The sequence below is a fragment of the Bidens hawaiensis genome, unplaced genomic scaffold, assembly GCF_021521415.1.
Source record: "Bidens hawaiensis isolate Kalapana, Puna unplaced genomic scaffold, B.hawaiensis_p1.1 tig00037792_1, whole genome shotgun sequence".
Taxonomy (NCBI): Eukaryota; Viridiplantae; Streptophyta; class Magnoliopsida; order Asterales; family Asteraceae; genus Bidens; species Bidens hawaiensis.
In genome coordinates this window covers 35,856-104,701 of record NW_027496621.1, presented here as the reverse complement: position 1 = coordinate 104,701, position 68,846 = coordinate 35,856, and the positions used below count along the sequence as shown (strand labels likewise).

The 68,846-nt window shown below is 39.0% G+C and overlaps 4 protein-coding genes and 3 pseudogenes across 4 annotated transcripts; all 7 read left to right on the top strand.

Annotated features, from left to right (window-relative positions):
* The first annotated feature begins 15,465 nt into the window (after window positions 1–15,465).
* Window positions 15,466–20,282, top strand: LOC143589764 (uncharacterized). Its single transcript, XM_077070437.1, has 2 exons — window positions 15,466–16,468; window positions 20,047–20,282. Exons 1-2 carry the CDS (start codon window positions 15,466–15,468, stop codon window positions 20,280–20,282), a joined length of 1,239 nt encoding a protein of 412 aa, XP_076926552.1.
* Window positions 20,283–38,652: 18,370 nt separating this feature from the next.
* On the top strand, window positions 38,653–44,479 carry LOC143589763 (disease resistance protein Roq1-like; annotated as a pseudogene).
* A 1,008-nt stretch (window positions 44,480–45,487) lies between these two features.
* On the top strand, window positions 45,488–47,838 carry LOC143589769 (pentatricopeptide repeat-containing protein At4g30700-like). Its single transcript, XM_077070441.1, is given in 2 exon segments — window positions 45,488–45,905; window positions 45,908–47,838. Coding segments are annotated over 2 exon segments (2,349 nt in total).
* Window positions 47,839–49,539: 1,701 nt separating this feature from the next.
* LOC143589761 (pentatricopeptide repeat-containing protein At4g30825, chloroplastic pseudogene) lies at window positions 49,540–52,351 on the top strand (annotated as a pseudogene).
* A 2,516-nt stretch (window positions 52,352–54,867) lies between these two features.
* Window positions 54,868–55,776, top strand: LOC143589762 (F-box protein CPR1-like). Its single transcript, XM_077070436.1, has one exon. It carries the CDS (start codon window positions 54,868–54,870, stop codon window positions 55,774–55,776), a length of 909 nt encoding a protein of 302 aa, XP_076926551.1.
* Window positions 55,777–57,303: 1,527 nt separating this feature from the next.
* LOC143589768 (pentatricopeptide repeat-containing protein At4g30825, chloroplastic pseudogene) lies at window positions 57,304–60,115 on the top strand (annotated as a pseudogene).
* A 2,518-nt stretch (window positions 60,116–62,633) lies between these two features.
* On the top strand, window positions 62,634–63,542 carry LOC143589771 (F-box protein CPR1-like). Its single transcript, XM_077070443.1, has one exon. It carries the CDS (start codon window positions 62,634–62,636, stop codon window positions 63,540–63,542), a length of 909 nt encoding a protein of 302 aa, XP_076926558.1.
* Window positions 63,543–68,846: the final 5,304 nt, after the last annotated feature.

The following is a 68,846-nucleotide window of genomic DNA, read 5'->3' as shown; positions in this document are numbered from 1 at the left end:
AGGGTTTGCAGATCATAATGAGCAGTCGGCCTTATCAAATTTGAACCATGTATCGCCGTATCTTTATTTAATTTAACAGTCGTTAGATAGTTTTTAAATAAGATATGTTAACCATATTATTTATTTGAAGTATTTGTTAGAAGTATTTACTTCATAATAATAGTTTTTATTTATTTTAAACTAGGATTGAGCCCCAGCAGTGTGCGCCGGGGGGGGGGGGGGCGAAGTTGCGATGGAGGAAACTAATTATGAAATAGTTACTTGTGGCTTAAGTTAGCTTATGCAAAACATCCATACAACCCTGTTTTAAACTACATGGCAGGATCTTTCTAGTTAAAGAAATTATGTGCAGAGTTAATTACAAAATGACATAGTTGTCTTCGGCGTCTTATGTTAGATATGCCAATATCATTTGGTTGTGATTTATAGCCCGTATGTGTTATACCTCTGCTATAATATCATGTAGCATGAGTTTGAATTCAGTTTTAAGTTTTATGAACCTTGTTGCTGGTTTCCTTTGACAAGGAGGTTGAATATCTATGCAACTCCAACCATTACAGAGATTCTGGTGGTATTATCCTTTGATCGATGTATCTTCAACCTTATGACATCTAACCTTTAGCATTTTGGCCATTGTTTCATTGAAGAAAACCACGTTAGTTGTGGTTATGCCATCACTGATTGGGGCGTTGAGGCGATATCTGTTATGCTCAAAGCTTTAGTATGTTATAAAGCATAATCCCCAATTGAATGATAAAGCATATGTTTATGAGATAAATTTTGAAAAATACATACGTATATGCTAAAAATGTTTTGCGTTTATAAAAACATTTTTTAAAAAAAGAAATAAAATGTTAATGTAGTTAAATAAATTACAGAAACCACATTAAAGATACAAAGGTACTTCAACTTTAATTAAGTAATCAACAAAAAAAAACTATAATATTCAAAACAGGTGCATGTTTTTGTGAAGAATTTGTTACTGAAATTTTGGTGTGACGTCTTCTTGGAACAATGCCTTTGTATAGAAAGGTCAACAGGTTCCTAGTTTTGCCTCCAACTGATAAAACACTATAGAAAGTTAAAAGCGAAATAAGTTCCTGAGCACAGTTTCGATTATAAGGAAGTTTAGCGGCGCAGCTTGTTGCCCGCTTGCCTTCTGTTTCGATGTAATCCAATAAGCTATTTAACTCTTAATTATATTTGACATATAAAATAAAACTCACATTATGAAAGTGTTTGTTTCATGTTGGAACCTATTCCGGATGACCGGGGAAGGTTCCTAACGATCACCAGAATGGGATCAATGCAAAGTAAAAGTGAAAGTGTATTGTATTGAGTGTGTATGATTACAAATGTTTATTCCCTCTCTATTTATAGAAGAGAGTGTTTATACATATAATCCAATGGTTTATCTCTTCCGGTTGAGTCCCTTGGTCCGATCTTCTTTCTTTTGGGCCTTGCTAATCCGGAGATCTTTATCTCCTGGTTACTGCCTCCTATCCCGGTTCATGCGTGCCTCGGGCCACCCACCAGATCGGACGTGCTACATGGGGTTTCCCTCGCAAATGGTTTTCCCTCTCAAACCGTCTTCTAGAATCTCTTGTGCTATTGGGCTTGCCTTTATTGGGCCTTGTTCGGATTATTAGGCTAGGGCCTGCCCATAACACCATCTTATGGGTAGGCTCTTCAAGTCCCCCTAGTCTATTGTTCTCGTTATTTATGACGAGGACAATAGACTCGTCTTGTGTTTCCCGATCCTTTCTTTGTTGTTCCATTATTGAGCTTCTTTTTCTTGTTGGCTGCCTTCCCACTTTGTTTTTTCTTTTTTGGCCCACTTGAAGGGTCCGGCCCAACTTCCTCTCTTATTGATTTGAATTTGATGGTTTTACATTCCCCATGCTTATTATTAAACACCCCCTTGTCCTTTCACCATTATTGATCTTCTCTCCTACCGATAGTCCTCCGGTGATTTCTCCCTCTCTACTCAGGTTCGTTATCCTCTTCCTTTACTTCTTTATGAGTCACGACGGTCGCTCTACCATAACCTCGACCATGTCCTCCGTCAGAATGGCTTCCCTGTGTTCAACTTACCATATTCCTTTGTCGTTGTCTCCTACTCTTCCTGGGCCAGGCGAGACGACCTGTAGTCGTCCTGGGTTTATTGCTTTGTATGCGAAAAATCTTGAGTTTGCAAACATTCATTACCCGTTAACTGAATTTCAATTGGCCCTTGTTGAAACACCATCGATTATGCTTCTCTCAAGTTCACCCCTTAGGGTTTCTTCGAGTGACTCATTTTGAGGTTGCTTGTCGTGCTTTTGGTGGAGATGCCTCTGTTACCTTGTTCCGTCGGTTTTATCGTTTGAAGGCTGACGGCGATTAATATACTTTTGAACGGTGGGCGAGTGGTAAACATCCTCCTTGTACATCTTATATCCCTTCTGGGTTCTACCCTCGAGAGTGGAAAAATAATTTTTTCTTTGTTTCTTCCTCTTTTGCCCCCAGTCTCACTCGCCACCGTCACATTGGCTCGAATATCGATGATCCTGCCCCCGGCTTCCCTACCACTCATGATTCGCTTTATAAGTTATTGGTTAAAAATCCAACTGAGGCCGCTACTTACCCCGAACCTCTGTTGTACATGGCGGGACTCAGTCAAATCTGGCCGGATCCGTTGACACGTCTAACTATGTTTGACGGGGACCGAGGTTGGTGACTCCTTGCCTCCTTCTATTTGGCCTATGTTTTCTCTTGTTTCTTGTTTTTGACCCTCATATGTTATTGTTTTGTTTTGTTTTTTTTTTTTGCAGAAATGGATTTGATGGAGATTCTTCAGAAACGTCCTGTGAAGGGTGCCGAATTTGTTACTCTCCCGGTACCTGTTGATGCTTCTACCCCGACTGCTTGCGTTGTTGATGCTTCTTTTGACTATGATGCCCCTGGCTTTTCATCTGTGGCTGCCCAAGATTCCCTAAAACGCAAGAATGTTGCGTCAAACCTTTTTGACTCTTCCTTAAAGAGTCGTCTTCGTAACTCCAAGCGTACTTACCTTGGTTCTGCTGGTCAAGGCTCCTCTTTTGCTCATGAGGTTGTTGATGTTGTAACATCTAGGAAAAACCCATATTTATTTTGGGTTAAAGTTGTCAACTTTGAAAGTTGAAGGATTAAAATATTCTCAAGATAAGTCATGGGAAAAATAAAATAAGAAAAAGAAAACATCTCATGTTAAGAAAGTGAGAAAATTCCATCCTACATGGAAAATGGAAGAAATTGGAAGCATTCCACATGAGTATAAATAAGGAAAAGATACTTTCATCCCACATGGAAACAAGAAAAGAAATGGAAGCTCTTTATAAGGAAGAAAGCTTCCATAGAAATGTTTTAATTTGGCTAACCACTCTCCATAGTCCTAGCAGAGGGTGCGAAGCACCCGACGCGCACAGGCTCGGGCGATGGGCGTAATGTGGCATTTTGATGGCGCACTTTTCACTTCGCACGCTCGCATCGCCGCGAGCCGCATAAAGGCCTCTGTAATATTTTTGGAAAATGGAAGTACGATCAAGAAGTGGCAAGTTATCAAAGACGAGGGACTAAAAATGGAAATCTGAGTTTTGGAACCCATCGCGCTACGCGATGAGCCCAAACTCAAGGCCATCACGCTACGCAACAGCCTATGATGACGCAGCAAACACGTGTCACAACCAAGGGACACGTGGCAGACGCTAGGGCTGAGTCAGCAACCACGCGTCAATCAGGCTGACATCGCGCTACGCGATGCCCTATGCTAAGGGGCCATCGCGCTATGCGATGGTACCCCAATTTCGGCTATAAAAGGGAGGGGTCATGGCATTCACAACTCACACCTCAAACAAACATATTTTTCACACACTTAGACTCGGGAGTGGTGTCGATCTTGTGGAACGTGCCAAGCTCCGAAGCTCTGACGGTTTAATCAGTAGTACGTGATATAGAGTAGAAGTGCCGCTCGATCAGCCTTAGATAACCAACTCCAAATACCCGTATGAGGTAGGGGTTCTGATTAAGATGTTATTTTATTATTATAATGACTTAGACCATAGTCGGGGGTATAGCCCGAACCTTGATCACTGTTAAATATAATATAGTTTTTCATAAGCAAAGGTTGTAGTTAATTATTGTTTCTTCACGTAATCATTTACAGGCAAAGGGTATAGTTAAAATAGTATTTCTTAATGATTAAGAAACATACTATTCATTCATACAAGTTATAATTAAATTAATGTTTCTTCTTGAAGAAGAAACATGGTATAAATGTTTCTTCCTGAAGAAGAAACCTGATAATAAACAAAAGGACTAAAGGTCCACATGTTTTATACAAACAAATAAATTGTCAAGGTTACAGCTATACAAAACAGACTACGAGATCTGAAGCTAGATCTTTGATCTAGATATTTATACAAATGTTATTCTCGTACTATAGGTCCGAGATAACAATCAATCAATCAATCTGAAGGCTGAAAATTGAAACAGGAATCAGTAATAGAAACAAATTTACAGACAGGGGTCAGTAACCGAAAATGATCAATATACAGGAATCAGTGTTAGAAACTGATTACAATCACAAAAGGTGAATACGCCCCAAACTTTTACAACTCTTTTAGAGTCTGAACTGTTTACATAGGATTTACGAATCCTTAAAACTTTGTGTTGCAATAATAAGAAATGGGCATACTCAAATTAAGAGTATGCATGTGTCTGGATCCATATATACATGGTGACTCGGAGTTCCCCGAGGCCATGCAAATCATCAAACATTCCTCTGGTAGTCTACGGGACTGATCAGAGAAATGATATTGTGTATATGATTAATTGTACATGTACTTAGGGTAAGTGTAACCCAATTGAGTTGGGTGTCTAATGAGTATTGTCACAAAGGTATTATTGTTGTTTATGCAATGGTATTATTGAGTCAGCGTCATTCACCGGCTGTGTGCTGACGTATTCCTCCCCCCCCCACACATTTAATGGAAACTGTAAAGAATAGAACTGACAGACAAGACTGATAGAAGATTGGAGACATAGTCATTAGAGGTGATCTTATGGCTCAGATATTTTATTCAAAATATTTTAAAAAATTATATTTTTAAATGACAGGTATTTGAAATATCAAAACGGGTATTCAACTCCCGACTTTTTAATATAATAATATTATATTATATTTGAAAAGACTTCCGCTCACATTTTATCAAACAATATCCAACGGGTATTCTAACCCGACATTTTATAAATGAATATTATATTTTAAAGACTTCCGCTAAAATAAACCCGCAACTCTGATATATTTTCAAAACAGATACCAACTAACGGGCGTCACACCTATGCCCTAAGTTGGGGTGTGACAAGTAAGGATCCTATTGTTACTGAGGCTGACCCCAAAGGTAAAACCCCCATTGTTCCTGAAGTTTCTTCGAATTCCTCATTAGGTGATCCTCCTCCCGCTGACCCTTTCATCCCAAAATGGTCCCTTACTGTGAATTCCTCTGTTAATACACCCCATCTTGCTCATGAGTTCTTGACGTGTATCATTCCCCTGTTGATTATGCTCACGTACAGACCATGCTACCAAATGTCTTAGTTGGTGAGTTTGGTACTTACTTGTACCGTACCTTAGTGTTGGGCTCCTCCCTTCGTTAAGGGTTTGTGGATATCAATGTTGCATATCATAATAGTCAGGAGGAGGTTGCGAGCTTGAAGAAGTCCGTTGAGGGTTACATTCGACAGGTCAGGGAGATGCGAAAGAGAATTACCTTGGCTGAGGAGCTAATTTTGGAGGTTCCTGGGTTGAAAGCTGCTCTGTAGTCCTCAAAGAAGCAGGTCTCTGACTTGACTGCTAACCTTCAGCTTACCCAGGAAAAAGTTGCTGGTTTGTTTCTCCTTCTTCCCTTTCCACCCCCCCCCCCCCATTTTTTTAACTCTGCCTTGTGTGCTTAATGCAGTTTGAAGAGAGTCCCCCTCTTGTGAGGATTCATGAGTTAGAAAACTTGCTCGATCGTGAACGTTCCGAGTATAAATCCGCTATGGAGCAGCTAGAAGCTGCCAAGAGTCAAGAGGAGCAAAAGGTTATTGGCTTGTCTAAAGAGGTTGAGTGGCTGAGGGGAGAGTGTTCCCGCTTGCAGGGGGGTCATTTAGAAACATGAGGATGATCGGAAGTGGATTGTTTCTAAAGGTTTCAGCAGGTATATGACCGGGCTTCGGGTTGTAGGGAGACTTTGGAGATCCGAGATAATCTGAACCGGGCGGTATTTGCTTCCGATTTTCAACATGGGCTTCGGGCGGGTTATGAACATTCTTTTCATGGGATTTCTCTGCAGGAGGCTCCTCCGTTCTCCCCTACTGCGGAGGCGGAGGCTCAGGAGGCTTTTGTGGCCCTCACCTCTGATGTCCCACCCATTATTGCACAAGTTTCGACGGACCCTGAGATCTCTATTGCAGATATCCAAGCCCTTGCGTCAGTTGTTGATCCTCCTTCTCCTTTGCCATAGTGTTTGCTTTGTGGTTTATTTTGGACAATTAAACCTTTGTGTTGTTTTGTTGGGTGTTTTTCAGACAATGGTGTTATTATTTGCCTTTGTGTGGGCAAATTTGAACTTTGTTTGTGTTTATGCTTTGATATGGATGATAATGCTTGTTGCTTGCCTTAGCGCTTTAATGTTTATGTTTGATTGTTGGTTAACAACGTAGCCTACCGGCGAGGCCTTCCCCTTTTGGGGAGTATTGCATTAGTATTTACGAGACGGACTTGTGTGTTATACTCATTGAGACGGACTCATTTCCTTATACATACAGTTTTACAAAATACTTTCTTGCATTAGGATCATGTTTACATCATGGTTACTAAAATACTGTTTAGACTTTCTTGTCTTTCCTCACGGAGAGGTTCCTTATTTTGTTTGATCCCTAGTCCCTCTGCTAGTGCCTTTAGGCATAGTACTTTCGGAGTTGCATGGAGTTCCAAGTCCTGGGAATCTCCTTCCCTGTCAGATCTGCTAATCGGTAGACCCCTTTGTCTCCTACCCACATGACATGATTAGGGCTCTTCCCATTTAGGCCCCAATTTCCCTTAATATTCCTTCCTACTTGCCTCGTTTTCACTTAACACCAAATCCCCCTTCCTAAATTTGACTTCCCTGACTCTTGCATTGTAGTACTTTTCGATGTTTTTTTTGTACACCACCTCCCTTCTTGCTGCTTCCTCCCTTCTTTCTTCTGCTAGATTCGGATTCAACTGCAAATCTTCCTCGTCTCCCCTTTCCCCTTGTAAGGTTCGTCGGGTTGGTGCCTAAATCTCTGCAGGTATCATAGCCTCTGTCCCGTACGTTAGGCTAAAAGGTGTTTTCCCATTGCTTGTCTTGGGCGTTGTTCTGTGTGCCCATAAGACGTGAGGCAACTCTTCTACCCACAAACCCTTTTCTTTTCCCAGTCTTGCTTTGATTCCCTCTACCACACTTCGATTTGCCCTTTCTACTTGGCCGTTGGCTTGGGGATGGGCCACTGATGTAAACGTTTGCTTGATTTTCAATTGGAGGCACCATTCTCGGAATGGGTTGTTTGCAAATTGCTTCCCGTTATCGCTGACTATGGCGTATGGTAATCCAAATCTGCAAACGATGTTTTCCCATATGAACCTCTTAACTTGCTCCCCCCGTAATAGTTCGAAGCGGCTTGGCCTCCACCCATTTTGTGAAGTAATCAATTGCCACTACAAAATTTTACCTTCCCTGTTCCCTCTTGGAAAGGTCCCACTATATCTATCCCCCAATTTTGGAAAGGCCATGAGTAGCTTACCGGTATCAGTCTTGACTTTGGTTTCCTTCCCACCGGGGCGTGTATTTGGCAGTTGTCGCACTTTTATATCTCTTTGACAGCGCTGAGAAACATCGCTGGCCAGTAGTACCCAGCCCTCATTGCTCGTGCCACAACCATTTTAGCTCCCATATGCATCCCACAAATCCTTTCATGTATTTACCTCACCACGTATTCTGCCTCTCCCTCGTCAATGCACTTTAGGGAGGGCCCCAAATAGGACTTCCTGTATAAACCCACTTCAATCATTTCATACTGTAATGCTTTGACCCTCAGCTTTCTTTCTTCTTCTTTATTCCTGGCACCTTCCCCTCCTAAAGGTATTCGATGAGGGGAGTCGTCCAACTGCCCCCTTGGGTTCCCACATAGGTTACTATAGTTTCTGTTACTGACGGTTGTTGGAGGGTTTCCACTTTCACCTCTTTTGCCAAATGATCAAAGGCTACCGCAGCCAGCTTGCTCAAAGCATCTGCTTTTTTATTCGAACCCCTGGGAATGTGTATCACTTCTGCTTCTTCGAATTCCTTCATCAGCCCTTGAGTCACTTTCAAGTATTCCTTCATTTTTGGCTCCCTAGCGTCGTAGGTTCCTCCTACCTAGTTGGCTAGCAGAAGGGAATCGACATGAGCTTGCACTTTCCTTACCCTAATTCCTTTGGCGATTCTGAGGCCAGCCAAAAGTGCCTCATACTCTGCTTCGTTGTTTGTGCTTGGGAAATTCAACCGTATTGCTTAAGTCAGCTCTATCCCTTCGGGGCTTACTAAAATTAGCCCTACCCCACTTCCCTCTTCATCCCCGTCGGTGTATAGTTTCCACCAAGGTTCCTCGTCCCCTTCCTTTGTCTTCTCCTTAACCCCTGCCTCATGTTCTTCCCTCTTTTCATTATCCTCTCCCTCTTCTGTTTCAGCCAAGAAGTCGGTCAGGACCTGTCCCTTAATGGTCGTCCTTGATCGATACTCGAGTGTATGATCCCCCACTTGTACTGCCCACTTCGTTAATCGTCCCGAGACTTCAGGCTTCGACAATACTTGTTGTAGAGGTTGGTCGGTGAGTATTCGCACAATGTGTGCCTTGAAATACCTCTGGAGCTTCCTTGCTGTGTAAATCAAAGCCAATACCAGTTTTTCTATCGGCAAATATCTTTCTTCCGGTCCCTTCAATGTACGACTAATGAAATAAATGGGTACCTGTGTCTCTCCCCTTTCAACCATCAGCACAGAGCTTATCGTTTTTGACGTTTGGGAGAGGTATTGTATCAATGTCTCTCCCGGTTGAGGGGTTGCAATCATAGGGAGGTTACATAGGTGTTTCTTCAGGCCTTGGAAGGCATCCTCTGCTTCCCGATCCCAACGGAACTTGTTCTTCTTTGTACTTCTCCTCAAGACAGCCATAAAGGGCAGGGTTCTTTCTGCTATTTTGGAAAGAAACCTATTTAGAGCCACAAGTCTTCCATTGAGCCTCTGTAGTTCTTTGAGACTCTTGGGAGACTTCATTTGGATCAGCGCCTCCACCTTCTCCGGATTGGCCCGAATTCCCTCCATTGTTACCAACACCCTTAAGAACTTCCCTTCTTCTACTCCGAAAGAGCATTTTCCCGGATTTAGCTTCATATTGGCCTTTCTTAGGGTTTGGAACGTTTCCCTTATATCTCTCAGCATTCCCTCTTCATGTTTTCCTTTTATGACCAGATCTTCCACATAAATCTCCACGTTTCTGTCTCTCTGTTCTTCAAAAAGCTGGTCCATAAAACGCTGGTACGTGGCTCCTGCGTTTTTCAGACCAAATGGCATCTTGGTGTAACATAAGGTTCCCTCGTCAGTGTAGAAAGTTATATTCTCTTCATCTTTGGGGTCCATCTGTACTTGATGGTATCATTAACAGGCGTCCAAAAAGCACCTTAAAGGATACTCTGCCAAAGACTCTATTTTCTTTTCCCCCTCGGGGAGTGGGTATGAATCCTTTAGGCAAGCCTTGTTCAGATCTTTGAAGTCGATACACATTCGCCAACTATTGTCAGACTTGGTTATCATCACTGGGTTGGATATCCACCGAGGGCACGAGAGTTACACAAGAGAATTTTCTTTTCTATCAGGTGATTTCGTTTTCATAAGCTTATTTGTTTTATTATTATTTGTGTTAGAAGTGTAATTGTATTTGTGTATATTTAATAATAACCGCCATCACATTAGGCCCGGTTTTGAAAATTGTCAAGTGCATTTTAAACCCCGTCCCTAGTTTATGTCTTAAATTTTAAACATTGAGGACAGTGTTTGCCTCAAGTGTGGGGATGGGGGAGAAATTGAAATTTAAAGGTTATCATGTTCTTTGAATTAAGATTTTTTGCATAATAAATGGAAGATGATAGAAAAATCGGGGATTATTTTTCAAAATTATTATATATATGAGATAATAAAAAACGGGAACACACTTAATTTGGGATGTGTCGGTAGGCTCAGCCTTAAGAATGAAAAGATAATTTGGTTGTAGACTTAATTGAACTTTAAAATGCTTGATTTTTAGTGGGAAACGCCTTCAGGGTTTTGTTTCTTTAGTTAAGCCTGTGTAAGGACTGGAAATGAAAGATTAAGCCATACTTAAGCCTTACTGTTAGATTTGATCACCAAAAAGACATTTTAATATGAATAGTTTATTACACAATGGTTGGATAGGCTTAACGTTAGAGTATGCTAGATGGCTTGTGATATAAACATAAATGAAAATACTGCTAGTTTAAGTGGCTAAAATTTCACAGGCGTATGGTTTTATGGCCTTAAATCCTGTATTGATAGGATGCCCCGGGGAACGGAGACCATGGGTCGGTATGCGGTTTATCATCTGGTATGCGTAAATCCGAAGTGGATTTATTCATATTAAAAAAGCTTAAAAAGAGAAAACCCGTAGTTTATCTGCCAATTCATAAGTCAATAAACATGATCACAAAAAATGCTTTCAAAGTACACATTCACTACTGACTTGATTATCCACGCTGTTAGTCATGTGGGGTCCCCGTTCTCGCATCTCATTACCATTAAGAAACGGACCACACGAGACACGTCACATGTAAGCCCTACAGATGAATTCGTGCCTACTCACGTATGGTGATGGACTCCAAGGTGTTGCTTGATAACGGGGGTATGTCATGTAGTGGGGGCTATTTACTAGTTGGTTACCTAATTGCACCTTAATCATATCTAATGGCCATTTTGGTAGACTTTTATGCTTAAGTTTGGTTTTGGTTCGATAAAAATATCCAAGATTGTCTTAGCTATTACATATGGGCTTAAAAGTTGTACACATGTGCAAAATTTTGATCGTCTAATCTTAAGGTTTAAGTCAAGTTGGGGTGGTCTGGTTCGGTAAAACTATAATGAAGCATGGTAAGGCGGCTTCAAGGCTTTGAGGTGTGGGTTCCATTTTAATCATATGAACTAATAAAATTGTCTCACCTTATTTTTCCCGGTAAGTAGTGAGGCATGGGTTTAAGTGGGCAACAATATCGGCAATCGCGGTTTTTTTGTTCTTTATGCTTAATTAAGATAATCTATGAAGTATTTTGAGAATGATTTCTGATTCTGATTCCATTGCAAAGTCTTTTTCGGGACGAAAAAGGATAAGTGTGGGGATGTGATGGTTGGGTAAAAGTTAGTTTATTTTATATATTAATTAGTTAATTTTAGTTAAATAATCGAATGAACAATGGTACTTCAAGTGTTGTTATGTGTTTTCAGGACATTGGAAGCTATTGAGCTTAACGAGGATATTTACGGGCTTGGAATGAAGATCGAGAAGTGAAAGATTGGACGTGCACGTGTCACGAGGCATTCAAGAAAAGAAAAAGAAAAAATCTGATATTTTACATCTTCGCGATACGCGAAGATTCAAAGAAGGGCAACTTCGCATACCCGATTATTTTGTCCTTCGCGATACGCGAAGAAGCAAGCTAGGTTTTGCCTTATATAAACCCTTTAACCTCCCCATTCGGCTAATACCGATTTCCAGAGGCAAAAGAGGCTGTGTTAGACGACTTCTCACCATTCCAAGGCTTCCGGTTCATCTCGGGTTTGCAAGTTCATCAAAGATAAGTGTTTTGACATTATGAATATGTTCGGCTAAGTCCTTTGTTCATTCTAGGCTAGGGTTTTGTGTAATTCTTCTTGAGACCAGATTTGCTATGCTTAAAGTTATGAACTTGATTTGAGTTATTGTTTTTATCTTGTTTAAATTGATTGCTTGGTTGTTTAAATAATATATATTTGCGATTATTGATTAGTGCATCACTTGTTTGGTTTTGTTCATCAACACTTAGGGTGAGGCTCTTGTGTCATTGTACTTATAATCATCGGTTCATGTTACTTAATTATTTGTCATAAAACATAAATTGGTAATTGTGTAGATCGAGTTCAATTGTGTCAACAATTCGGTTTGGGTATCGTTTGTCATCACAATCAAACTACTAGGTCTAGTACTTACTGCGCAATCAAGACAAGTAAATCTGTGATTAAGTTGAAGGTCAAATTACCCGATCCTAGAATGAATACTTTTAATTAATATTGTTTACAAATCTTTTTAAGTAATTATTTAGTTTTAATTAATCTTTTTCTAAAACCGCTTGACATCGTTTGTCCGCCTTAGTATATTAATTAAGTTAGTCATATTAAATTAGCACTTTCCTTGAGTCCTTGTGGAGACGACTTTACTTACCCGTACCAGTTATAGGTATTTAAGTCCTTAATTAATTGTTTTTGAGTAGACCGCGACAGCCTACGTCAAAATGGCGCCGTTGCCGAGGACTCAACGCTCTTAGTGCTAGTTTAGTCTAGTTTAGTTTAGTTTAAATTAGCATAATATAGTTTAATTTAGTTTAATCTTAGTTTACCTTTTCATCGTTGATTTTACGCGGGGTGTGCTTGTTTGTGGTGTTCAGCTAATCTTTCAGGTTGATGCATACGAGGTTTGCTCGAGACAAGGATGTGTTGCAGTTTGATCCTGAGATTGAGAAAGCCGCTAGAAAAAACCGAGCAAAACAAAGAAGGGGTGAAACTTAAAGACCGAAAGAAGAAGACATGAATCATCATGAAGATAACCCCTACCCGGTTCCACCTGTGTTTCAACCCGATGATCTTAATCCACCGCACAATCGAGAACAAACCATTCCACAAAACATTCCACAAAATGTTCCGCAACACCATCCATAAAACCTACCAATCCATGACCTACCACCATTCAACCCACCCATTCACCAAAACCAAAACCCGAGAGCTCAAAGAAGATTTCAGATGAGAGATGATCGTTCCATTAGGTCTGAACCACCGCACAATAGAGTCGAGTTCGAGTATGATCGGTGGAGGGGATTTGATGATTTTGATGAGTTCGAGGATGAAGAGGAGATGGAAGACGCGCAAGGGGATTGGTATTACAGAAGAAAACAACAACAACCTCCCAGAAACCAAACACCCGAGCCTGCACAACCACCGAGAACCGTCGAGCCCAAAGAAGACAAGAGATTCCCGAGCCGCAATTTCCGAGTATGAATTTGACGATAGAGTCCCGAGGGCTTTCATTACACCGCCCGTGCGGGGGGTTCAAAGCCACTTCATTCCACAAGTGGCTACGAACCCGCTTCCCATTATGATCCCGGTTAGAGAAGGAAGAACGTTTTCAGTGAGGCAAAGTAACCTGACCGAGATGCCTACTTTTCATGGGAAAGCATCAGAAGAACCGTACTTGCATTTAAGCGAGTTTAATACGATTTTGTGCCACCATCCCAAGTTAAGGGTTTACTGCTGATGAAGTCAAGCTAGTTGTGTTTCAGTTTAGCCTTAAAGATCTAGCAAAGCAGGGTTCTTATCTTTACCGTCAGTGAGTATCTATATGTGGCAAGACCTGGCTCATCAATTCTTAGACGAGTATTACACACCGTAGAGAACATCCGAGGCCCAAACGTCCATCAGAAATTTTTAGCAAAATTCGGGTGAGACTTTTCATGAGGCATTTACTAGATTCAAGAGGTTGTTGAGAACTTGTCCGCACCACGGGATTGCACTTTGGGAGTTGATTAAGGCGTTTCATGATGGGTTGTCGAGTGACGATGTGCGTGATCTTCAGTCAACCACAAATGGGTCGTTTTTGACAAATGACGAGAATGAAGATTGGAGACATTTGGAAAGACATGCCATGAACTCAAAGAGGCAAGCTCAGTCGAATCACATGGTAAAAAGGGCGGTTGTGAAGTCCGTGGATAGTGGTGAGTCAGATGATCGGATGGCTAGGTTAGAGAGAAAGTTAGATCAGTTGATGGGTGTGGGAGTAAAGGAAAAAGGTAAGTCAGGAAAGACGTATTCGGTTTGTGAAGGTTGTGGTGGAATAGGCCATGTAGTGGCTACTTGTGGGGTCGTATTGGAAGATGAAGAAGAAGCGGAAGAAGAGGTGGTGAATTACGTGTAGGGTGAGAAGAGATATAATAATAACATGAATTCAAACACCTATCACCCGGGCCTCCGAAACCACCCCAACTTCAGTTATGGAAACCCGAACACGCAACAAAACCCGAACTTTCAAGGTAATTCCCAAAAAGCAAATTATCAGTCAAATCAGCGGCAATATGGGAACGAGAGGGGTAGCGGTCAAGGTGGGTATAATCAAAAGGAGTCGGGGGGTTATAACAAGAATTATCAGAAGAGTTATCAGCAGGCTTAGCAAAGTCAAGGGGCGACTCAAGGTCAAAGTTTTTCGCAAGATTCGGAAATTCTGACACTTTTGAAAGATTTGAGCCAAAGAATGGAGATTCAAGAAAAAGCGAATGCCGCAAGAGATACGCAAATGAGTCATTTGGCGGAAGAAATGGCCACCTTGAAGAAAGACCCGAAAAAGCTACCGAGTGACACATTGAAAAATCCAAACCATCAGAGTAGCAGCTCGTCAAATGGTAAGAATGCCCAAGTCAACCAGCTAAGTACCCTCAGGAACGGAAAGGTATACAATAACGGGGTAGCCCCACCACCTTTCACTGAAGGCATGGTGGAGGACTTGGGGGAAGATGGGAAGAGTGACGATGAGGTTTAAATTGAACCGAAAAGTAACCCGAAACAAACAAATAAAAATAAAATTGAACCAATAACTAAAATAGGAACACCAACCGCCAAAGAGACGGGTTCAACAAGTAAAACCGTTCCTTTCCCTCGGGCATTGGTGAACCCCGAGACCTCATCGACACTCAAAAAGAGGGGCCCACAGCAGGAGGAAATGTGGGAGATATTTAAACAAGTAAAAATTAATTTACCCCTCATAGATGCAATTAAACAAGTCCCTGCATATGCTAAATATTTAAAAGACTTGTGTACTCAAAAACGAACTCACAAGTTGCCCAAACAAGTTGACTTAACTGCAAATGTGAGTTCGGTTTTGACGGGTATCCTCCCACCCAAGCTACAAGATCCGGGAACACCAATTATATCCATTCAAGTGGGCGATTTTAAAATGACTAGAGCGTTGTTAGATCTTGGGGCTGGGGTGAGTATTCTCCCGGGAAGCTTGTTTGACCAGTACGACTTTAGTCCACTTAGAAAAGCCGACACCACCGTGGTGTTGGCTGATTTGACACTCAAGCTCCCTAGGGGAATCATGACCGATGTGATTGTGATGATAGAAGATTTTTATTACCCGGTTGACTTCCTGGTTCTAGACTATGTGACAGTTGACCCGAAACGGCAACCGAACGTGATTCTCGGTCGGCCCTTTTTAGCCACCGCAAATGCTTTGATAAACTGCAGAACTGGGGTAGTGGACATGGCATTTGGTATTAAGAATCTTCGGCTTAATGTGTTTTCAAACGTGTCTAACGCTCTGGTGAGTGACGAATGCTTCGCGGCTGAAGTCATTGACGGGTTGAACCCTCACGAAAGTGGGGATGATGCCACAGAGGAGTGTGCTATTTGTTGCAGGAAAACAGTTGAGCATGTCTTACAGTTACAGGAAGAAGAGAGAGAAGTGGAGTTGTATGCAACAAGTATTGGAAAACGGCCATGGTCTCAACAAGTGGAGCGGTTACCCGATACGATCGATTCAAAGTTGAAGCCATCATTGGAAAGTCCGTTGGCTGTTGAATTGAAGGAGTTCTTGAAACACCTAAAGTACGTGTCTTTGGGAGAGGGAGAGACATTACCGGCCATCATCGCCACAAATCTAGAATACAAACAAGAGACGGCGTTGGTGGAAGTCTTGAGAGAGCATAAGGCGGTGATTGGTTGGACGATAACATATTTGAGAGGGATCAGCCCATCCATTGTCATGCATAAGATCATCACCAATCCCGAGGCAAAACCCGCTCATGATGCACAAAGAAGGTTGAATCCAAACATGCGGGAGGTAGTGAAGAAAGATGTCTTGAAGTGGTTGGACGCGGGTATCATTTTTCCGATCTCAGATAGCACGTGGGTAAGTCCGACACAAACAGTTCCGAAGAAGGCGGGTATTCAGATAACCCGTAACGAGAAAGGTGAGGAAATCGCCACCCGACCGGTAACTGGGTGGCGGATTTGTGTTGACTACAGAAAGTTGAATGCGGCAACATCTAAGGAACATTTTCCCTTGCCGTTCATTGACCAAATCATCGAGAAACTTGCAGGTTAGAAATTTTATTGTTTTCTAGATGGCTATTCGGGGTACAATCAGATTGCTATTCACCCCGATGACCAACATAAGACCATTTTCACGTGTCCATACGGTACTTTCGCATTTAGGCGAATGCCTTTTGGTTTGTGTAATGCCCCGGCCACCTTTGAAAGGTGTATGATGAGTATCTTTTCAGATATGGTCGGGGATTCACTTGAAATGTTTATGGACGATTTTTCGATTTTCGGATCATCTTTTGAAAAATGTTTAAATGAATTAACTAAAGTCTTAAAAATATGTGTGGAAACGAATTTGGTCTTAAGTTGGGAAAAGAGCCATTTTATGGTTCAAGAAGGGTCGGTTTGGGACATGTCATCTTGAGTAAGGGGATTGAGGTTGACCTGGCAAAAATCCAAGTCATATCAAATTTACCACCGCCTATTAATATAAAAGAGATAACGGCATTTTTGGGTCATGCCGGTTTTTACCGACGGTTCATTAAGAATTTTAGTGTCATATCTAAACCGTTGTGTAATTTTCTATTAAAATGTGACATTTGAGCCAAAACAAGGTACACCTCAGCATGTATTTACCGAGTAAGCAAATAAACGCCTTTTGCATAACAAACGAACGATTAACCGAACGGGTCGGGTTATGATCCAGATATCTCGGGGGGCCATCTTTAAGTGATATACGATCTATACAAGCTAAAATATTAGAAATATGGTCTTAGTTTAATAGCAAACAAGTTGAACGAAAATATGCTCGTTTAACTACCCACTATAGATTTAAACGCGAAAGATAGTTACAAACCAAGCATTGTATCATCCGATAAGCCGAAAAAGACTTACCAAACACTTATTTGAAATGTTTTAAGTGATCCGCGAAAATATTTTTGATTTTTACAAACATATAGTATGTTTTTATAATTTTACACAAAACTAGCCGAAAAACACTTGTTTTCGCGCTGTTTAACGCACCCGATAAGTTTTTCGCGCCAAAAACCGAACCCAAACCAAATTTGGACCGGGCTTTCGTATTTGGGCTTGAGAAATCAGATTATTGGGCCAAAACAGCCAATCTTGGGCCCAATCTTTCTTCCGGCCGCAGCCGCCACCCCCCCCCCCCCTTTTTCATTCTTTCACATTTAAACTAGATCCAAGACATATCCAACATTATTTTCTTGAAAACTCTGGATACAAACTCTGCTCCAGCCAGAAAAAAACTTCAAACCCTAAGGTAAGGGGCTTAAATAAGTAGCTTTTATGCTTGTTTAAACTTGTTTAATACCATAAAAACATGTCTTGGTTACTAAAAATCATTCCTAACCGTGTAAAAATCCTAAAAATGGTCCATAAACATGTTTTGATCATACACATGGTAAGGAACCTGTTTTGATAGTTTTTTTGGCCATAAACACGGATTAAATGGTTGAAACAACATTTTTACGGTTCAAAAGTTCGTTTTTGTGCACTAGCCGAAACCCTAACTTAAGGGCTGTTATGTTGATAAAATATTGCCTGGTTTGTGATATAGTACTTGTACCTAGCTTGCTTAGAAGCACAAGAACCTGAAAACTTGATTAAAAATTCGGAAACGAACCAAACCTGCTAAGGTAATGCCGAAACACTCGTTTACGGGCTATTTAGGTTAAGGTTGTGATGTGCATATTTTTAGGACTTGAAATTTTGGACATCAGGGACCATGTCATGAGTCCCTGTTCAAATTTGGTAATTTTTCAACCGTCCGAGAATATTTGGCGAATTTATTACCGAATTGGGACGTTTATTTGGGAAAAATAGCTAAAATACTTCAAAAATTATGAAATTTTTCTGGGAACTCAGATTTGTGTATTTTGATCACATATGAATTTTGGGATCATTTGGAGAAGTTTAAAGGTGTTTTGTTTATTTGCGTTCGTGTGAATTTTTACAGCCGAATTTGGGCCGAAAAGAATATTGCACGAGCTTTTTACATTTTGGAATTGATACAGGTTGTTTTGGGACATGATTTGAGTATTCAGGAATTTTTGTGGAATTTTTTGAAATTGTTTGGGGTAAACGGACGATTTCCAAGCGAAATATAGCTGATAAAATGAATTTTTATAAATTAATAATTCAGTAAATAAATTCTAGAAATATTTTTATTAAAATCTAAATATTTTAATTGATAAGTGGTTAAATTTTCATAATTTAATGATTAACGGTTAATTAATTATGCTAATCTGAATATTAAACAAATTCAGTTTTTATAACAACCGGCAAGTTCGCGACTAGTGAACCTGCGGGAAAATCAAAACACCAAGAGTGATCAAAAATCATATGTTTGGACTAATTAAGTGAAAATGAACTTTTCTATGAGAAACCTGGACAATCCGGGTGGATTGTGCGCGTTTCTTCTCAAATCAAACTGAATAAACGGAAACGGGCCCCGTGGTTAATCAGGGACCCCAGTATGTGATCTTTCTTTATAACTTAATCATTTTATTAACCAATACATTTACCCAAGCTTATTTTCCCATAACTGTTTTCTGAACGCGTAAACGAGCAACTTGGCCCAGCTGGGAAAACGGGAGTCTGAGCCAAATTCGGTTTTAAGTATTAGACATTGAACAACATCACAACCTAAGCCTATTGCCACTTTCTGGGCGTTCCAGCTATACCCAGATTAGTTATACAGCCCAGTTTAGTATTGAGATTATAATAATATTAAAATATTAATATTATTATAATATTGATTATAGGAACTACTGATAGCGGACTGAACAAACCACGAGTTGATATAGTACTGAATATCTACTAAACTGTGAGTTTCATGACCCCACTTTTAAACTGTTTTACGAACTTTTGGAGTGAAAAGTATGTTTGATTACATATACATACCTGAAACATGTACTGATGTGAATTATCTAAGTGCTAACACACGAAAGTCCCCACGATCACAGTGATTAACTTCGAGCCGGTGGCTTGTGAATAGTACTATTGGTTTGACAAACCCAAACGGAATCGGCCTGGTTGCCATGTCACATAGCGTCGTTTGCACATGACCATATTTATACAAACAGGCTATGTAGTGTTAGACATAGCTACCGGGGCATGTTGTGGGCGGGAGGGGAGCCACAGTGGTTGATTGAGCGTGGGAAATGGATGCACGCAACACAAACAGTCAAGGCTTCACTGTAGCTTAGCATAATTACATCATTTACATACATACATACATACTTATTTCATGATTACAAGTGTTAACTTGTGAATACTCATTACTGTTTTCTTGAAAATCGTGAAACTCACCAACTCTAGTAGTTGACCCATTTTAAACTGCTTTTCAGGTGTACCTAAATCGGAGTAATTTGGTGATCTGTTACTTGCCTGAAGTGTGTGGTTGATGCTATGTGAATAGAAGCAAGGGTGTTATTAGTAAGAATGTATAGTTAACGAACTAGTTTTGTTTGTATCACCTAGAATGAAAAACAATGATAGAACAAATAAATGTAATATATTGTAAATTAGTTTGTAATGTTTCTTTATAAACAATGTGTTGATATCAGAGGTGTCTGTTACATTCCCGTTTTACGCTTCCGCATTGTGCTAGGCGGGTGTGACATAAAAGATGTACCATTTGATTTTAACGAGGAGTGTCTTAATGCATTTAATGTCCTAAAAAACAAATTGGTTGAAGCCCCGGTCTTGTTGTCGCCTGATTGGTCACTTCCATTTGAAATCATGTGTGATGCAAGTGACTACGCGGTCGGAGCTGTGTTGGGTCAACGGGTGGATAAGAAGCCCGTTGCCATATACTACGCAAGCAAAACCCTTTCCGATGCTTAAATTAATTATACCACTACGGAAAAGGAATTGCTTACAGTAGTATATGCACTTGATAAGTTCCGATCTTAAATTTGGGGGAGCAAGGTAATTGTTTTTTCAGATCACAGCGCAGTCAAGTATTTGATGGAGAAGAAAGACGCGAAGCCGCGCTTGATCAGGTGGATTTTATTGCTCCAAGAGTTTGATGTGGAGATCCACGACAAGAAAGGAAGCGAAAATGTGGTAGCGGATCATTTGTCGAGACTTGTGGGACAAGAAGAAGAGGAGAAAGACGAGAAGGCTATCAATGAGTCTTTCCCGGATGAACAATTGTTTTCTGTTTCAACTTTGCCATGGTATGCTGACATTATTAATTTTCTTGTTGCAGATACAATTCCGGAGTTTTGGCCAAAGAAGAAGAAGCAACACTTTCTTTCGCAGGCAAAGCACTATGCATGGGAAGATCCGGATTTGTTCAAAGTTGGAGCGGATCAAGTAATGAGGCGGTCCATACCGGAGGAGGAGATGAGGAGTGTTTTGTATCATGCCCACTCTTCACCTTATGGAGGTCATTTTAGTGGCCAGAAGACGGGGCATCGAGTGCTTGCATGCGGGTTCTATTGGCCTACCATATTTAAAGATGCCGCAGCGTTTATGAAAAATTGTGTTAGACGCCAGCAGATGGGGGGTATTTCAAAGAGGGATGAGATGCCCATGCAACCAATCCTTGTTTTCGACATCTTTGATGTTTGGGGGATTGATTTCATGGGCCCGTTTCCTAATTCATTTTGTCATCTATATATCTTGGTGGAGGTCGATTATGTGTCTAAATGGGTAGAAGCAATCGCCACCAAGACGAATGACCATACCGTTGTTTGTAAGTTTGTCCAGTCTAATATTTTTTCACGTTATGGTGTTCCCCGCGTCATCATTAGCGATGGGGGTTTACACTTCAAAATTTTCAATTTTGGCAAACTACTTAAACGGTATGGTGTAAACCACCGCAATTGCCACTCCATATCACCCTCAAACGAGTGGGCAAGTGGAGGTTTCTAATAGGCAAATCAAAGAGATTTTACAAAAGACGGTAAGGCCCGATCGAAAGGATTGGTCAAATAAACTAAATGATGCTTTATGGGCTTACCGTACCGCTTATAAAACGCCTATTGGAACCACTCCATATCGGTTGGTTTACGGGAAGGGTTGTCATTTACCTGTCGAGCTAGCCCATCGAGCGCTATGGGCGGTTAAGAATGTTAACCTAGACTATGAGTGTGCAGGTAAACAAAGAAAGTTGAACATAAGCGAGTTAGAAGAACATATGCGTCCGCATATAAAGACAAGATGAAGAGAGTTCACGATGCTAAACTAAGAAGAAGGACGTTTGAGTAACGGCAACGCGTGTGGTTGTACAACTCCAGATTGAAGCTTTTCTCGGGAAAGTTGAAGAGCAAGTGGACGGGACCTTATCAAGTCAAGAGAGTTGGAAAGTATGGAGAAGTTGAGATCGAAGATTTTGATGATCATCTGAGGCAGGTGGTGAACAGTCTTCGGTTGAAGCCTTACTTGGAGGATGCAGATTTAAACAAAGAGATAAATGAGTCGGAAGTTTGCTTTCTGGCGGACGAGCCGATCTATTCGGTTGATTAAGGAACCAAGGAGTGTCGAGCTGTAGACATTCAATTCAGCGCTAACCGAGAGGCAACCCGGCATTTGTAAGTTTTATTTTTTGTATATTGAGTCTAGTTAGCTAACAGTTTTCCTCAAATCGTGCAGTGTAGAGCAAGGATCGAGTGTGGGGAAGCGAGCACATACGTCGCTAGAGGGAGCCCCAGGTACGTACGTGATTGGTATGTGGCGACCGACGCGGGTGGCGGAGGAAATCAGATTCACTAACACTTAAGAGATCAATTTTCAAGCTGAAAATATTAAAATATGGTTTCTGGAAAATTGCATCTTCGCGTATCGCGAAGATGCTAAAAAATCAAACTGTCAGTCAATGGTCAACGGTCAATAGTCAATGGTCAACGGTCAACGGTCAATAGTCAACGGTCAACTTGCATCTTCACGATACGCGAAGATGCTCGGATCTGACGAAGATTTTTTATAAAATCCAGATTTTCACTATCACTTTCACCCTATCATTCTATCTCAAACCCTATCCACACATATAAAAATCCGGCCACCACCACCTGTGTCATCACCGTCGCCGGTCGCCGCCGTCACCACCGTCACTTCCATTGTCTTTTCTCATCAAATACATTTAGCCCGACTGAAAGGTATGTGTTTAAATTTGTTTGCAATTGGTTTATTTCGGGTTTGAATCGGGCATTACAGAGATTGTTTATGGGTATGGAATGCATGTTAGTGGGATGATGTTTGGTCGGGATTTACGGGTTTTGTTGAAATTTACGGGTAATTGATGACGTTTTCCGGTTGGGTTTACCGGGTTTGAGGAGTGTGTCTATTTTAAGTTATAATTTATTGTTTAATTGAGTTAAAAAAAATTTGGGGGCAACCGCGACCGAAATGCTATACGATTGTCGCCTATTGTGACATTGACATTGACTTACTTGATATATTTCATTACAGATGTCGAGGAAACGGTCGAAACAACAGCAGATATTTGACAATATGTCTCAGCAGTACACGCGTGCACCGATTAGATACGCTGTTCCCGAGCGAGGTTTTTGGGGTCGCGGTCGAGGATATTACTGGTGGAGAAGACGAGGACCACATCATTTTACGATTTCTTCCCGATACTCCCGAGTATGAGTTGTTTAGGCAGATTCGTGATTTGGAGATATTCCGACATCGGACGTTTGATTGGGAGGTGTTGGAATCTATCGGTTAAGTTCCAAGACTCAATAGTTTGTTACCAGGACGGTGGAGAGATATTTTGAGTTTTCAGGAGACACGGTACGAGGAGTTGGTGTACGAACTTTACTCCACTTTCAGTTATAATTCGAAAGAATTTGATGAGCCCTACGCGGTTAGTTTTGCGTTAGGAAGAGAGTTATTTCAGTTTTCGGTACCCTAGTTTGCAGTGATTGCGGGTTTGTATGGGCCACATGAGGTTGAGGCTCCCGAGTTTCGGGAGAGTATTAGAGGGTTTACCACGGGGTCGACTGCTTCTCGGGCTCACTGGATTTCGGAAAATGATTTGGCTACGTTTTGGAGGACGATTGGTGATGGTAATCATTCGAGTAGTGTTGTTGCTTCACAGATTCGGGACCCACTTTACCGGTATTTACACAGGGTGATTGCTTCTACGCTCACGGGACGACATTCGGAGAAAGATAAATGTAACAATCTTGATTTGATGTGTTTGATGTCCATGATTGGAGGTATGAATATGAATCTGGCTACATTGTTGTTAAATTCGTTGGCTTCAGGTGGTCGGAGAGCGAGTGCGGCCACGACTCCGTTGGCGTTGGGGCCCATGATCACGAGGATTGCCCAGTCTTTGGGTGTATTTGGACGTTATCCAGAGGAGTATTTTACAAAGGGGCCGGATACTGATGTTGTGACGCTTGACGATGCCCAAAAAGCGGGCATTATGACATTGGATTATATGTTTCAGCAGCAGTTGCAGATGCGGGAGGATTTGCATGGGTATCGTGATGAATTTCGCGATTATCGAGATGAGTCCCGGGGTTATTTCAGAACCATGTTTGATCACTGGCATATTCCACTGCCAGGTACTTTGCAGCAGCCGCCGCCTACTACTGGTGGCTTTGATATGGGTGGTTCTGGATTTGGTGTAGGGTCTGGATACGGTAGAGGAGCCGGTGAGTCTGGATATGGTGGAGATGCTGGTTATAGTGGTTATGGTCAGTATGGATCTAACGATTTTTATTATGCAGGTGGTGCTAGAGGATCCGGAGCTGGAGGAGCTAGTGCTGATGATGATGATGATAATGAGGATGATGCGGATGAGTAGCTGATGATTGTTGGAGTAGCAGTTCTGGTCGATGTTTTTGGTTTTTCTTATCTGGTTTATCTTATTATGTTTTTATTTGTAATCGGGTTGTATTAAGACTATTATTATCGCTTATGGGTATTATGGGTAGCATGGTTGGGACACCTTACGGGATTTATTTTTGTGGGTGGTTGCTTTTGTATATTTTGTAATTGAACTTTGTGGGTGTAGTTCACTATAAACCCTCACGAGACCATACTCGTCCACCCAGGCTACCGGGGGGTTTAAAGGGCTTGTTGCATACGCTAAATGCAACCGTGATTCCTACGAAAGTGAGTTAGGTTTTTTAGCATTTTTACTAGTTTAACAAATTTGGTTATGAATTTAATTAACAATATTTGGTAATTTAAAATCAACGGTTTTGCAAACGATTTAAAAGACCTATATTTTTAACATTTGTGAGAAGCTTGCTTCTACATATTTGAGAGTTTGCAGATTTTATTTTGAGATTTGAAGGGGTAAGTTCACCGAGAGATCACCGAGGGCACGAGAGTTGCACATGAGAATTTTTTTTATCAGGTGATTTCGTTTTCATAACCTTATTGGTTTTATTAGTATCTGTGTTAGAAGTGTAATTGTATTTGTGTATATTTAATAATAACCGCCATCACATTAGGCCCGGTTTTGAAAATTGTCAAGTGCATTTTAAACCCCGTCCCTAGTTTATGTCTTAAATTTTAAACATTGAGGACAATGTTTGCCTCAAGTGTGGGGATGGGGGAGAAATTGAAATTTAAAGGTTCTCATGTTCTTTGAATTAAAATTTTTTGCATAATAAATGGAAGATGATAGAAAAATCGGGGATTATTTTTCAAAATTATTATATATATGAGATAATAAAAAACGGGAACACACTTAATTTGGGATGTGTCGGTAGGCTCAACCTTGAGAATGAAAGGATAATTTGGTTGTAGACTTAATTGAACTTTAAAATGCTTGATTTTTAGTGGGAAACGCCTTCAGGATTTTGTTTGTTTAGCTAAGCCTGTGTAAGGACTGGAATGAAAGATTAGGCCATACTCAAGCCTTACTATTAGATTTGATCATCAAAAATATATTTTAATATGAATAGTTTATTACACAATGGTTGGATAGGCTTAACGTTATAGTATACTAGATGGCTTGTGACATAAACATAAATGAAAATACTGCTAGTTTAAGTGGCTAACATTTCACAGGCGTATGGTTTTATGGCCTTAAATCCTGTATTGATGGGATGCCCCGGGGAACGGAGACCATGGGTCGGTATGCGGTTTATCATCTGGTATGCGTAAATCCGAAGTGGATTTATTCATATTAAAAAAGCTTAAAAAGAGAAAACCCGTAGTTTATCTGCCAATTCGTAAGTCAATAAACATGATCACAAAAAGTGCTTTCAAAGTACACATTCACTACTGACTTGATAATCCACGCTGTTAGTCATGTGGGGTCCCCGTGCTCGCGTCTCATTACCATTAAGAAACGGACCACACGGGACATGTCACATGTAAGCCCTACAGATGAATTCGTGCCTACTCACGTATGGTGATGGACTCCCGGGTGTTGCTTGATAACAGGGTATGTCATGTAGTGGGGGCTATTTACTAGTTGGTTACCTAATTGCACCTTAATCATATCTAATGGCCATTTTGGTAGACGTTAACGCTTAAGTTTGGTTTTGGTTCGATAAAAATATCTAAGATTGTCTTAGCTATTACATATGGGCTTAAAAGTTGTACACATATGCAAAATTTTGATCGTCTAATCTTAAGGTTTAAGTCAAGTTGAGGTGGTCTGGTTCGGTAAAACTATAATGAAGCATGGTAAGGCGGCTTCAGGGCTTTGAGGTGTGGGTTCCATTTTAATCATATGAACTAATAAAACTGTCGCGCCTTATTTTTCCCAGTAAGTATTGAGGCATGGGTTTAAGTGGGCAACAATATCGGCAATCGCGGTTTTTGTTCTTTGTGCTTAATTAAGATAATCTATGAAGTATTTTGAGAATGATTTTTGATTCTGATTCCATTGCAAAGTCTTTTTCGGGACGAAAAAGGATAAGTGTGGGGATGTGATGGTTGGGTAAAAGTTAGTATATTTTATATATTAATTAGTTAATTTTAGTTAAATAATCGAATGAACATTGGTACTTCAAGCGTTGTTATATGTTTTCAGGACATTGGAAGCTATGGAGCTTAACAAGGATATTTACGGGTTTGGAATGAAGATCGAGAAGTGAAAGATTGGACGTGCACGTGTCACGAGGCATTCAAGAAAAGAAAACGGAAAAATCTGATATTTTACATCTTCGCAATACGCGAAGATGCAAAGAAGGGTAACTTCGCATATCCGATTATTTTGTCCTTCGCGATACGCGAAGAAACAAGCTAGGACATCTTCGCGATACGCGAAGATGCTTAAGTTGGCCAAAAATTTAGGTTTTGCCTTATGTAAACCCTTTAACCTCCCCATTCGGCTAATAACGATTTCCAGAGGTAAAAGAGGCTGTGTTAGACGACTTCTCAACATTCAAAGGCTTCCGGTTCATCTCGGGTTTACATGTTCATCAAAGATAAGTGTTTTGACATTATGAATATGTTCGGCTAAGTCCTTTGTTCATTCTAGGCTAGGGTTTTGTGTAATTCTTCTTGAGACCAGATTTGCTATGCTTAAAGTTATGAACTTGATTTGAGTTATTGTTTTTATCTTGTTTAAATTGATTGCTTGGTTGTTTAAACAATGTAACATCCCGAAATTTCCAAAATAATATTAATTGTATTACTTAATAATAGAGGGAAAGTTTACTCGGGTTATCGGGAAATTAATAAATAGAGTAGGAGTTGGTATGGGTCGGGCTAGTGTTGGATAATGGATATGGGTTATGGACTTGGGTTATGAAAGAAGGAAGGAGAGTCCATGGGCTTAAGCCCATGATCCCTAAATATAAATACCATTAATCACCATTTAATCCTTATTCTCACATATTCCACACACACCCAAAACACACACGACCCGAACCAAGATCCGAAGGCGAAAACCCGAGCTTGTTGGTGCTGGAACGTTGTGACGGACCAAAACAACATCAAGGCTTAACCGTGTTCGTAGTTCGACTCGTTCAAGGTACGTTTATAGTTAGAAATCGTTCGTGTAGGTTCGGGTTGATTTGAGAAATGATAGATCTGAGTTTGTATGGTAAAAACGAATCCAACAAAGCTAATCTTACTGAAAATGGTTATGACCTGATGGGTTAATCGATTGATAAAAAGAACCAGTAACCTATATGCCTAAATCGCACCCTATAAACATCGATGTTAGGTCGATTTGATGGTTAGGGTTTGTAGGCGCTGGTCAGACGATCCCGTGGGTACCTAAATCGAGTTATTTGGTTAAGAAACGAAGGTGATTAAGGGATTTAAGAACGAACAGTAGCTGCAGACGACAACTTCACCTGCAAGCTAAGTTCGCCTGATGAACTTCGCCTGCAAGCTAAGTTCGCCAGATGACAACTTCGCCTAAAGCCAAGTTCGCCTGATGACAACTTCGCCTAAAGCCAAGTTCGCCTGATGACAACTTCGCCTAAAGCTAAGTTCGCCTAAGGTTTAACTTCGCCTAAAGCTAAGTTCGCCTAAGGTTTAACTTCGCCTAAAGCTAAGTTCGCCTAAGTTTTAACTTCGCCTAAAGTCAAGTTCGATTAGAGAATAGATTAAAACGATAAGTAAAAGTAAGCTAATACTAGGCCACCAGATTAGATCAGGCGAGTATTGATACATGTAACTTATACAGTCAGCCGAGCTCAGTTAAAGAAGGGATTTACAACTATCGGAGGAAGAAGCAGAGTTCAGTTGAGTTTCTAGCCCCATTCCTTGTTATGTTTTCGGGGCTGTGTGCATACTCGATGTGTTGTTAATACATTTATCATAAGTGATAAGTGTATGCCATATGTGATATATGTGATGGATATGAATGATTGCTTGTCGGTACGCGAACGATCTTCGGATATTGCGCGTACTGTCAGGTTAAAAATAAAGGTACGAATATTATATATCGAAGATGTATGAATATTACAAATGAATACTTGTCGGGGCGTGAACGATCTTCGGATATTGCACGTAACGACAAGGGGTATGGTTGTTAAATGAAGGATGTAAAGAACGCCTAGAGTGTTCTTATGCTATAATGTAATTATTGTATATGTGAAGTATGTGTATACAGGTACACGAATGGTATGTGAGTTCTACATTCGACATAGTAAGTTAGGATGGCAAATCCCTCTAACTTCTGTTGGACATAGACTTGGCAGGTGATGGCGTAGTTAAGGACTGCGAGCCTTATACGTGATGTAGATGATAGATGTAAACGTAGATAGGGACGGTGGGCCTTATACGTGTTATAGGAGATAGACGCCAACGTATATAAGGACTGCGGACCTTATACGTAACGTAGATAAGGACTGCGGACCTTATACGTAATATAGATAGGCGTCAGCACAGGAAAGGACTGTGGACCTTATACGTGCTTTAGCATAGGGGAGGACTGCGGACCTCGTACGTGCTATGAATTAGGTTGCAACATAGGGAAGGACCGTGGACCTTGTACGTGTTGTGGATGTATGATGGTATAGGGAAGGACCGAGGACCTTGTACGTACCATGAATGGTGAACATAGGTAAGGACTGCGACCTTTTACGTGTTCACGATCGTGAGTACAGGTATAGACGGCGGACTATGAACGTACTCTCGGTAGACTGAGGTTAGTGATTGTAGATATGTATGTATGTATGGTAGCAAGTATGTATGTAGAACAGAAGGGTAACTAGTGAAGTATGGATATGTATCTTCGGATATGTATGTATGTGTTGTATTGTATGGCGTACGATTAACTAGAACTCACTCAGCGTAGCTGACTTTTAGTATGCACGCAGGTGAGTAGGATGAGGCAGCTCGCTTGAGGAGACACGTGGCACTGAATAAGAGGCTGGCATCGGAAGACTCAAGACGTTTAAGTTAATGTTCGTTAATTTTGAAAGACAAAATGATGTTTTAAGACAAGACGTGTTTTGTTACGAAATGTTTTATGAAAGCTTTTATATTCCGCGAATGTTTTAATGAACTCTGATTTGTAAGAACTGTGTTTATGAGTAAATCCGACGCTAAAGTAAGGCTACCGGGTTCGGGGCCTTACAAGTTGGTATCAGAGCAAAGTTCGAGAGATTTAAGCATCCTACATGCTTGGACTCGACCAGAGAATGGGGTTTAAGTAAGAAAAGAAAGAAGATGCCAGTTCAAGAATGCCATGTGTCGCTCAAGCAAGATCAGTAAAGGTAAAGTGTATGATTAAATGATATATGTTAATGAGAAAGAAAAGATACGTGAACGATAGGGATAGGGATAATTGATTGTTTGACTTGACTAACTGCTTAAGTAGAACCAGCACAAATAGACTCATAAAGGGAAGTGTATAGGACACGGAAAGCAACGTAATCTGCTAGTCACAGCTTGCCACTGTTATTACCTGTTAGCCTTGCTATCCTTGTACTAAATAGTTCCTTGAGTGATGATGTTTGTGTTTTCCCTTTTAGAATACGATGGTTGGAGCTGGAGACATTGCTGGAGCTGGAGGTCGCACTGGACGACGCGGCAGGCCTCGTCTTGTCCGGCAACCCTCGGTAGAAGAAGCTTCCCACACCGAAGATGAAGGAAGCGCAGCTGGAGGAGACCAGAACAACAACGAAGAGGTTCAACTTAGCCCTGCAGTTCAAGCAGCCATTGTTCAAGCTGTAGTTGCTGCTGTGAAGAACCTGAATCCCGAAAGATCTGCTGGAAGCCGTGAACGAACTGCTGAAGGGGCAGGTGGTGATGGTAGGAAGGATGGGGAAGGAGAAAGAGAGGCCTCGAGTGAGAATAAGTCTGTGAAGGTTGATGACAGGAAAAGAGGCCAAGATGGGTGCAACTATAAGTCCTTCAAAGGATGCGACCCGCCAAAGCTGACTGGGTTGGGAGACGCAATCGCTACTCTCCAATGGATAACCAATATGGACAAGATTATCCGCATTAGCGAATGCCGTCCCGACCAAGCTGTGGGTTATGCTACTCAGTCATTTGAGGAAGAAGCTATGTATTGGTGGGAAAGTGTGGAGCAGAGAAAGACTAGGGATGAGATTCAAGGCGTTGAGATGGGACGATCTGAAAGAGTTGGTGATGAAGAAGTTTTGTGCAGATGCCGAGGTTGAAAGGACGGAGATGAAGTTCCTGAATTTAAAGGCCGGTATGATGACGCATCGTGAGTATACTACTGAATTCAACCGACTATCTAGGTTGGTGCCTGATATGGTTGACACTGAGGTCCAGAGAATCAAATGTTATGTGAGGGGATTGCCACCAAAAGTCCGCATGTTAGTCAGGGCAAATAAACCTGCTACTTTTGACTCTGCTGTTGAACTTGCAGAAGTGGTTTACGCTGACCTGGCTGAGGACGATGTGGTGGTGGAGGAAAAGAAGGAGAAGAAATGGGCTACCTCTGCTAAGCGGTCTGGCGAGATGGTGACAACAACTGATGAGAGGAAGGCCAAGGTTGGGAACAAGGATGCATGTAAGACGTGTGGGCGAGTGCACCGGGGAGAATGCAAGACTGGGACAGACAGGTGCTATCAGTGTGGAAAGAGTGGGCATTATTCTCGAGAATGCCCTGATCGTCCAAAGTGCTTCAAATGCGGAAAAGCTGACCACATGGCTAGGGATTGCAAGGAATCAGGGGCGGGAGGTGCGAAAGGATAAAGACTTGGGGAAACTGCAGAGAGGAACACTTGATGAAGGAATAATTGCTCATGCAATGGTTTTATTAAGTTACTTTTGCTTAAGGACTTGTTTTATGTTAAGGTTTAAAACTTATGTTTATCAGTGACGTGTAATATATTGAGTTTGGTTATGAATGATTATTATGCTATGATGAAAGGTTGTTTTAGACAATAGTTTTAAAAGTACTAATCGAAGCCTTGGAAGGATGAGATGAGTCTTGGTACATCGAGGGTCTCATGGACGAGCTACCTTAAATAGCTAAAACACATGACCACCATTCGATGGCTGCAAAGTCAGGAGTAAGGAGGATAACCCATAAGGTAAAGGCGATTTGATAAAGTGTGTAAATATAAGAAGTTTTCCTTTTATAGGGAATAAGTTTGGTTTCGGGGACGAAACCTCTTTAAGGGGGGAAGACTTGTAACATCCCGAAATTTCCAAAATAATATTAATTGTATTACTTAATAATAGAGGGAAAGTTTACTCGGGTTATCGGGAAATAAATAAATAGAGTAGGAGTTGGTATGGGTCGGGCTAGTGTTGGGTAATGGATATGGGTTATGGACTTGGGTTATGAAAGAAGGAAGGAGAGTCCATGGGCTTAAGCCCATGATCCCTAAATATAAATACCATTAATCACCATTTAATCCTCATTCTCACATATTCCACACACACCCAAAACACACACGACCCGAACCAAGATCCGAAGGCGAAAACCCGAGCTTGTTGGTGCTGGAACGTTGTGACGGACCAAAACAACATCAAGGCTTAACCGTGTTCGTAGTTCGACTCGTTCAATGTACGTTTATAGTTAGAAATCGTTCATGTAGGTTCGGGTTGATTTGAGAAATGATAGATCTGAGTTTGTATGGTAAAAACGAATCCAACAAGGCTAATCTTACTGAAAATGGTTATGACCTGATGGGTTAATCGATTGATAAAAAGAACCCGTAACCTATATGCCTAAATCGCACCCTATAAACATCGATGTTAGGTCGATTTGATGGTTGGGGTTTGTAGGCGCTGGTCAGACGATCCCGTGGGTACCTAAATCGAGTTATTTGGTTAAGAAACGAAGGTGATTAAGGGATTTAAGAACGAACAGTAGCTGCAGACGACAACTTCGCCTGCAAGCTAAGTTCGCCTGATGAACTTCGCCTGCAAGCTAAGTTCGCCTGATGACAACTTCGCCTAAAGCCAAGTTCGCCTGATGATAACTTCGCCTAAAGCCAAGTTCGCCTGATGACAACTTCGCCTAAAGCCAAATTCGCCTGATGACAACTTCGCCTAAAGCTAAGTTCGCCTAAGGTTTAACTTCGCCTAAAGCTAAGTTCGCCTAAGGTTTAACTTCGCCTAAAGCTAAGTTCGCGTAAGGTTTAACTTCGCCTAAAGTCAAGTTCGATTAGAGAATAGATTAAAACGATAAGTAAAAGTAAGCTAATACTAGGCCACCAGATTAGATCAGGCGAGTATTGATACGTGTAACTTATACAGTCAGCCGAGCTCAGTTAAAGAAGGGATTTACAACTATCGGAGGAAGAAGCAGAGTTCAGGTGAGTTTCTAGCCCCATTCCTTGTTATGTTTTCGGGGCTGTGTGCATACTCGATGTGTTGTTAATACATTTATCCTAAGTGATAAGTGTATGCCATATGTGATATATGTGATGGTATGAATGATTGCTTGTCGGTACGCGAACGATCTTCGGATATTGCGCGTACTGTCAGGTTAAAAATAAAGGTACGAATATTATATATCGAAGATGTATGAATATTACAAATGAATACTTGTCGGGGCGTGAACGATCTTGAGATATTGCACGTAACGACAAGGGGTATGGTTGTTAAATGAAGGATGTAAAGAACGCCTAGAGTGTTCTTATGCTATAATGTAATTATTGTATATGTGAAGTATGTGTATACAGGTACACGAATGGTATGTGAGTTCTACGTTCGACATAGTAAGTTAGGATGGCAAATCCCTCTAACTTCTGTTGGACATAGACTTGGCAGGTGATGGCGTAGTTAAGGACTGCGAGCCTTATACGTGATGTAGATGATAGATGTAAACGTAGATAGGGACGGTGGGCCTTATACGTGTTATAGGAGATAGACGCCAACGTATATAAGGACTGCGGACCTTATACGTAACGTAGATAAGGACTGCAGACCTTATACGTAATATAGATAGGCGTCAGCACAGGAAAGGACTGTGGACCTTATACGTGCTTTAGCATAGGGGAGGACTGCGGACCTCGTACGTGCTATGAATTAGGTTGCAACATAGGGAAGGACCGTGGACCTTGTACGTGTTGTGGATGTATGATGGTATAGGGAAGGACCGCGGACCTTGTACGTACCATGAATGGTGAACATAGGTAAGGACTGCGGACCTTTTACGTGTTCACGATCGTGAGTACAGGTATAGACGGCGGACTATGAACGTACTCTCGGTAGACTGAGGTTAGTGATTGTAGATATGTATGTATGTATGGTAGCAAGTATGTATGTAGAACAGAAGGGTAACTAGTGAAGTATGGATATGTATCTTCGGATATGTATGTATGTGTTGTATTGTATGGCGTACGATTAACTATAACTCACTCAGCGTAGCTGACTTTTAGTATGCACGCAGGTGAGTAGGATGAGGCAGCTCGCTTGAGGAGACACGTGGCACTGAATAAGAGGCTGGCATCGGAAGACTCAAGACGTTTAAGTTAATGTTCGTTAATTTTGAAAGACAAAATGATGTTTTAAGACAAGACGTGTTTTGTTACGAAATGTTTTATGAAAACTTTTATATTCCGCGAATGTTTTAATGAACTCTGATTTGTAAGAACTATGTTTATGAGTAAATCCGACGCTAAAGTAAGGCTACCGGGTTCGGGGCTTTACAAACAATTTATATTTGCGATTATTGATTAGCGCATCACTTGTTTGGTTTTGTTCATCAACACTTAGGGTGAGGCTCTTGTGTCATTGAACTTATAATCATCGGTTCATGTTACTTAATTATTTGTCATAAAACATAAATTGGTAATTGTGTAGATCGAGTTCAATTGTGTCAACAATTCGGTTAGGGTATCGTTTGTCATCACAATCAAACTACTAGGTCTAGTAATTATTGCGCAATCAAGACAAGTAAATATGTGATTAAGTTGAAGGTCACATTGCCCGAACCTAGAATGAATACTTTTAATTAATATTGTTTACAAATCTTTTTAAGTAATTATTTAGTTTTAATTAATCTTTTTCCAAAAACCGCTTGACATCGTTTGTCCGCCTTAGTTTAATAATTAAGTTAGTTATATTAAATTAGCACTTTCCTTGAGTCTTTGTGGAGATGACCTTACTTACCCGTACTAGTTATAGGTATTTAAGTCCTTAATTAATTGTTTTTGAGTAGACCGCGACAGCCTACGTCACCAGGACGTCCCAATATGATGTTATACTTTGAAGGAGCCCTGACTACTGAGAACCGAAGCTGAACAGTCCGAGTCTTCCTTCCCTCCTTCAAGCTAAAAGGGAGGGTTATAAAACCCAAAGGCTTGACTACCTCCCCCGAGAAACCCACCAAAGGGCATACATCTTCTTCTAACCGGTCCCGTACCTCTTTCTGGAGTCTTGCAAAGCAGTGTTCGTACATGACCTCGACCCCACTTCCCCCATCTACGTGGACTCGGGCGACCTGGTGCCCCACCACGCTGGCCGATATGTTCAACGGCATTTCCCTGGCGTCCTCATTAGTTAGCCCCGAAAACGATAGAGGGACATTCATCCAAACAGGATTCTGGGGGAATGCCTCATCCTTCCCCCTCTTGGTAGACCTGTATTCACGTCCTTCTTCCTCCCCTCTTCGTCGGATCATGTCAACAAAATGCTTATCTTCGTCCTCTTCCTTGACTTTTAGAGCCCCTTCCTTGGGAGGGAGTGGCAACTGTCCTGCCTTTAGGGTGGCTTCCCATAATTTCTTCAACTGCACGCAACTCTCGGTGGAATGCCCTGAACTTTTGTGATAGTTACAATACCTCTGGGTATTGGGTCTGTAGGGTTGCTTCAACTGGGTGGGAGGTCTGGGAGAATACTTGGCTCGGTTAGCTATCATCACATCCCTATGTCCTGTGCCCAGCCGTTCTCCCAAAAAGGGTCTAGGACGAAAAGTTTCTGACCTTCCGGGAGTTGACAACCATGGGGGATAGTAGGATGTACTGACAGGATGTGGGGGCTTGTAAGGGGAGAATCTGACCCCTTCCCCCGATGTCCTTCCCCGTCCTGCTTGGTTACCCACATATCTTCCCACTGTCCCTCCCTTTTTTCCTTCCACTCCGTTAATTTGGAACCCGTGTCTTTTCACCTGACAAAGGCTCTGACTCTGTCCATTAACTGATCGACCGGGAAGTCTTCCCCTAGCTTTTCTGTGAGTTGGGAAAACCTCACCCCATTAATGAACCCACTAATCTTCATTACTTCCAGTACACCTTTTGTGTTCATGCTTTCAGATATGTACCTTTAGATGAACTGTTCAACTTTTTCCTCGTCTCTCCTCCGTATATGAATGATTTCGTTGGGGTTTTCATGGCCTTCCTTTGCTGACTAAAATTTCTGAGGAACTTTTCTCTTAATTCCTCATAGCTATCAACACTTCCGGGCTCTATGCTATTGAACCACACCCTGGCTCCCCTTGTCAGCGTCTAGGGGAACATTAGACACCATACTGGCATGGACCAACCACTCACCAGCCCAGCCCCCCGATAGGCATGCAAATGGTCTTCTGGATCTTGCGTGGCGTCATACTTGTCGACCGTGGAGGGGTATTTCAGCTTCGGGGGTAGCGGTGCCTCAACTATGCGTTTAGTGAATTTGGAGACGTCGGATGTGTCCCTGGGTCGGTAGGGAACTTCCAACGGGGTTTCCGACATTTTCTCCTTCCCCTTAGCAGTGGATAAGGAACTTATCATGAATCCACTGATTTCTGCCGCTTCCGTTATTGCTGCTGGATTGGCTGTAGGGCTTGCTTCTATTGGACCTGGAGTTGGTCAAGGTACTGCTGCGGGTTAAGCTGTAGAAGGTATCGCGAGACAGCCCGAGGCGGAAGGAAAAATACGAGGTACTTTATTGCTTAGTCTAGCTTTTATGGAAGCTTTAACAATTTATGGCCTGGTTGTAGCATTAGCACTTTTATTTGCTAATCCTTTTGTTTAATATTATAAATATGAAAAATTTTTCTTTTTCATATTTTATTGCCCTGGACTTGTGCTTTGTTTTTTCGAATTATATAAAGATTTCATTCCTAGAATTACTTATTCATTGAGAAAATAACCCACGGGAAGGGCTGATTTGCAGATGAGGAATTAGCATACCAACTCGCTTTCATCCTTCCCGTTCGTGTTCGTAGGCCTTTTTTTAGTTTTTAAGAGGGGGGTGGGAAGAGAGTCACCAGAGACTCAATCAGCGTTTCGGGGCCCCCTCCGGGGACGCCTGAGCCTTCTGTGTTCAACTGTGGTCCGGGCGTCTCAAAAGAGAGCCGAGTCCGGAGTGTTTCTAGTTTTTCCTTCTTCTCCTCTTCGTCTAGAAAGGCTCTTAAAGTATCTCTGTGAGCTCGTATGAACTCCGAAGTGACCTTCCACCCCTCCTTCTCGCCTTCTTCATCTTGGGGCTCTTCTTCTTCACCCTCTCGCCCCGTGATGTCCTCCACAATGATGGGTCCCCCGTCTTCCGGTCGGGCGTTTGTTCTTGTTGAACTTCTCTTGCTTCTTCGCTAACGGCGTGACCTTTCCCAGAACCTAAAGGGAAAGATGGTGGCATATTTTTTAGGTTTTGATCAGCCATTCTTTGATGTTACGGTAAGACCCATGATCAAGAGGTCCCACGGATGGCGCCAATGTTGGAACCTAACGATCATAAGAATGGGATCAATGCAAAGTAAAAGTGAAAGTGTATTGTATTGAGTGTGTATGATTACAAATGTTTATTCCCTCTCTATTTATAGAAGAGAGTATTTATACATATAATCCAATGGTTTATCTCTTCCGGTCCAGTCCCTTGGTCCGATCTTCTTTCCTTTGGGCCTTGCTAATCCGGAGATCTTTATCTCCTGGTTACTGCCTCCTATCCCGGGTCATGTGTGCCTCGGGCCACCCACCAGATCGGACGTGCTACATGGGTTTTCCCTCACAAATGGTTTTCCCTCTCAAACCGTCTTCTAGAATATCTTTTGTTATTATTGGGCCTTGTTCGGATTATTGGGCTAGGGCCTGCCCATAAGACCATCTTATGGGTAGGCTCTTCATTTCAGAAAAACAAAAAAGAATTCTCTAAAAACTCAATTAGATATAGAAATCTTAACACTTAACTGTGACAAAAATGAATCTCTCTTAATCATGAATCCCAAACTGCAACAAAAATGAAAGTCTTGAGTTTATGATACCGAAAAATAACATGAATGTCTAAAATAATACAAAAAGGAAGAAAAAAAAATAGAAAAAGAAAAGTCTCATCCGTTTTACCTTGTGAGCATGATGAGCATCTCCTTTGTTTGATTGAAGTTCAAGAAGAGTTTTCCCATTAATCAAGTATGCAGTAAACAACATTTACTTCTCAGTTAAACATACAATCATTACTATTAACTATTAGGGGTGCAAACGAGCCGAGCTACTCAAGATCGGCTCGTGAAAAAGCTCGATCAAGCCGAGTTTGATCGAGCCCGAGCCCGAGCTCGAGCCTAAAAGTAAGTTCGTTTAATAAGCGGGCCCGAGCCCGAGCTTCACTTATCGAGCTCAAGCCGGCTCGCGAGCCTAAACAAGCCTGCCATTTATATAATTTTTAATATATATTTAATAATATTAATTAATATATATAATGTTATGAAAAAATTACTAAAATTAACTAAATGATATATATTATTTTATACATAAAATTATAATTGAATATATATATATATAATTATATATATAAAAAAAATTAATTAATAAATAGTAAACAATCCGAGCTCGAGCTTGAGAATCTACTCACGAGCCGAGCTCGAGCTCAAGCTCCATATAAGTTGAACGAGCCGAACTCGGGCTCGGTTCGTTTGCACCCCTAAATAACTATGCTCAATTAGGATGAGCTCGGTACCAGTACCAAAAATTCCGATTCCGAAAATCGCAAATTTTTGGTACCGGTACGTACCGGTATTTAAGGTAAAATTCGGGAAATACCGGTATCGTACCGTACCAGTCCCGAAAACTCAAAACTTTGATACCGATACTGGTTCGGTACTGGTACCAATCAGTACTGTATGTGTTGTATTATATTAAAAACTGTCAATAACAAAATTCAAGATTATATTGAAGCATGAAGTTGTTCATATCATTGTTAATATAACAAATAATGCAGGTAATAAGTATACACACGTATAAAGAGAGAGATGAGACAAAATAACCAGCGGTCCATTAGAATCTTGTTATAACTTTATAAGCCACATGTACAAACCATGATGCATCAAAATCTTTAAAATTGTTATATATATATATAATATAATAAAATGTAGAAGAATGATTAAAAGTCAAGCATGAAATTTCCTCGTAAATGATATCTACCTTCTTCTTCAATTATTAAAGTGGTGGAAACCACACACGATATCAATCTTCCTCCTCACTCTCACTCATCAATGGCATCTTCGTCCTCTTCTTCTAACTGGGATGTTTTTCTTAGTTTTAGAGGAGAAGATACCCGCAAGACAGACCTTTGTAGATCATCTCTACACAGCCCTTCTAGATCGGAAAATCCATACTTACAAGGACGATGAGACACTTCTCCGAGGTGACTCCATCCGTCCATCCCTCTACAAGGCCATCGAAGGATCACAGATTGCTGTCATAATATTCTCAAAGAATTATGCGGAGTCTTCTTGGTGTTTGGAAGAGCTTGCATATATTATGAAATGCAAGGACAAGAGAGGGCTAGTTGTTATGCCTGTATTCTATGATGTGGATCCCTCTGAAGTCAGGAAACAGAAAAGAAAATTTGGAGAAGCATTTGCCAAACACGAAGTAGAGAACATGAGCAAGGTTGAATCATGGAGAAAAGCACTTGTTGATGCAAGTGAAATTGCTGGATGGGAACCCAAAAACATAGCAAATGGGTAATTTAATCTCTTTACTTTTTTAAAAGCTTTTAATATGTGCTCAAGGTGTAGGCGTTTATTACAAGTTAAATTGCCAATGTGTAACTTAATTTATGTACCTTGTAGGTTTCTAGTGACATATTAATGCATTAGTTTGTACTAGGGGTGTAAACGAGCCGAGCCCGGTTCGACTAGGCTGGAGCTTGGCTAGTTTAGCTTGCACAGAGCTCGAGCTCTATTTTAAAAGCTCAAGCTCGACTCGGGCTCGGCTCGTTTACTATATATCAACTATATTTTATATAATTATAATTATTTTTATATATTTTTTTCTATTATACTTTTATGTATAAAATAATATATATTATTTAGTTATTTTTATTTATTTTTTCATAAGATTATGTATATTAATTCATAATTATTAAATATATATTTTAAAAAATTATATAAATGACAGGCTCGTTTATGCTCGCGAGCCGGCTCGAGCTTGATAAGTGAAGCTTGGGCTCGGGCTTGTTTATTAAACGAGCTTACTTTTAGGCTCGATTTAGCTTGGCTTAATCGAGTTTTTTAACAAGCCGATCTCGAGTAGCTCGGCTCATTTGCACCCCTAGTTTGTACCTTGTAGGAAGTGAATCCCGCCCAAGCTTTGAGCTAGAGCTTGACTCATAAATTAAAGCTCAAGTTTATCTTGTATAGTTAGATCTAGACATTTGAATGGTTCCAATGTGTAATTTAGTCTTCGTTTGTTAATATTGTAGGTGTTAATCCCGATCCGTTTGTAATTAAGTTAGAGCCCAATTAGTTAAGTTAAGGTATAAATTATACTTATTATTTGTAGTGGGTTAAGTTTGTAATTAGTAAAATATGAAGGATGCTTCACGTCGTTCACTCAAAACCAAACTCTTTTGCAATTTCAGTTCTCATTTCCATTTGTGGAGGACCATACATATCTCAAGTATTCGTTAACTTGACTTTGGTGTAGTGATCCTATTTCATTCACATGTCTTTGATGTATTATCCGTCATCTTATTCTGTTGGTTACCATTTTGTGAATATAATGTGACCATACACTAATTATTAGGGGTGACGAATGTGACCTGTTGGGTTGAATGAGTTGTAATAAAACGTATATAATGGATCAGAATGGGTCAAACTAAAAAAAGAAAACGATTGAAACAGGTGAAAACGGGTTGACACTTCTTAAGTTTTTTTTTTTTTTTTTTTTTTTGAACGAGAAAAACATGGGAAACTTTTTAGTTTTTTTACTATTTTAGTTTTTGATTTATATTTCGAGTTATGATTTTTTTAATTATTTCTTTTAAATTTTTTAATGAGTGGTTTCTGAAATCTCAACCCATTTTGACCCATTTCAAAAACCGCTCATTAAAAAATTCAAAATAAATAATTAAAAAATCATACCTCGAAATATAAATCAAAAACTAAAAAAGTAAAAAAAAAACTAAAAAGTTTCCTCTGTTTTTCTTCGTTCCATTAAAAAAAAAACTTAAGAAATGTCAATTCGTTTTGACCTATTTCAGTCCTTTTCTTTTTTTAGTTTGACCCATTCTAGTCCATTACATAAATTTTATTACAACTCATTCAACCCAATGGGTCACATTTGCCACACCTACTAATTATCCATATGTATCTGATTTGCAGGCATGAATCGAAAACAGTTAAAGACATTGTTGATACAATTTCAGATAAGTTGTTTTCCGCAGATTCATATGTTGATGAAGACCTTGTTGGAATGTGTGATCGCATGCAGGGACTAGAAGAACTATTAGATATTGGATCACATGGTGTGCGTATGGTTGGGGTATGGGGTGTCGGAGGCGGTGGTAAGACTACTCTTGCATCTTCTCTTTATATGAAAATTTCTCGCCAATTTCAAGGTCATTGCTTTATTGAGAATATTCGGGAGAAATCAAGCAAACATGGTTTAGAAACTCTGCAAGAAAAAATTATAAAAATGGAATTATCAAGTATTGAAGAAGGAAAACACATAATAAGAAGTAGGTTAAACCGCAGCAATGTCTTAATTCTTCTTGATGATGTTGATGATTGTAAGCAACTAGATGCTTTAGTTGGATCACATAAGTGGTTTGGTAGTGGGAGCAGATTAATAATTACAACTAGAGACGAACATTTACTAAGAGCCCACAAGGTAGACCATGTGTGTGAAGTCACATTATTATCACATGAAGAGGCTATCATGCTTTTCAACAAACATGCATATAATATAAACAACCCTATAAATAATTATGTGGAACTTTCATTATGTGTGGTTTCTTATTCTAATGGGCTCCCATTAGCACTCAAAGTTTTAGGTTCTTTTTTATATGACAAAGATGAGAAGGAATGGATGAGTTCTTTGGCTAGACTTAAAGATATCCCAGAAATGAAAATTGTGGAAGTGCTCAAAATCAGTTATGATGGACTTAAAAATGTGGAGAAAGAGTTGTTCTTAGAGATTGCATGTTTCTTTAGAGGTGAACAATTAACAATCAACAATAGGGGCTATTTTGACAATGATGATGATGTGATGGAGCTACTTGAAGCTTGTGGTTATCACCCTGATATAGGAATAAAGGTGTTAACACAAAAAGGCCTTCTAAGTATTGTGAACGGTAGGTTTGATATGCATGATCTGGTTCAAGAAATGGGACATTACATTGTTAGAGGGGAGCATCCTAACAATCCTGAAAGACACAACAGAGTTTGGAAATGTGAAGAAATTATAGACATGTGTCTTGGGGATGCAACAATGGTATATATTAAGTTATCTAACTTTTGAAAATACAATATGAATGATGAACATGTTCATGCCTATTAAAATATATACATACTTTATCTGTACATTGTTTTCTCCTGCATTGTAGGAAAATAACAATATTGAAGCAATAAAATATGTGAATTATTATTATCCTGTTGGTGGTGTGCCATCTTTCAATAAGAATTTGTCAAATATGAAGAAGCTAAAGTGGCTTAGTTTGACTGCCAAAAATGATCTTGATGAGAATGTCGAAGGGCCTAATTTTCTTTCAAATGAGTTGCATATATTAGATGGCGGCATGTTCCCGGAAGTCCGTTTCCAGACAGTTTTCAACCAAAGAAGCTTGCTACTCTGAGAATAAGTGTAAGCTTGCAAATACAACTTTGGGAAAATTACAAGGTAATTCAAATGCTCATTTGATTAGCATGTAAATTATGGCATCTTGTGTGACTAATTCACACCGGCATAGATGTATTACTAGTTTACTACAATAAATTTTGCCTGTTATTTCATGCTAGTTATCATAAACTTTGATATTAAAAGTTCGCATAAATGTTTTAACACAAGAACTTAAAAGGTGGCGTTGAAATTTTGACTTATGCCTTTTCTCTATATAATTATTATATTATAAATTACCAAAAAATCTAACTTGTGTATGCTTTAATACATTAACTAGCATGCACCCCATTTGAAAGTGCTTGAACTCAAAGACATGAAGAATCTACTCAGCACGCCAAATTTTGATGGACTCCCATGTCTTCAAAAGTTGACACTGGGGATGTGGAGAGTTACAAGAAATCCACCCATCACTTGGGAAACATAAAAGTATTGAATATATAAAAGTAGAAGAGTGTCGCAAGCTTAGACGGTTTCCGGTGATCGTCCACATGGGAAAAGTCAAAACTCTAGAAATCAATAGCTATGCCTATGCCTACAATAATGGTTTGGAGTTCCCAGAGATCAAATCAAACATGGAAAGCCTGGTAAAGTTGTTTTTGGGTGATATGAGGATAGATAATCTGCTCTCATCAATTGGGGACCGATGTCCCAAACTTATTTCTATAGACTTGGCCAGTTGTTCTGTTTCAAAGAACAAAGAAGTAAACTTGCATGGGTTAAAACATTTAGAAGAGGTCATGTTATCGAGATTGGAATGTGTTAGAGATCAACTGCTGGTGCTCCCACAGTTGACCAATAAGCTAAGAAAGTTGAGTCTGGCTCTCTGTCGCTTGAAAGATGGAGACATTCCGTCTGGAATTGGTGAGTTATCCAACTTACAAGAGTTAGACCTATGGGGAAACTATTTCACACGATTAGATTTCAGCCTACTGCAACTTAATCGACTCAGATTCCTCACCCTTAATTTTTGCGAATCACTTGTTGAACTTCCCAAGCTCCCCTCTGGTGTGGCTACTCTCTACGCATTAGGTTGCAAATCACTTACAACCTTTGGAGATTTTTACACAAATTGTAAATGCTTGTGTCGAGTCTTTGTTTGCCAAGGGGGTGCTGTAACTGTGGGCAACAGATTACTGCAACACATGCTTGAGGTATGGTATGTCTGTTTTGAATTTATTATATATGTTAATGAAGCTTTACATATATACATACTATATATATTGAAGGCATATATAATCAATGTATATATGCATATATGTGTGAACCCTCGGGTGGGCAAGTAAAATTGCATTAATTTTGACGTTATTTTACTAATCTCGTGAAAATAACGTTAAAAGTGGCTGAAGGTTAATCAGGCATCATGTGGTGGCGTTGATGGCCGAAAGACAAGGGTACATGCACCAATCGACCGGTGTGCTGATGGTTGAGTGTTATGTGTCTTATGTCCAAGGCTTGATGCAAAACTACTATCGAGCCGGGGGTCTCACCGGAAGCAGCCTCTCTATTCTTACGTGGTAGAGGCAAGGATGCCTACATCTTACCCTCCTCAGACCCTACCATAGCTTTGTTATTGGTTGGATATACTGAGTACGATGAAGATGATATAAATAATATAATATATAGCTAGGATATATCTAATGACTTTGTGTTTATTAATGAGGGAAATGCTATTGAAAACAACCCCATGATGATAGCTCTTGAAGGCCTCGAGATTGCAAAGGGGTTTACATCTCCTCTTGTTAGAGGGAGGAAATGTAGATTGAAACTTCCAGAGAATTTGGTCCAATGATTTTTCTGGATTCTTAGCGTGCTCTGTTTCGAATAACAACGCTCCTTACATTTATTTTTTTCAAAGCATGAGTATTGTGCGGGTGCTGAGTGGTATGGATTTAGAAGAAGATGCAGTTTGGGAGGAGAGGGATGATGATCAATGGACAAGCGTTTTGTATTTTCCATTTTCTATAATCAGACACACTGCATGGTGGGACCCAACACATAAAGAGGTTTTGTTTTCATTTGGAGAAGATAATTGGTACTACATGTAGTGGGGTTGGAGTTCGTCTGGTTACCAAGAAAAGTGCAAGTGGTCCACCAACAAAAGAGGAAGAATCTGAATTTTCTAATTATGCACCTCGATTAGAAGTTGTAGGCGACTCAACATATGCTATTGTAATCAAAAGGAAATAAATGAAACATTAAACATTATGGTTTACAAATTGATTTTGATGGTTTAACGGTCTATGTATATAATAAAACCTCAAAACTAAAAATTATAAAACATTATCCTTACTCGTGCCTTGCGGCGCGTGGAATGACTAATGACTGATTTTAATCCAAACTAATTTTATTTAAACGTGTATCGATCCAAACGTGTTTTGATCCGTTATTCCGATATGCCATTTTGGTATCCTGATATAAAGAGGGACATAACAGTTGTTTCCAGAAGCCTACTTTTGCTCGTTGATGCAAAGGAAAGACTATGGTTATCACTATCTTTTGGTGTTTGTATGATTTGTCATCCATATAGTGAAGTTCTAACAATGCAAAAACAAAGATAGAAACTATTTTGATGCATGAATTGCCTGAAAAATAAAAATCAATGGTATTAATTCAATGCTACTTGGAAACCCAGTAAAAAGGAAAATATAGTTTTAGTAACAATTACTTTTAGCCCAAAATCATGTAGAATGATATTAATAATCATTATCTGTAAATATCTATTACCATATGAGTTACTGTTATACTTCATCTTTATATTAGATACAACCAGTTTCCAAATGAACATTGAATCATTAATCATGATGATTTGCAATTTTGCATATATTTGGTCCCTATCATTGCCAAATTCTTGTCATTTTGATCATAAGTTGTAGGTGTGCCGAAACTATTTTCGACATTTACATTTTATTTTTTTTATTAGTGCCGGTGTCATAACAAACTTAACCAATACCGACTGAATTCTCGTTGCTACAACTTTGCAATGCGACGCCTTGTTTACCAAGTTATTATTATTATTGTTGTTGTTATTATTATAACTTGTACGTTTAGCTTTTAGGTTATTATTGTTATATTATCGATACCGACCGAATTCATGTGTCACATAATATCGACAGAATTCATGTCCCAGCCCGTCAGCATGAACTCGTTCAAATCTTAAAACTTCTCCCCATTCGCCGCCAAACACAAAGCCACCAAATGATTCACAGAGCCATCGGAAAACGTGACCGGAACTTCTTCCTGAACTTAATCAACACCACCGTCACAATATCCCACCTCCGGCAAACCCACGCCCAAATAATAATCAACAACTACCAATCCGACTTACCATTGATCACAAAACTCATCCAAAAACACTCCGATCTCGGCAATATCTCAGACGCAACGTTAATATGCTCCAATTTCCAAAACCCAGATCTGTTTCTGTACAATGTCATCATCCGATCACTTTCCCGCAACACCCATTATTCGAATTCGATATCTGTGTATCACAAGTTACGCAAAACCCTCGTTCCAGATGGGTTTACTTACGCGTTTGTTATATCGGCTGTATCGAAACTCGACTTTCCGAAACTGGGTTCGGTTCTTCACGGGCAGGCGATTGTTGGTGGGGTTGGGTGGATGTGTTTGTGGGATCAGCAATTGTTGATATGTATTTGAATTTTGGGAATGTGGGTTATGCACACCAGGTGTTTGATGAAATGCCTGAACCGGATACGGTTTTGTGTAACACGATGATTTCCGGGTTTGTTAAGAACGGGTGTTTTGACGAGGCGGTGGTGGTGTTTAAGGGGATGGTTGTGAGAGGGGTGCGGTTTGATTCGACTAGTTTTGCGGCAGTGCTTACGGCTGCGGCGGAGTTGCGTGAGTTGAAAGGTGGGATGGCGATTGAGGGGTTGTCGGTTAAGCTCGGCGTTCATTCGCATGTTCATGTTGTTACGGGGTTTGTATCGTTGTATGCGAAGTGTGGGGATATGGAAACGGCTAGACTGTTGTTTGAGGAGATTGAACGACCGGATATTATTGCATACAATGCAATGATTTCCGGGTTTAGTTGTAACCGAGAGACTGCGTATGCGGTTGATCTTTTTAAACGAGTGATGGGTTTGCAGCATAGAGTTAATTCGAGTACTATAGTCGGTTTGATTCCCGTGTTTTACCCGTTCGGTCACTTGATTCTAACGGGTACGATACATAGTTTTAGTTTGAAAAACAATTTGGTCTCCAAACCTTCAGTTGCAACCGCGTTAATAACGGTTTACAGTCGATTAAACGAGATTGATTTGGCAAGAAAGTTGTTTGATGAATCCCAAAATAAGAGCTTAGAAGCATGGAATGCTATGATCTCCGGTTATACCCAAAATGGTTTAACCGATGACGCGATTATATTGTTTCAAGAAATGCAAAAGTTCAAGATGGCCCCGAATCCGACGACGGTTACTAGTATTCTTTCCGCGTGTGCTCAACTCGGGGCGTTAAGTTTAGGAAAACGTGTCCACGAGTTAGCGAGCAACGAGGGGTTCGAGTCGAATGTTTATGTTTCAACCGCGTTAATCGATATGTATGCGAAATGTGGAAGCATAAAACACGCCCGCCAAGTGTTTGATAAAATACCTCAAAAGAATCCGGTCACATGGAACGCGATGATCTCGGGCTACGGTTTACACGGGCACGCGCACGACGCACTCGATATTTTCAGCAAAATGGTGGAGTCTGACGTACCCGTAACCGGGGTCACTTTTGTGTCGGTTTTATATGCGTGTAGCCACGCGGGACTAGTAACCGAAGGCGAAAATATCTTCAACAAAATGGTTCAAGATCATGGGTTCAACCCGTTACCCGAGCATTACGCGTGCATGGTTGACTTATATGGCCGATCTGGGGAATTAGGAAAGGCGTTGACTTTTATCAATGAAATGCCCGTTGACCCAGGCCCGGAAACATGGGGCGCGCTTCTTAGCGCGTGCAAGACTCATAAAAACACCAGTATGGCCCGGTTAGCATCCGATAAGTTATTCGAATTAGACCCAGAAAACGTCGGGTATCACGTCTTACTCTCGAACATTCACACCAATAGCAAGAATTATCACGAAGCTGCATTCGTCAGACAGTCGGTCAAGAGTCAAAATCTTATCAAGACTCCGGGTTGCACGTTAATAGAAGTCAACAAAGTCCCACATGTGTTCATGTCGGGTCAACGGTCTCCTTATCAAACCGAGACGATTTATGCAATGTTGGAGAGGCTAATTGGGAAGATGAAGGAGGCGGGATTTCAAACGGATATAGTTACCGCTTTGCATGATGTGGAAGACGAAGAAAAGGAGTTGATGGTTAATGTTCATAGCGAGAAATTGGCGATTGCGTTCGGGATCTTGAACACGGAGAGTGGGAGTGAGATTAGGATTATGAAGAATCTGAGGGTTTGTATTGATTGTCATAATTTTACTAAGTTTGTTTCTAAGGTTACTAAAAGGGTTATAGTTGTTAGAGATGCTAATAGGTTTCATCATTTTGAAGATGGTAAGTGTTCTTGTGGAGACTATTGGTGATAGATAGTGTGCACTAGTGTTTATTTGTTATTTTTTTTCCCATTAGAAAATAATATGTCTACTTGTAAAATCACAAAAGAATGTGATTTGAAGGATGCTTTTTGCTAGAATTAAGGTCTTATTTGCATGTAGTATATTTGTATGTGCTGTATGTACTTATCATTTTTACATTAAAAAAAGATTCGTTTACTTTAATCACAAAATAGTCTAAAGCAGAATTTTTATCCACAGAGACCTCGGTAAAAAAAGAAAAAAAAAGACATTATCCTTTTCAAGATATGGAAAGTTGGAAACTATAATTGAAAGAAAAAATAAACCGTTTAAAACCGCCAAAACCAACCGCTTTTGGTGTCTGGTTGACACGGTCAAGTCAACCGGTTTGGTTTCTCGCCTTTTTAAAGAGTAGTTAGTCAAAGTAAATTCATCAATCACGACATGTAAATAGTAGGTTTTAAATTGATCAAACTAGTTTAATAATTTGATTTGACCTGTTTAACCCATTTGAACAAAGGGAAAAATAAGAGAAGTAGACATTTTGACCAAATCTTATAAGAACATGGACCTAATCATTTTCCATTTACGATGAACATCAACTTTTTTGACAAAATTTACTCTGATATGAAGGCTAATTTGGTTACGAAGGCGAAAATTTTAATGGTGATGTTGAGAAGTGAGGACAATAGCAAGAGTGCAACTTTCGTCGTCTTCACAAGATTATCCCTTTTGTCCCAATAAGCTTGGGCAAAAAGGTCAACATTCATTTTAGTAAAATGTTAGGGCAAAACATATGTTTATGTGATTTATCGTTAACCAAACGAGTACTATTCAGGTTAACCTGTTTAATTAAGCAGTGGACTTGTCTACCTGTTTAAAATTAAAATAAAAATATAAATAAGTATAATTTATAAAGTCAAGCCATCAACCCGTTTAACCCAATTATTACAACCCTCTCACCAGTTTAACACATGTGCCAACTCGGTTGACTTGTATTATTATATAAGAGTCGTCTAGTTTGGGCCTGATGGATCGGTTCGGTTCGTAACCAAACCCACCGATTCTGACCAGTTCGTAATCCAATTCTCTCAAATCGGTTTGGAATCAACCCGATTTAGAAAACATGTCAGAAACACCATATTTTTTTTTGTCTCAAACTAGTTTCAACCCAATCCAAACTGGTTTGATTGGACTACACCTTCTTGTAGAGGTGGGCAAATAAACCGACCCGAAAACTGAACCGAAACCGAACCAGTTTTGAACCGATTGAAACCGTAGGTTCGGAACCAGTTTGTAATTTTCTCCATCAAAACCAGTTAACCGAACCAAAACCGGGTCAAAACCCGAACCGAAACCGATCGTAACATTGTAAGAAACCGGTTTCAACCCGAACCGAAACCGATTATAAACCGGTTTTGACCTTTGTTGACCAACCGAACCGTTTTAACCCAAACCGGTTTTGAGTTTTAAACCGATTTGTGCACCTCTACCTTCTTGCCAACATAACAGTTTTAACTCAATCCGGTTTTGACCATGGGTTGACCAACCCGACCCGTTTTAAACCCATGGAACCAGTTTAATCCTACACCACATCTCATCCGTGTGAGTGTGGGTCCATCAACCAAACAAAAATTTGCGGTTAGTTTTCTTCCGTTATCCCTCCCAAACTCTGCTTCACCATCAATGCAATGCAATGCAATGCAATGCAATTCAGCTCAGCTTCTTCATTAAGGTACACTCTCAACCGCCATTAATGGCTTCAATTACATGTTGTTATACGCATCCAGACTCTCACGAGTCCAAAAAACCTAACTCCGTTTCGCACTTGTTCTTCGATCGAGCTTTAATTATCTCCGCATTCACCAACAACTACTCTTTCAATAATAAACTTAGGGTTAACTCTAGCGTACATACAGATGTTGTTGTATTACACTCCAATAATATTATTCACAGACCTCTCGATCTCAATAACAATAACAATAATATTAATATTCCAACTCCAAGCCCTAATTTACCTAACAACAAGTTTACGAAACTGAATAATAATAATAATAAGAAGAAGAGGAGTATATGGAAGCGAGTCGACGGTATGAACAATGCCGTAAACAACAATTCGAAGGCGACGCGTGATTCCGTTGATGAAACTAGTAGTGTCGATATGGAGGGTTTGTTGTTGGAAAATAATAATAATGATGATGATGATGAGGTTTATGAGAAAGTAAGTGATTGTAACGGAAAGTTGGAGGAGCTTGAGAATGGCGGTCGTGACGACGAGGTTGTGAGGTTGTTCGAGTGGATGAGAGTTGACGGGAAGTTGTTTCGGAATGTGAGTGCGTATAAGTTGGTTTTGAGAGTGTATGGTAGGATACGGGATTGGGAGGGAGCGGAGAGGTTGATTAGGGAGATGCGGGATGAGTCGAGTTGTGACGTCGGGTTTCAGGTTTTTAATACAGTTATTTACTCTTGTTGTAAAGGAGGGCTTGTGGGGCCCGGGACGAAGTGGTTTAAGATGATGTTGGATGCAGGAGTGCAGCCAAATGTGGCTACGTTTGGGATGGTTATGAGTCTTTACCAGAAGGGTGGGAATGTTGAGGAAGCGGAGTTTGCATTTTCGCAAATGAGGAAGTTTGGGATCATTTGTCATAGTGCGTATTCGGCTATGATGACGCTGTATACGCGTCTTGGGTTATATGAAAAGTCGGAAGAGATTGTTGAGTTATTAAAAGAAGACAGAGTGGTTTTGAATCAAGAAAACTGGTTGGTTTTGGTTAATGCTTACAGTCAACAAGGGAAGTTAGAAGAGGCTGAAAACGAGCTGGCGTCAATGCATGCAGCTGGATTCCCGCCTCATATAGTTGCTTACAATACACTTATAACCGGATATGGGAAAATCTCAAACATGGAAGATGCCAAAAGAATATTCCAAAATCTTGTGTCTGCTGGTTTGAAACCGGATGAAAGCACTTACAGAACCATGGTTGAAGGTTGGGGTCGAGTGCAGAACTTTAAAGAAGCAGAGTGGTATTACAATGAGATGAATAGATTAGGTTTTAAACCGAATTCATCAAATTTGTACACAATGATCAATCTGCAAGCCAGACATGGAAATGAAGCAGGTGCTATGAGAATTATAGAAGATATGATAACAATCGGATGCCAGTTTTCGTCTATTCTCAGTATTGTTTTGCAAGCATACGAGAAGGCGGACCGGTTTGATAAAGTGCCTTGTGTTATCAAAGGTTTGCTTTACAATCATGTATTGAATAATCAAACATCATGTTCGATTCTAGTTATGGCTTATGTGAAACACGGTTTGGTAGATGATGCCATTGAAGTTTTGGGGATTAAAAGGTGGAAGGATAAAACGTTTGAGGATAGTTTATATCATCTATTAATTTGTACATGTAAGGAGCTGGGTCATCTTCATAATTCTATTAAGATATACATGTCAATGCCGAAACGTGACGAAGCGAATTTGCATATCACGTGCACTATGATTGATGTTTATAGCTGTTTGAATCAGTTTAACGAAGCGGAAACACTTTATATAAATCTAAAGTCCAGAGGTGTTGCTTTGGATTTGATAGCATTTAGTATAGTAGTAAGGATGTATGTGAAATCTGGATCCCTAAATGATGCATGTTCGGTTCTTGATGAGATGGAGAAACAGAAGGATATTGTTCCGGATGTATACTTATTTCGAGATATGCTTAGAATTTATCAAAGATTGGGGATGGTAAGTAAATTGGCTGATTTGTACTACAAAATCTTGAAGGCTGGAGTTTGTTGGGATCAAGAAATGTATAATTGTGTCATTAATTGTTGTGCTCGTGCTCTGCCTATTGATGAACTTTCTAGGCTTTTTAACGATATGATTCAGCACGGTTATTTGCCTAATACCACAACTTTCAATGTAATTCTTGATGTTTATGCGAAATCTGGTCTTTTTAAAAAGGTGAGACAAGTGTTTTGGATGGCTAGAAAACAAGGCATGGTTGATGTTATTTCTTATAATACTGTTGTGGCTGCGTATGGAAAAGGTAAAGATTTAAGGAATATGGCTTCGATTGCAAGAAGAATGAAGTTTAACGGTTTTTCTGTATCTCTTGAAGCCTATAATTGTATGTTGGATGCTTATGGGAAAGCAGGTGAAATGGAGAAGTTTAAAAATGTATTGTTGAGAATGAAGGAATCAAACTGTGTTTCAGATCATTACACTTTTAATATTATGATTAATATCTATGGAGAACAAAGATGGATTGAAGAAGTTGGTGATGTGTTAATGGAACTTAAGGAATCAGGGTTAAAACCGGATTTATGCAGCTATAACTCGTTAATTAAGGCCTATGGGATCGCGGGTATGGTTGAAGATGCAGTGGATTTGGTTAAAGAAATGAGAAGAAATGGAATATCACCTGATAGAATTACATATACTAATCTGATTGCTGCTTTGCAAAAGAATGATATGGTTTTGGAGGCACTAAAGTGGTCCTTGTGGATGAAACAAATGGGGATGTGAAGTTTTCAATAGTGGTATGTAATCTCTCTTATTAACATTTCTATTTCGGGTTAGGCTAAACGTATTCCCTTCTATTCATAAAATTTGTTTAGTTTATTACATAAATACACTATTTCTTTTTTTTTTTTAATTAACAATATAAAATTTGTATTGAAAAATGCAAACTATCTCTAAAACCTATTTAAAAACCACTCTCTGAGAAAATAAAACAATTATAGGGAAAAAAACTTATTTTTAAATAATAAAAATGTTTATTTTAAAGGCAAGTTGGATTTTAATAATCCCAACTAATGATATTGGCCGATAATAATCCCAACTGAGTTTGTTCCCACTGGTGGTCCCAAAGATTGGCTCTCAATGGTCCCCGGTTAAAAAAAAACTTAACAGCATTAAGTTTTTTTTCCGAATTTCAAAATTTAATTTCAGGGCTTCTGATCGGAAGGATGATACGAGCCGATTGATGTAAAACTTCGCTCGAAACAATGCTCCAAATGACTTAATTTTTGATAATTGGAAGTTCAAACACCCTATTTGAAGTCCTAATCAAGCTGTTTGGAGCATCATTTCGAGCTAAGTTTTACATCAAACAACTCGTATTCTCTTTCGACCAAAAGCCCTAAAAAATCAGTTTGAAATTCGATAAAAACTTAACGCCGTTAAGTTTTTTTTAACGGGGACCATTGAGAGCCAATCTTTGGGACCACCAGTGGGAATAAACTCAATTGGGATTATTATCGGCCAATAACATTTAGTTGGGATTATTAAAATCCAATTTGCCTATTTTAAATAAAAAAATGCTTTTTTGTTATTTTAAAAAAATGGTAAACAAAAAAATCTTAAATAATGTGTTTAAAAGAAAATAATAAAAGATAACAAAATGACAAAAAAGAAACAACAAAGGTTTGAATCGTATTAAACTATTAATGTATAACTTGAGGGAAGGGTATGCTTAGTTAAAAAAAATGAGGGGGAGGGGGGTACGTTTAGCAACACCCATTGGGTTAGACTAAATGTACCCCCCTTCTATTTCTCACTATTTGTATATATTGTCCTTATATGAATAATATGTTTCTTTTTCTTTCAGGTTACCTTATTGGTTTTTTAATGGAAGATTTCAAGATCTATTTCCTTTTGAAAGAAGCTGCCATCACAGGTTCTAAAGTATAAAAATTCCAATCTCAAATATATAGATAATTGTGTAGATTTTTTATATTTTTGTCTTGCTTTATGAATATTATCTCTTGTGCACATTCTTGTAAGGAAAAATAAGTTTTGGATTAGTAAACCATTTATACTTTCACTGAAGATAATGCAGTTAGCTTAAAGAAATCTTGGGTAGATTTTATAGCATTGCATAATAGGATTTTATTCAAATATATGTATTGCCATTTGTTGCTTTAAGAACCTAATCAATTCATAACATATCTCTGAAATATTTCTGGCAGTGGTTTAAGGCAACAAGTACACACACGAGCCCAAACGAGAAAAAAAAATTAATAACACGAGAGTTTTACGTGGTCCGGTCTAAACTGACTTACATACACGGGATGCAACTAGGTATTCTCTTGCTATTGAGGTGATCAGGAATTACAAGTACCTAGACATCTATTTATAATATTACAAGTAAATATGGCAACCTACCGAAATCCCATTAGACAAGAAAACCGTAAATATGGCAACTTGACAAAATTTCATTAGACAATAGAGAGGGTCGGCTGCCCTTTAGTCTAAGCCTGCACACCCAACATTAACTTAAGAGAGCTTGAGCTCGGGTTACGAGCAATATTCAAGCTTGAGCTTGACTATTTGTTAATTATTTAATTGTTTTGTTTATATACGTATTATATATTATTTAGCATAGTTATATGTAATAATATTTATTATGTAGTCATATATTTATTATTCTAATTAAAGTCTATAATTTTTATGTAAAAAATAGGCTCATATAGGCCCGTGAGCCTAGTAACGATATATGAAGCTGAGGCTCGAGCTCATATATTTACTAAGCTTCATTTTAGGTTCAGGCTCGAGCTCGAGTTCGTTTAAGCTCGATTCAGTTCCATCTTTTATTGTGCCGATCTCGAGTGGCTCATGAGCGGCTCGGGCGTTTACACCCCTAGTCGGGTGTCATTATGATTGAAGCGGTGGTCTTTTGCTATATCAAATTAGTTGGTAGTTGGGGATTACAGCAATGTAGTAAAAACTCACCGAGTGCGATTACGTAAACTTATTCAGAATTTACTTATTTGCCATTTCTGAAGTGCTATATATGCACCATCAAGATTTCATCTCCTCCATCAAATAAAGAATCCCAATCAGTTATTCAGTTCCTCTATCAAATCAAAAATCCCAATTTCTCAGTAAAATGTCAAGACGTTCCGTTTCCAGCAGGAGTGCTCGAAGATATTCTTTCACGCTTTCCGGTGAAGTCTCTGCTTCAGTTCAGATCTGTTTCCAGATCTTTGCGTGCCCTGATTGACAGCCCTTATTTTGTCAATCTTCACATGCAAAAATCCATGGAAACAAACAAACTTCTATATTTTTCAGGAGACGCCTGTTTCCCAGTTATCTTGCGTAATCCAAGTGGTGTCACGCTAGAAACTCCTTTTGAATTGACTGCTTACCCTCTGGTTCTTGGCTCTTGCCATGGGTTGATATGCTTATCGAACGGTCTAGATGAAAGATCAATTATGTTATGGAACCCTTCAACCAGAAAGTATAAATTGATAGCAAGATCAATTTACGAGCCACTTGGTGACACAGACATAATTACCTATCACCAGCTAGGTTATGATCATGTAGTAAGATTATCACATTTTACTAGTTCAAGTATGGCTTACAGTGTTGTCGTTTACAGTCTGAAATTGGACGCGTGGCAACCAGTGGAGCAGGATTTTCCCTCATGTTTTGTCCCAGTGCCTTGTTATGGTCAAGGTGTGTTTGTCAATGGTTCGGTCCACTGGCTTGTAAATCAATTGCCCTTTCCATATAAGGATTATTTGATATATGCCTTTGGCCTTGCTACCCAAAGCTTTCATACGGTGCCACAACCCCAATATCCTAACAATTCTACGGCCACCGATTTGGGAATATTAGACGGACGTCTTTGTGTGATTTGTATTCATGAGGTGTACAATGCAGATGTGTGGGTGATGGGTGAATATGGAGTCAGGGAATCATGGAGCAAGTTGGCTGCTCTGACAATGAGGGATATGATAACCTGGCCATACCCGACTGTAAAACCGCTCATCTATACAAAAAAAGGCAGGGATGTCCTCTTGGAAGTTGACGGGCAATGGCTGATAGATTATGATCTTCAAGAGAAGCGTAGCATAGAAATGTGGATGGGTGATACTTCTCTTATTACCATGTTCGTTTATCAAGAGAGCCTTGTGCCTTTGGTCAGAAATGAGCAAGTAGTTTAAGAGAAAAATGATATGCTGTTAATATTTCTTTCTTTGTGTTTTGTCATCTTTTTTTTTTCCTTTTCATGTGATATGTAAACTATATATGTTAAGTGAAACCTTAGTGCGTGTTCTGTTCACAAAATTCGTAGGAATTCAAAGGAATTAGAATTTAAATCCCACGACATGGCGTGCTCGGTTCGACAAGAGATGGAATTGGAATTTAAGTGGTGTGATTTAATTTTAAGCATTTCTTTGGCTTTGGGGGGGGGGGGGGGGGGTTGAAAGGAGGAGAATTCCAATTCCATTAAAAAGTTAACCAAACACATTATAGATTTCCAAGCATTACATTTGCAGTTAAAATTCCAATTCCAATTCCTGTAAAAAAAATCCCACGACGTGAACGCACCCTTAATCCTGTTATTATTGTTTCTAGGATTTTACAATTTTGATTTTTAACCCAATTAACATACAAATGGGTCGATTTGGTTGCATTTAGCTTAGCTGAAAAGAAACAAGTCGAATGGGCAGGGTCGCAGGGATGTCAATCGGTTGGGTTAGGGCCGGGTATTGGCGATTTGAGTCCCATACCCGGCCCAATAACAATGGTATTGGGCATACTCGTGGGTGTCGGGTATACTCGTTAGTTTGTTAATATATACCTCATTGGATTTCCAAGTACATTTTTGTACCATTATTAATGTATAATTTTTATATATACAACTATTACAAATTAAAATATAATGCATTACATGCATATAAATGTTATCATAAACATAATTATAATTTTTTATTTAATTTTATATATATATTTCACAACATACAAAGTATAAATAATATCAATAAGTAGATATCCCAAAAGAAAATTAGAATTTTTATCTAATGAAGCATAAATATACAAGGATTAAGGGAAAATATAAATAAAAAATAAAAATTTTTGTGTATATGTTAGAATTTTTATCTAATGAAGCATAAATATACAAGGATTAAGGGAAAATATAAATAAAAAATAAAATTTTTTGGTTTGATTGGACTACACCTTCTTGTAGAGGTGGGCAAATAAACCGACCCGAAAACTGAACCGAAACCGAACCAGTTTTGAACCGATTGAAACCGTAGGTTCGGAACCAGTTTGTAATTTTCTCCATCAAAACCAGTTAACCGAACCAAAACCGGGTCAAAACCCGAACCGAAACCGATCGTAACATTGTAAGAAACCGGTTTCAACCCGAACCGAAACCGATTATAAACCGGTTTTGACCTTTGTTGACCAACCGAACCGTTTTAACCCAAACCGGTTTTGAGTTTTAAACCGATTTGTGCACCTCTACCTTCTTGCCAACATAACAGTTTTAACTCAATCCGGTTTTGACCATGGGTTGACCAACCCGACCCGTTTTAAACCCATGGAACCAGTTTAATCCTACACCACATCTCATCCGTGTGAGTGTGGGTCCATCAACCAAACAAAAATTTGCGGTTAGTTTTCTTCCGTTATCCCTCCCAAACTCTGCTTCACCATCAATGCAATGCAATGCAATGCAATGCAATTCAGCTCAGCTTCTTCATTAAGGTACACTCTCAACCGCCATTAATGGCTTCAATTACATGTTGTTATACGCATCCAGACTCTCACGAGTCCAAAAAACCTAACTCCGTTTCGCACTTGTTCTTCGATCGAGCTTTAATTATCTCCGCATTCACCAACAACTACTCTTTCAATAATAAACTTAGGGTTAACTCTAGCGTACATACAGATGTTGTTGTATTACACTCCAATAATATTATTCACAGACCTCTCGATCTCAATAACAATAACAATAATATTAATATTCCAACTCCAAGCCCTAATTTACCTAACAACAAGTTTACGAAACTGAATAATAATAATAATAAGAAGAAGAGGAGTATATGGAAGCGAGTCGACGGTATGAACAATGCCGTAAACAACAATTCGAAGGCGACGCGTGATTCCGTTGATGAAACTAGTAGTGTCGATATGGAGGGTTTGTTGTTGGAAAATAATAATAATGATGATGATGATGAGGTTTATGAGAAAGTAAGTGATTGTAACGGAAAGTTGGAGGAGCTTGAGAATGGCGGTCGTGACGACGAGGTTGTGAGGTTGTTCGAGTGGATGAGAGTTGACGGGAAGTTGTTTCGGAATGTGAGTGCGTATAAGTTGGTTTTGAGAGTGTATGGTAGGATACGGGATTGGGAGGGAGCGGAGAGGTTGATTAGGGAGATGCGGGATGAGTCGAGTTGTGACGTCGGGTTTCAGGTTTTTAATACAGTTATTTACTCTTGTTGTAAAGGAGGGCTTGTGGGGCCCGGGACGAAGTGGTTTAAGATGATGTTGGATGCAGGAGTGCAGCCAAATGTGGCTACGTTTGGGATGGTTATGAGTCTTTACCAGAAGGGTGGGAATGTTGAGGAAGCGGAGTTTGCATTTTCGCAAATGAGGAAGTTTGGGATCATTTGTCATAGTGCGTATTCGGCTATGATGACGCTGTATACGCGTCTTGGGTTATATGAAAAGTCGGAAGAGATTGTTGAGTTATTAAAAGAAGACAGAGTGGTTTTGAATCAAGAAAACTGGTTGGTTTTGGTTAATGCTTACAGTCAACAAGGGAAGTTAGAAGAGGCTGAAAACGAGCTGGCGTCAATGCATGCAGCTGGATTCCCGCCTCATATAGTTGCTTACAATACACTTATAACCGGATATGGGAAAATCTCAAACATGGAAGATGCCAAAAGAATATTCCAAAATCTTGTGTCTGCTGGTTTGAAACCGGATGAAAGCACTTACAGAACCATGGTTGAAGGTTGGGGTCGAGTGCAGAACTTTAAAGAAGCAGAGTGGTATTACAATGAGATGAATAGATTAGGTTTTAAACCGAATTCATCAAATTTGTACACAATGATCAATCTGCAAGCCAGACATGGAAATGAAGCAGGTGCTATGAGAATTATAGAAGATATGATAACAATCGGATGCCAGTTTTCGTCTATTCTCAGTATTGTTTTGCAAGCATACGAGAAGGCGGACCGGTTTGATAAAGTGCCTTGTGTTATCAAAGGTTTGCTTTACAATCATGTATTGAATAATCAAACATCATGTTCGATTCTAGTTATGGCTTATGTGAAACACGGTTTGGTAGATGATGCCATTGAAGTTTTGGGGATTAAAAGGTGGAAGGATAAAACGTTTGAGGATAGTTTATATCATCTATTAATTTGTACATGTAAGGAGCTGGGTCATCTTCATAATTCTATTAAGATATACATGTCAATGCCGAAACGTGACGAAGCGAATTTGCATATCACGTGCACTATGATTGATGTTTATAGCTGTTTGAATCAGTTTAACGAAGCGGAAACACTTTATATAAATCTAAAGTCCAGAGGTGTTGCTTTGGATTTGATAGCATTTAGTATAGTAGTAAGGATGTATGTGAAATCTGGATCCCTAAATGATGCATGTTCGGTTCTTGATGAGATGGAGAAACAGAAGGATATTGTTCCGGATGTATACTTATTTCGAGATATGCTTAGAATTTATCAAAGATTGGGGATGGTAAGTAAATTGGCTGATTTGTACTACAAAATCTTGAAGGCTGGAGTTTGTTGGGATCAAGAAATGTATAATTGTGTCATTAATTGTTGTGCTCGTGCTCTGCCTATTGATGAACTTTCTAGGCTTTTTAACGATATGATTCAGCACGGTTATTTGCCTAATACCACAACTTTCAATGTAATTCTTGATGTTTATGCGAAATCTGGTCTTTTTAAAAAGGTGAGACAAGTGTTTTGGATGGCTAGAAAACAAGGCATGGTTGATGTTATTTCTTATAATACTGTTGTGGCTGCGTATGGAAAAGGTAAAGATTTAAGGAATATGGCTTCGATTGCAAGAAGAATGAAGTTTAACGGTTTTTCTGTATCTCTTGAAGCCTATAATTGTATGTTGGATGCTTATGGGAAAGCAGGTGAAATGGAGAAGTTTAAAAATGTATTGTTGAGAATGAAGGAATCAAACTGTGTTTCAGATCATTACACTTTTAATATTATGATTAATATCTATGGAGAACAAAGATGGATTGAAGAAGTTGGTGATGTGTTAATGGAACTTAAGGAATCAGGGTTAAAACCGGATTTATGCAGCTATAACTCGTTAATTAAGGCCTATGGGATCGCGGGTATGGTTGAAGATGCAGTGGATTTGGTTAAAGAAATGAGAAGAAATGGAATATCACCTGATAGAATTACATATACTAATCTGATTGCTGCTTTGCAAAAGAATGATATGGTTTTGGAGGCACTAAAGTGGTCCTTGTGGATGAAACAAATGGGGATGTGAAGTTTTCAATAGTGGTATGTAATCTCTCTTATTAACATTTCTATTTCGGGTTAGGCTAAACGTATTCCCTTCTATTCATAAAATTTGTTTAGTTTATTACATAAATACACTATTTCTTTTTTTTTTTTAATTAACAATATAAAATTTGTATTGAAAAATGCAAACTATCTCTAAAACCTATTTAAAAACCACTCTCTGAGAAAATAAAACAATTATAGGGAAAAAAACTTATTTTTAAATAATAAAAATGTTTATTTTAAAGGCAAGTTGGATTTTAATAATCCCAACTAATGATATTGGCCGATAATAATCCCAACTGAGTTTGTTCCCACTGGTGGTCCCAAAGATTGGCTCTCAATGGTCCCCGGTTAAAAAAAAAACTTAACAGCATTAAGTTTTTTTTCCGAATTTCAAAATTTAATTTCAGGGCTTCTGATCGGAAGGATGATACGAGCCGATTGATGTAAAACTTCGCTCGAAACAATGCTCCAAATGACTTAATTTTTGATAATTGGAAGTTCAAACACCCTATTTGAAGTCCTAATCAAGCTGTTTGGAGCATCATTTCGAGCTAAGTTTTACATCAAACAACTCGTATTCTCTTTCGACCAAAAGCCCTAAAAAATCAGTTTGAAATTCGATAAAAACTTAACGCCGTTAAGTTTTTTTTAACGGGGACCATTGAGAGCCAATCTTTGGGACCACCAGTGGGAATAAACTCAATTGGGATTATTATCGGCCAATAACATTTAGTTGGGATTATTAAAATCCAATTTGCCTATTTTAAATAAAAAAATGCTTTTTTGTTATTTTAAAAAAATGGTAAACAAAAAAATCTTAAATAATGTGTTTAAAAGAAAATAATAAAAGATAACAAAATGACAAAAAAGAAACAACAAAGGTTTGAATCGTATTAAACTATTAATGTATAACTTGAGGGAAGGGTATGCTTAGTTAAAAAAAATGAGGGGGAGGGGGGTACGTTTAGCAACACCCATTGGGTTAGACTAAATGTACCCCCCTTCTATTTCTCACTATTTGTATATATTGTCCTTATATGAATAATATGTTTCTTTTTCTTTCAGGTTACCTTATTGGTTTTTTAATGGAAGATTTCAAGATCTATTTCCTTTTGAAAGAAGCTGCCATCACAGGTTCTAAAGTATAAAAATTCCAATCTCAAATATATAGATAATTGTGTAGATTTTTTATATTTTTGTCTTGCTTTATGAATATTATCTCTTGTGCACATTCTTGTAAGGAAAAATAAGTTTTGGATTAGTAAACCATTTATACTTTCACTGAAGATAATGCAGTTAGCTTAAAGAAATCTTGGGTAGATTTTATAGCATTGCATAATAGGATTTTATTCAAATATATGTATTGCCATTTGTTGCTTTAAGAACCTAATCAATTCATAACATATCTCTGAAATATTTCTGGCAGTGGTTTAAGGCAACAAGTACACACACGAGCCCAAACGAGAAAAAAAAATTAATAACACGAGAGTTTTACGTGGTCCGGTCTAAACTGACTTACATACACGGGATGCAACTAGGTATTCTCTTGCTATTGAGGTGATCAGGAATTACAAGTACCTAGACATCTATTTATAATATTACAAGTAAATATGGCAACCTACCGAAATCCCATTAGACAAGAAAACCGTAAATATGGCAACTTGACAAAATTTCATTAGACAATAGAGAGGGTCGGCTGCCCTTTAGTCTAAGCCTGCACACCCAACATTAACTTAAGAGAGCTTGAGCTCGGGTTACGAGCAATATTCAAGCTTGAGCTTGACTATTTGTTAATTATTTAATTGTTTTGTTTATATACGTATTATATATTATTTAGCATAGTTATATGTAATAATATTTATTATGTAGTCATATATTTATTATTCTAATTAAAGTCTATAATTTTTATGTAAAAAATAGGCTCATATAGGCCCGTGAGCCTAGTAACGATATATGAAGCTGAGGCTCGAGCTCATATATTTACTAAGCTTCATTTTAGGTTCAGGCTCGAGCTCGAGTTCGTTTAAGCTCGATTCAGTTCCATCTTTTATTGTGCCGATCTCGAGTGGCTCATGAGCGGCTCGGGGCGTTTACACCCCTAGTCGGGTGTCATTATGATTGAAGCGGTGGTCTTTTGCTATATCAAATTAGTTGGTAGTTGGGGATTACAGCAATGTAGTAAAAACTCACCGAGTGCGATTACGTAAACTTATTCAGAATTTACTTATTTGCCATTTCTGAAGTGCTATATATGCACCATCAAGATTTCATCTCCTCCATCAAATAAAGAATCCCAATCAGTTATTCAGTTCCTCTATCAAATCAAAAATCCCAATTTCTCAGTAAAATGTCAAGACGTTCCGTTTCCAGCAGGAGTGCTCGAAGATATTCTTTCACGCTTTCCGGTGAAGTCTCTGCTTCAGTTCAGATCTGTTTCCAGATCTTTGCGTGCCCTGATTGACAGCCCTTATTTTGTCAATCTTCACATGCAAAAATCCATGGAAACAAACAAACTTCTATATTTTTCAGGAGACGCCTGTTTCCCAGTTATCTTGCGTAATCCAAGTGGTGTCACGCTAGAAACTCCTTTTGAATTGACTGCTTACCCTCTGGTTCTTGGCTCTTGCCATGGGTTGATATGCTTATCGAACGGTCTAGATGAAAGATCAATTATGTTATGGAACCCTTCAACCAGAAAGTATAAATTGATAGCAAGATCAATTTACGAGCCACTTGGTGACACAGACATAATTACCTATCACCAGCTAGGTTATGATCATGTAGTAAGATTATCACATTTTACTAGTTCAAGTATGGCTTACAGTGTTGTCGTTTACAGTCTGAAATTGGACGCGTGGCAACCAGTGGAGCAGGATTTTCCCTCATGTTTTGTCCCAGTGCCTTGTTATGGTCAAGGTGTGTTTGTCAATGGTTCGGTCCACTGGCTTGTAAATCAATTGCCCTTTCCATATAAGGATTATTTGATATATGCCTTTGGCCTTGCTACCCAAAGCTTTCATACGGTGCCACAACCCCAATATCCTAACAATTCTACGGCCACCGATTTGGGAATATTAGACGGACGTCTTTGTGTGATTTGTATTCATGAGGTGTACAATGCAGATGTGTGGGTGATGGGTGAATATGGAGTCAGGGAATCATGGAGCAAGTTGGCTGCTCTGACAATGAGGGATATGATAACCTGGCCATACCCGACTGTAAAACCGCTCATCTATACAAAAAAAGGCAGGGATGTCCTCTTGGAAGTTGACGGGCAATGGCTGATAGATTATGATCTTCAAGAGAAGCGTAGCATAGAAATGTGGATGGGTGATACTTCTCTTATTACCATGTTCGTTTATCAAGAGAGCCTTGTGCCTTTGGTCAGAAATGAGCAAGTAGTTTAAGAGAAAAATGATATGCTGTTAATATTTCTTTCTTTGTGTTTTGTCATCTTTTTTTTTTCCTTTTCATGTGATATGTAAACTATATATGTTAAGTGAAACCTTAGTGCGTGTTCTGTTCACAAAATTCGTAGGAATTCAAAGGAATTAGAATTTAAATCCCACGACATGGCGTGCTCGGTTCGACAAGAGATGGAATTGGAATTTAAGTGGTGTGATTTAATTTTAAGCATTTCTTTGGCTTTGGGGGGGGGGGGGGGGGGGTTGAAAGGAGGAGAATTCCAATTCCATTAAAAAGTTAACCAAACACATTATAGATTTCCAAGCATTACATTTGCAGTTAAAATTCCAATTCCAATTCCTGTAAAAAAAATCCCACGACGTGAACGCACCCTTAATCCTGTTATTATTGTTTCTAGGATTTTACAATTTTGATTTTTAACCCAATTAACATACAAATGGGTCGATTTGGTTGCATTTAGCTTAGCTGAAAAGAAACAAGTCGAATGGGCAGGGTCGCAGGGATGTCAATCGGTTGGGTTAGGGCCGGGTATTGGCGATTTGAGTCCCATACCCGGCCCAATAACAATGGTATTGGGCATACTCGTGGGTGTCGGGTATACTCGTTAGTTTGTTAATATATACCTCATTGGATTTCCAAGTACATTTTTGTACCATTATTAATGTATAATTTTTATATATACAACTATTACAAATTAAAATATAATGCATTACATGCATATAAATGTTATCATAAACATAATTATAATTTTTTATTTAATTTTATATATATATTTCACAACATACAAAGTATAAATAATATCAATAAGTAGATATCCCAAAAGAAAATTAGAATTTTTATCTAATGAAGCATAAATATACAAGGATTAAGGGAAAATATAAATAAAAAATAAAAATTTTTGTGTATATGTTAGAATTTTTATCTAATGAAGCATAAATATACAAGGATTAAGGGAAAATATAAATAAAAAATAAAATTTTTTGTGTATATAAGGGTTCAGGTAAACCGTAAACGGGTATGCGATTTCGGGTAATCGGGCCGGTATCAACTAATCCCATACCCGCGAAAAATTTTAAAACCAATCCCTACCCGGCCCAATACCCGTCCGGTTGCGGGTATACCTGTTCCTGTGTTCCATATGGTATACACGTCAGGCTCGGGTACTGCCAAAGTATTTTCAACCTTATTTACTTTCTTTAAGAAAAATTGCTTTTATCGTTGTTATATTAATAGTATAGTTTTTACGATACTATAGTAGCTCACAAGTGGCTTGGCTTGTTTACATCTCTAGCCGGGTTTCCTTTGACTAAAGCGATGGCCTCTAGCTTTTTTAAAGTAACGTGAACGCATTTTTGTTACGTAATTATGAAATTTAATGGCAGTGTCTATGGGTTATAGTAACTATGTAATAACTCATTGACAGAAGTTGAACAATCTTATCGCAGATTTAACCTCTCTATGTTCTAAGATGAAGGTAAGGCTTGTATTACTTGGTACGTTTGTCTGTTTGTTTGTAATACATATATAGTTTTTCTATATGTACTTATACTTATAACTATACATATAACATTATACATATTATAGTAGTTATTTGTTATCATAGTTATATATAATAATAAAATTATTATGCACATATATGTTTATTGTATTATAGTTACATAAATAGTAGACTTTAGGCTCGCTATATAAAGCTCTGGCTCAAGATTATTTATATTTTAGGCTTCACTATAGGCTCGGACTCGAACTCATTTAAGCTAGGCTTCATTCAAGCTTTTAACGACCAGATCTCGAGTAGCTCACAAGCGCCTTGGCTTGGTTATGCCCCTAGTCAGGTGTGCTTACGAGTGAACCAGTGGCCTTTGCTTTTTGTAAATAACGTGAAGCATATCTATTACGCAATTATGAAATTTAATGTAGGTGGTTGCGGATTATAGTATGCATCATGCATGTAATAACTCAGGGAGTGATTTTCAACAATCTTATCCCAAATTTACTAATTTGTTTGCGTTATTGCATATATAGCTAATTTATATATACTTAAAGTTATAAAATATACTTGTAGCATCATACATAATATATAGTTATTTTTTATTGTAATTATATATAATAATCTTTTTTTAGTACTTATGTATTTAGTATATAAAAAAGTTAATAGGATTTAGGCTCAGGAGCCTAGTAAAGCTCAGTATAAGAAGCCCAGGGTGGAGCTAATTTATATTTATGAGCTTTGGTTTAAGTTCGGGCTCGAGCTCTTTTAAGCTTTACTCCGTTCGAGCTTTTAGCAGCCCAATCTCAAGTAGCTAACAAGCAGCTCGGCTCGTTTACACGTCTCACCGGGTGTCCTTATTAGTGAAGCGGTGGCCTTTTGCTTTTTATAAGTAACATTACACAATTATGAATTTAATGATGGTGGTTGCGGGTTATAATAATTATGTAATGACTCGAGGAATGATGTTCAACAATCTTATCCCAAATTCACTAATTTATATACACAAATAGTTATTTTTTATATATATGTATTATAACCATACATATATACAATGCATATTATTTGGTTATTTTGTATTCTAATTATACATATAATAATATTTATTAAGTATTAATTGTTAATTATTTTGAGTTATAGTTATTATATTTACATACATAACAGGTTTTAGGCTTGCAATACTTGGTATATGAAGCTCTGATTCGAGCTCATGTATATTATGAGCTTCCGTTTAGGCCTGGACTCGAGCTCGTTTAAGATCGGCTCCATTTCGAGCTTTTAGTGAGCAAATCTTCAGCAGCTGACAAGCGGCTCGGCTCGGATCGGATCGTTTACACCTCTCCCCGAGTGTCCTTTGAGTGAAGCGGTGGCCTTTGGCTTTTGGTAAGTAATGTGGAGGCAGTTACACAAAGTGATAGGATTTCTTTATACTATTTACAACTTTTTATAAGTTTATATCATGTATGCAATTGAACTAATGCTGATAGCAAAATTCAGTCTTATTGCAGCTAGACCTGCGTGGCTGGATGTTGCAATTTTGACCCGTTAACATATAAATGGGTCGATTTGGGTTGAAACAGATCGAATGGGTTGATGGTATAAAAAATGACTCAAAAGTCCCTATGTGTTTGGTAATGCTGTAAACCTCCTAAATCACTTTATTCAAGAAAATCTGTATTATTATTTTTACACTATAGTTATTATTTATTTTTTTTAATACACTAATTATTTATTAAATTAATCAAAATGGGCAAAAAAATTGTTAAAACAGGTCACATGAGTTGATCTGGGTTGCATTTAACTCCTATAAGCTATTAGAATAGAATATAATTTGAAATATGTAACTTATTGATTTGTAGCTTCCATGTTAATTACTTGTTTTTATTTTGCTTGATCTTGGCCTATTGTTAAGCCTTGATCTTAGTCTTTTCTTTAGTATATGTAATCACACATTGTGAATAAAATATTTAAGTTGGTTTGATAAACTTATTATAAGGTAGCTTGCTTTTTTTTTTTTTTAACTTAGCTAAAAATAAATATCTTTTTTTAAACTTGGTTAAAAATAAACAGGTCAAATGGGTTGGAGGGTCAAAAGTCACCAAAAGTGTTTTGAAATGTTGTACACTTTATTTAACAAAAATTGTATCATTGTTTTAACAACATATTTTTTTATAATACATTAGTTTTATTAAATTACAGAATAAAGGAAAAAAAGTGTTGATGGGTCAGCCCAACCCGACCTCAACCCAACCTGGTTTATTTTGACCCATACCCGTCTCTGACACATTACCCAACCAGCCAACCCAATTGCCACCTCTAGCTATGCCTGTAGATCTAGATGAGTAGGCCATTTTGATCCAGACCGAGCTCGACTCATATGACCCGTTTTCTTTTTGCACATATCTTTTACTCTTTTAGCCTAACCCATTTGACCCATTAGAGAGAAACCGTAAACCACTCCGTGTGCTCTTATATGCCAGTTTCTAATAGAAACTGATACAAATTTGTACAAAGTCAGGTTTTGTGCACCAAGTGATTCCACATTGAATATTATTTGCTCATAAAATCAACTTTATGACTTTTCCATGTAAGCTTACTAGCTCATAGAGATATCATCCTCAAAATGGGTATTTAATCCAAAAGAAAATGGCAAAATGCTTGGGGTTTAAAGTTTAAACCCATAACAGAGAAAACAAAGTTAGCGACTAATATATTAACTTTGATGTTTATCCTCACCGATTATTTACAGAGTCAAAAAAAAGTCAGGATCAATCACATTTTGATAGTATACGTAGCATAATCACCTAAAGAGTGATTGTTCGGTGACTCGGTCCACACTTATGTGTCCGCGCGTGCTCATGTATGACCCATGATAACATATTGGATTTTATGCATTACTTAGGTTCGTTCGTGGGGATGAAGTGATGTAGGTCTCACTTTTAAGTCATTAAACGCTGGTCGAGCAGTCAGGTACCGCTTAGAATCGGATTGGAGTTTTTATATGTAATTTTTCAAATTTATATATGTTTGGTTATATACACATCAATATGAATATAATACTTGAAAGTGATAGGAGGCTTGGGTTCTCCAATGGAGACTCAAGTTCGAATCCCACATTCCCACTTGTGTCATATCTGGGTGGATATTAGCAATGGAGGATTTAAGCTAGGCTTTGTGCAAAAGTTGTTAGTTTGAATTCTGAGCTCACTCGGGTTTTCGTCCCACCGTGTGTTACGCCAAAGAGTTCTGCTCTTGTGGTGGCACGACTGTCAAGTGGCAGTAGGCAGTATGATTTCCTGAGAGAACGCCCAAGCCAAACTCTGAAGCCAGCATGGACCTAGTTAAGACAACATAGTCTGGCCAGAGTGGGGCATCAGGGCTCTCCAAATTTGGAGAGTGCAATAGCCTAAATACAAGAAAGTCGTCGTTTTAAAAAATATATATAATACTTGAAAGTAGATCAAAATTCAAACATTTAACTGTTAGCATAACAAATAAGGTACTTAAAAGCTTATGGTATAGTCATCTAGGTCAAAGAGTGTATTTGGGCCGATTTTGTTGGGCCGGATTTCACTGAAAAGCTTCTAGGTATATTGGGCCGACTTGGCGATTTGGCCGACTTTATCCAATTAGGACCGATGTTGAGTTGGGCAATATGGATAGCTTTATCCGACTAGGTCTGATTTTGACCGACTAGTGCCTAGAGCCCCCGATTAGCCAAAATTGAGGTGCCTGGAGTTCAATTAGCGCTTAGGCACTGAGTAGTCGGCCCGGTTTTTTGCAACACTAGAGGTTTTTA

What these genes read in the sequence shown, in the direction of transcription:
- LOC143589764 (XM_077070437.1), top strand. Translation starts at nt 15,466, where the DNA reads ATGACCGATGTGATTGTGATGATAGAAGATTTTTATTACCCGGTTGAC. An exon ending in AATCATCGAGAAACTTGCAG is followed by an intron (nt 16,469 to 20,046) that starts GTTAGAAATTTT and finishes GCATTGTGCTAG; the next exon opens with GCGGGTGTGACATAAAAGAT.
- LOC143589762 (XM_077070436.1), top strand. Translation starts at nt 54,868, where the DNA reads ATGGAAACAAACAAACTTCTATATTTTTCAGGAGACGCCTGTTTCCCA.
- LOC143589771 (XM_077070443.1), top strand. Translation starts at nt 62,634, where the DNA reads ATGGAAACAAACAAACTTCTATATTTTTCAGGAGACGCCTGTTTCCCA.